Source organism: Micromys minutus, assembly GCF_963924665.1.
Source record: "Micromys minutus genome assembly, chromosome: 14".
Lineage (NCBI taxonomy): Eukaryota > Metazoa > Chordata > Mammalia > Rodentia > Muridae > Micromys > Micromys minutus.
This window is the reverse complement of record NC_137983.1, coordinates 41,424,201-41,496,289: the sequence shown is the minus strand read 5'-3', so window position 1 is coordinate 41,496,289 and position 72,089 is coordinate 41,424,201. Positions and strand designations below refer to the sequence as shown.

The window sequence follows — 72,089 nt, the reverse complement described above, 5'->3', positions numbered from 1 at the left end:
CCTCTGGGTGTATATGCTTCCTTTTGTTCTAGAGCTTTTAGCTGTGCTGTCAAGTTGCTGATGTATGCTCTCTCCAGTTTCTTTTTGGAAGCACTCAGAGCCATGAGTTTTCCTCTCAGTACTGCTTTCATTGCATCCCATAGGTTTGGTTATGTTGTGTTTTCATTTTCATTGAATTCTAGAAAATCCTTAATTTTTTTCTTTATTTTTCTTTGACCCTGCTATCGTTTAACAGAACATTGTTTAGTTTCCGTGTGTATGTGGGGTTTTTGTTGTCTTTGTTGTTGTTAAAGACTAGCCTTAGACCATGGTAATCTGAGAGAATGCATTGGAGTATTTCCATCTTCTTATATTGATTGAGCCTCGTTCTGTGTCCAATTATGTGGTCAATTTTCGAGAAGGTGCCATGGGGTGCTGAGAAGAAGGTGTATTCTTTTACTTTAGGATGATATGTTCTGTAGATATCTATTAATTCCAGTTGGTTCAAAGTCTCTGCTAGTTTTACAGTGTCCTTGTTCAGTTTTTGTTTCCCTGATCTGTCCATTGTAGAGAGTGGGGTATTAAAGTCTCCCACCATTATTGTGTGGGGTGAAATGTATTTTTTGAGCTTTAGTGGGGTTTCTTTTATGAAAGTGGGTGCTTTTGTATTTGGAGCGTATATGTTAAGGATTGAGAGTTCCTCCTGACAGATTTCCCCTGTAATGAGTAAAAAGTATCCTTCCTTATCTTTTTTGAAAACTTTTGGTTGGAAATTTACTTTATTCGATATTAGAATAGCCACTCCAGCTTGCTTCTTGGTGCTGTTTGCTTGGATGTTTTTTTCCCAACCTTTTACTCTGAGATAGTGTCTGTCTTTGTCTCTGAGATGAGGTTCCTGTATGCAGCATAATGCTGGATTTTGTTTATGTATCCAGTCTGATATCCTATGTCTTTTTATTGGGGAGTTGAGTCCATTTATATTAATAGATATTAAGGAATAGTGGTTGCTGTTTCCTGCTATTTTTGCTTTTGTAGGTTGAGTTGTGTCTTGCTTTCTTCTCTTGATTTTCTTGCTTAGGAGTTTTCTTGTTTTTACTAGGATGTAGTTCCCCTCATTGTACTGGGTTTTCTACCTATTATTCTTTGTAGTGCTGGGTTTGTGGTCAGATATTGTGTAAATTTAGATTTGTCTTGAAATATCTTCATCTCTCCATCTATTGAGAAATCGGGTATGATTTTGATTGGTCTGCCTGTATACGTTACCTGACCTTTTTCCCTTATTGCTTTTAGTATACTTTCTTTGCTTTGGGCACTTGGTATTTTGACTATTATGTGTCGGGAGGAATTTTTTTTCCGGTTCAACCTATTTGGTGTTCTGAAGGCTTCTTTTATGCTCGTGGTCATCTCATTCTTAAGGGTAGGGAAGTTTTCTTCTACAATTTTGTTGAAGATATTTACTGTGCGTCTTAGTTGATATTCTTCTCCCTCTTCTATTCCTATTATCCTTAGGTTTGGTCTTCTCATTGTGGCCTGGATCTCTTGGACATTTTGGGTTAGGAGCTTTTTGGGTTTTGCATCTTCTCTGACTGTTTTGTCTATGTTTTCAATGTTGTCTTCGGCATCTGAGATTCTCTCTTCCATCTCTTGTAGTCTATTGGAAATGCTTGCATCTTTGTCTCCTGATTTCCTTTTTAGGTGTTCTACCTCTAGGGTCATCTCTTTTAGTGTTTTCTTTATTGTCTCAATTTCCATTTTAAATTCCTTCTTTCATTCCTTCATCTCTATGTTTCTGTTTTCCTCTAGTTATTTGAGTTCTTTGAGTGTTTTTCTTGTTTCCTCTTTAAAAGCTTCTGATTCTTTTTGCTTTTCCTCCCATTCTTGTTTAAGGATCTTTATCATCGTCTTGAGGTATGATTTTAGGTCTGTGTCTTCTTTTTCTGGAGTGTTTGGCATTCCGCTGTTTGCTGTGATGAGAATGCTGGATACTGGTGTTGCCAGGTTGTCTTGGTTTCCCTGGGATATGCTCTTTTGCTTTCCTCTTGCCATCTTGTTGTTAGTGATATGTTCTTGCCTTTCCCTTATACCTGGCCTGTGTCCCTGGATCTACGCTGGTCCAGCTGGCGGATGGTCCGAGCCCTGTTCTGTGCCCCAAAGCCGCTGGGTGGGAACAGAGGTTCCAATGCTGGGTTCCTGGTCCCTGGATTAGGCAGTGCAGAGGTGTGCTTTCTGTGTGCTCTCAGCAGAGATCTTTCTGCCCCCTAGCTGCTCAGATCCCCTTCTCACCAGGCCTTTATCTTTGGGAACTGCTGGTCCAGGTCATATGTACTCTTTAGATAGTGGTTTTGTGCTTTGGAGCTCAGGTTGGTTAGCATTGTTGTTCTAATGGGGTTCAAAACCCCTTCAGCTCCTTCAATCCTTTGTCTAACTCCTCCATTGGGATCCCCATTCTCAATTCAATGGTTGGATCTGGGCATCTGTCTCTGTATTTGTCACAATCTGTCAGGGCCTCTCAGAAGACAAGTACATCAGGCTCCTGTCAGCATGCACTTCTTGGCATCAGTTATATTGTATGGGTTTGGCAGCTATATATGGGCTGGATCTCCAGGTTGGGCTGTCTCTGGATACTTCATTCTTTCAGTGCTGTTGTCGTCAATACATTCAGCATGTGAAACAATAGTGTTGTTCATGAATCCCCAGGATTAGAATGACAGTATTTCGAGTCTAGTTTTGTCACCTTTCCTAATATTAACATGCTACTGTAACACAGCAACTGCTACTTGATTTCTTTTGTGTAGAAGCTGTGCTTACTGTGACCTTTGGTTGCTATGATCTTCATGAATTTCCAGTTACTGAATAGAAAAGATTAGGATATTATGCTATAGCATTCAAGGGCAACAAAATAGTTGTCAAACACTGTGAGTGCTTCCTGTAAAACCCAGAGATGACGACATTATCATCATCATCATCATCATCCAAAAGATCCTGACATTTCTCTTTAACATGGGGCTGAGAAAGACATGAAATCTAAATTCAGCAAAGGTCATTTGCATGTGTATCTCCTGTGTGTCTGTGTATTTCATGTATATAAGTGCACAGCATGTTTATGAGTACATTCATGCACACACACACACACACACACACACACACACACACACACACACACACTGCAATATGTGTGTTGGTGAGTCAGGGTTTCCTTAGCCTTTTAAAATTGTGAATTCCAGGATAGCTGGCTCTAGAGCTTCTGGGAATTCTCCTTTCTTAAACTCCCATGTCCATGCAGAAGTCCTAGGACTATAAGTAGTACCACAGTGTGAGTCGGAATCTAAGTGGGTTCTTGGTATTTGAACTCTGCTCCTCATACTTTCACGACATGCACTTTTGCTCCCTTAGCCAACTTTTGTTGCCTGAGAGCATTTTCTTTCTTCTTTCCTTCTTCCTCCTTCCTTCCTTTCTTCCTTTCTTTCTTTCCTTTCATTTCCTTCCTTTCTTTTTTTTTCTTTCAGAAAAGATTTATTTATTTTATGTATGTGAGTACACTGCCACTATCTTCAGACACACCAGAAGAAGGTATTGTATCCCATCACAGATGGTTGTGAACCACCATGTTATTGCTGGGACTTGAACTCATGACTTCTGGAAAGAGCAGTCAGTGCTCTTAACCACTGAGCCATCTTTCCAGGCCCTGAGGGCTTACGTAACATGACTGTTTTGCTACCAAATAAAGATAGAAATAAAATAAAGGAGAATGATCAGTTTATGGAGAAGGACATATGGACAGAGAGAGTTCTGGATCATATCTATTCACTTCTGTCTTAGCATCTTGTTTATTTCTGGAGTCAAGAAGTAATACACCCATCTTGTTTATTCTTACAAAATATGGACAACAAAATGCACCAACCAGTGACTGTCATGGTTCAAAGATCTAACAAAATTTCAGATGAGTCCTTTAGTTTAGTTAAAAATGTGTTATCACTATGTTTGTGAACATGATGTGTGTTGGCATATGTTGGGAAGTTGTAAGACAGCCATGTGAATTTCATTCTCTTTTGAGTTTTGGAGATTGACCTCAGATCACCAGGCTTGTGTGAACCTTTACTCAAGTGAAGCTTCGTATTTTCTGTTCATTTGTTTTTTACTTGTATTTAAAAGTAACTATAACAACATTTCCCCTTTCACTTCCCCCTCTTCAAGCCTTCAAGTGCTCCCCATCCCTGCTCCCTTTCAAAGCAATGGTTTCTTTATGTTACTATTACATACACAGATACACACACACACACACACACACACAGACACAGACACACACACACACACACAGACACACACACAGACACACACACATAGACACACACACATACATACACACACAGACACACACACATACATACACACACACATACATACACACACACAGACACACACACACAGACACACACACACATACATACACACACACACACAGATACACACACACAGACACACACACACACATAGACACACACATACATACACACACACATACATACACACACACAGACACACACACACAGACACACACACACATACATACACACACACACATACATACACACACACAGACACACACACACACACAGACACACACACATACATACACACACACACACACAGACCCCAAGTTTGCTACTAAGTAAACAAGAAGTAAACATCCAAGAAAGTAACCACTAATCCTATCCAGCCATGGTTCCTGTGATCCACAACAATGAGCAGTATAGAAAGAGTTCTGTAAGGGGGCAATAGTGGCCCTCATATCTTGGTGGCAACCAGCAGCTGTGTAATTGGATTTAAAGCCCATTCATCAGAGGGGAGATCATGCTTGGTACTGGAAATTGAGCTGACTTCCCAGAGTTAGAGAGACTGTGACCTCAGAGGAGACTGTCTATTACCACTTATTAGCCCAGAATAATTTCAAAGTTTAATTTGTAGTTTTGTCCTTATATACACTGGTAAGGGCAACTTTCACCCCTTCCTACCACATTCAGTTTGAAATGCTCAGCGAGGAAGACTGTCATAAAATATCTAATATTTGTATGTTTTTATTTATCCATAATTTAAGAAAAAATTTTCCTTGTGGCTAGGTCTGTCTTTCCAATTTACTTTCTTATTCAAGCAACTCAAAATATTTTAGTCTTCAAGGAGAATGTATATTCAGCATCATATAATATATTCTTTTTCTCGTAAGTTTCTTCCTTTAACGAAACATATTTTCTGTCTTTAGAATTCTAAATATGTAATTATGTCTTATAAAATTAGAGTATGAGAATATGTTTAAATACACATTTTAAAAATGCTTAGTTTTTGTTGTATTTTATTTTTGTTTTTAACTGTTTTCATTGATTCACTGTGAATGTCACATCACGCTTCCCAGTCCTACTCACCTCCCCATCTCTCAGCATCTGCCCTCTGCTCTTGCAGCCTCCCCACCAAAAGAACAAGAGCCATCAAACCAGCCAACCAAACAAACAAACTTCTTGTTGTGGAAATTGAGTGTGTTACAGTGTGTCCCACAATATACCCTTTCATCCGTACATCTTTGCTTGCAAGTGTTCACTGCTTGCAAGTGTTGGCCTGTTTAGAGGTCTCTGGCTTCTGCTCCTCTACTATCAATACAGGAACCAAGCTGGGATTCCTCTCAGACAGTCTGTTGTTGCCTGTGTCATGGAGATTCTGTAGCTTTGAATATGCAAGACCCTTCCTGTGCTCCAGCAGTCCATAGACAGGATGAGTTTTTTGTCTGGGTCAACTTAGAGCTCTGGATCTGGGCTTGGATGGCAAACAAAATGATCAACCTGCTTCCGGGTTTGTATAGGATGATTTGTCTTGTCTAGGTGGGCAAATTATATCAATTGAATCAGAGTTTATTGTGGTGTTTTCCTTTATGCAGCGACTCAATTGAGTTTAAGAGAAGGGCAGTATTGGGACTTGCCAAGTCTGCCATGGACTTGGGATGTGTGGGCCTGGTGTGGTAGCGACTTAACAAGGAAATTGGGAGAGGGTAGCCATTGCTGGGACCAGAGGGTGGCCACTAATGAGATAAATATGTTAGTTCTATATGGCCTTCTGGTGCCGGAACTATTGTGGGTGAGACCGCCCAGGTCAGAGAGTACCTGGAGGCAGTGTGGAGTGGTGAGACAGTAGAACTGGCCACCGCCCTTTTTTAATATTTACCACAACACCGCTCCACTTCTTTTCCATCTCCCCACTAGTTACCTGAGCATCTTAGTGGCTCCTGGGGCCTCTGGGTGTCGGGTTTCTCAAGAGTGCTGTGGTCCACCCTGGCTGTGTGGTACCAGGTAAAGATTGTCTCAGGCTTGCTTCGCCTGACCTGGCCACATGGCACCAGGCAGGGCAAATGCCCAGGTTGTTTGTTTGTTTGTTTGTTCATTATGTTTTTTTTTTGAGGAATTCACATAAGAATTATAAAATTTTTATGTAAATATACATATTGATTCTGGTCTGTTTATAAACATGTCTTCTCTGGTCTTTGATGGTCACTTAAATAAGATGTGTTTTTACTTATTCTTATGTGAATTTCATATATAGATAGAATGTAGTTTGATCATATTTACCCCAGGACTTCTCTCTAGCTGCTTTCTATTGTGTCCCTCTCTCATCTCTGCACTTTTTTTTTTAAAGTAACTCCACGAGTTCAGTTACTGCTGCCCATATACATATGGGTATCAGAACATTTGATAGTTGTGGTCATTTTATGTGGTCAGAAATACAATGAAAGAAAAATGAATTTTGAGAGAATATATGAGGATTTCCTTGGAAGTTTTTCCAGACTTAAAAAATGCTGTTGTTTTAAAAAGTGTAAATTGTGATACAAGTTGAATACTCTGCTAAGTGCTCCTGTGGAGGCAAAAATATTTTGTAGTCTATTTTTGTAAGGAAATTAAAACATGGGAACCACAGTGCTATTGAAAGGAGAAAATTAAATTTAAACTTAGAAACCTGATTTAATCAGAAAAAAGAGTGTAAATTGATTTTGGGGGTGGGGTGGAACAGAAAGAACTGGGGCAAACCTATTCAGCTCATTACGATATTAAATTTAACAGCACATCCTGGAGCGACTTCAACGAAAGTGGACTGTTCGCATATGTACGGAGACAAATCAAAGAGGAGGCAAGAGAAAAACTGCTCAGGTGACATGTAAGAGCTCTATTTTATGACAGAGGAGGACTGAGAAATTGTCCTCATTACTGCACAGTACCTGGAAATGTTTGCATAATGTCTCTTTTCTTTCTTTTTTCCTTTTAAAAAATTAATCATTTAATTTGTTTACATCTCAAATGATCTCCCATTTCCCAGTTACCCCCCCCACAAGCTCCCTATCCCACAATCTTCCTCTTCTCCCTCCCCTTTGCTATGAGGGTGCTCCCCCACCCACCCACCCACCCACCCTCTCCAGCCCCACCCCTCCAGCATCCCCCTACACTGGGGCATCAAACCTCCACAGGACCAAGGGCCTCCCCTCCCATTGATGTCAGACAAGGCCATCCATCCTCTGCTGCATATGTATCTGGAGCCCTGGGCCCCTCCCTGTACACTCCCTGGTTGGTGCTCTAGTCCCTGGAAGCACTGGGTGGTCCAGTCAGCCGACATTGTTCTTCCTATGGGGTTGCAATCCTCCTCTGCTCCTCCAGTCCTTCTCCTAGCTCCCCCACCAGGTTCCCTGAGCTCAGTCTGATGGTTGGCTCTGAGCATCCATATTTGCGTTGGTCAGTTGCTGGCAGAACCTCCCAAGGACCTGCCACACCAGTTCCTGTCAGCAAGTGCCTCTTGGCAAAAGCACACATTTTGCCACTGTTTCTAATTGCGTTTCTATCCTGGGAGAAAGGAGCACAGAAAAAGGAAACACTTTCAGGTTAAGTCATTAAGAAAATAAAATAGAAACTGTAATGTTGAACATCATACAAACTACTTTCAAAATGAGAAGGAGCTACCCATGGGAGAGGAAGAATGGTAGAAACACAGAATGAAAACTCGGGACTCATAGTGAGGCAACTCCAGGGAGCAGTTTTGAAGACTGCTTTGCATCCTTGGGGTGTGTGTGTGTGTGGGGGATTAGTAGAGACAAGTGGTTATGTTCAGCCACTCATTTCTCTCACTCATTTCTCATGTCTATAGTTAATGAGAGAGTGGTACTGTTGCAATATCTTTTTCAACCCAATCGCCAATTTGTTACATTTTCCTCTTCACCCCAAATAAACCTATTCAATGAAAACACAACTCAGTAATTAGGAAAACAAACTGCGGTCTATTTTGGGCAGATTTACCACTACACTCTCTATTCCCCTCCTAGAAGATCCCTTCTCACTTGCTGTGAACAGTCCTCCTGTTCCCATTCCCTCTCCTCCTCCTCTGCCTCCTCTTCCTCCTCCTCCCTCCTCATCCTCCTCCCCGCCCCCTCCTCCTTTTCCGTTTTACTCCCTGACTCCTTCTCTTCCATTTCCTCTCCTCTTTCCCACCTTCTCTCCCTGTCTAATCATGTATTGCCTTAACATAAATCTACATGGAACTCCCTCAAACTCAATGCCAGGAACTGGAAAGTGGCAGCTTCAGCTGTTTTGTTTGGATAGTTAGAGTCTTAGTATTTCTGTTATATGTTGAAAGACCTAAGATAATTCAAATTACATAAAGCTAATGAAATTATGGAAGAATTACTTCATTAATTTATTTATTTTAAACTTGTACTTTCTATTAAATATTATACTATTTCAAATGTAGAAAGTTAGTAATTCCAGAATTTGGAAAACTTGGCTTATATTTTATTGTGAGAATTGTACATTAGAGGCAGAAATGCTTTATGTTGTAGCTTATGTTTCTGTACCTTCTACAAGGTGTTTATTAAATGTTTCTATAAACTACAGGAAATGAAGCACATTAATAATATTCCCAAGAACATGCAAAAATGAAGTATTTTATGTATAAGAATATTCTACAAATAAATATACAAGATGATTATTTTAAATTTTTTTCTTTAAAGAAAAATAGTTTCTTCATTCAATAATCAATTTTATTGAATGCTCATGACTGGTTTTACTTTCTAGATTATAATATTGTGGCAAAACCATAGTATAGTTGCCAGTTAACTTGTAATTAATTTTACACGCCATGTTGGTGTCTATTATTTCTTAGTAACATTCTTTCCCTACTAGATTTGAATTCCATTTCTGTCCTCATGAGACAGGGTGTGCAATATTAAACTAAATGGAACCCCAGTCTTAAGGCCAGCATTTCCAGTGATAAATATGGTGATTTCCTACACTAATTCTGTATAAAATTCTGATTGACTTTGCCATGTTAATATATAATTAGTTACACGTCTCTACCTTTTTAGACTCTCCTGATGAACATCCCGAATCGAAGGTAATAATGTGTACATTTTATTGTGTATCATTAACTTACCAGTATATGACTTACATAAACATCATTAAATCTCTCCCTTTAAGCCCATGCAGATGACTGTTGGAAAACAAGATTCTGTACCAATTGAAGACTCAGTAATGAATCCTGAAATATCACCCATGGCAGGTAAATTTATAGAGATTTCTCTTTAATAAGTGCTTATGAACATTTGATCCGATCTGCCTTTGAATTCAAATTTTTCAGCTCCTCGAATCTGATGGATGCATTTCATGTAAACAATTTGAATGTCATTCTAGCCATCAGTCTTTCATAGCAAGCTACCTGGGATTTGAAGACATTTCTATAATTGCCAGCTAGAATCAGGTGTTTCAACTTGATGCATTACTATGTCCACAGTCCCATACTGGAGATACAGTGTTCCTTATGGTTTATGGGAGTTTATGTTTTAAAATTTGTATTTTTAAAAAGATTAATGATATATTCCCTCAAAAAGTATTCACATGTGCATATAGGCAACTCTCTGGTAGGCGGACACAACGGCATAGGAGTTTTGAGTGATCCTGAATTACACACAATGAAACGTCTTTAAAAACTCAAATGTACTTTTCCGTTCAGGCTGAAATAAAAGCACTGCAGACTGGGAAAACTTCATGTAATTTCTTTTATAATTTATTTACTCCATTTCTCCTTGGGCATCATGGTGTCTGGTCTGTAGAAGGTATATTATGATTTAATTATAATATATAATATTATATATATATTATAATATAATTATAATAATTATATTATAATTAAATAATATATTTAAATAGTATATTTAAATATATTAAATAATATATTTAATTATAATACACACTCTTTGTGTGCCCTACGGCATAACATGAACAGTCTATTTTGACATGAAGAGAAGGTGTGTAGGAATGCTCTAAAATAGTGTCAGCCAGTAGCGTACGCAAAGCCAGATGCTCCCACAGTGTACTCGCCTTTCTGTTCCCACCACTTGGCTGCTCTTGTGATTTCTTTGTGATTATAGTTCTCAGTTGGCTTGCTGGTCTATTTACCTAAATTTGTTTGTCCCTAGTTCCCACCACACAAAGCACTCTTCATATTTGCTACCAGTGAACTAAACTCTGATCCGTGATGTTGTTCTTTGATGTGCCTGTTATATACAAGAAGCAGACATTTCTGAGATATATTAAAAGATTTCTGCTAACAGAGATGCACGTAGGATGCACTCAACCTTATCATTCACGCAGGTTTTGCACATCTCTTAGGATGCTAATGCCAGCGTCTGCCCCTTTAGTGATAGCACATTAAATGAACTGATTTTCTCTATTGATATTTAGTAATTTTACACTTGGAGAGATTATGGAAAATAGAGTTCAGAAATGCATGTTTTAAAGACAAAGTTTTTGTTTACTAAATCATTTCTCACCAGTTTATTTTTTTAATCATGCTACGTGTTATTTTCTTGTTCACCCAGACTCAAAATATGTTTACAGATACCTTTTCCACTTTACTAGGCTCTACTCTGACTAGATCATAAGTGAAGATAACTCATTTGTTTTAAACTACATTCTGCCGGTTACCTGTGCTCAGGTACCATGTTTCTGTCTCCTCACATCTCCTGTCTGGCTCTATCATAGAATTTCCTCTCTTCCCAGATGTCCCATCTCACATTTCCTGTCCAATCCATAAGTCATCAGCTTTTTAATTGACAGGTGATGCATCCATACAATATACATCTGTACAGCCCTCCTCTCTTTGTTCTCTTCCTATCTTGCTTGTCTCTTACACACGCATAGTGAAACCTTCTGTTTTTGTCACATGTATCCTATTATCTCTCTCCTTCCTTCTTTTTCTCTGCACCCATTTCCCCTGCAGTGCCATCTCCCCAGCATCTTCACCACTCTCTCTCTTCCTCCCTCTCTCCCTCCCTTCCTTCCTCCCTCCCTCCCTCCCTCCTTCTCCCCTCTCTCTCACCACATATTCTTATGTAAAATTAAATCTAGATTTCTTATGTGAGAGAAAATGTAACACGAATAATACTATGACTCTGGCTTATTTTGCTTAACAAAATATCTGTTTTTATTTCCACATGTGTCATGGCTTCTTTTATTTTACCCATGAATAAACTTCCACAGGTATGTATATCTATTTTTAATCTGTTAGCTTTTGTAGCTATCTAAGTTTCTTTCCCATCTTAGCTATTGTGACTAGTGCAGTAATAATCAGGAATGTGAGCATTTTCAGTGTGTTAATTTAGGGTCCTTATTAACCCTCAATCCTTGAAGCTTTTCCTCTGTTCCATGTTTACCTGATGCTACTATATCACTGGAAATTCCCTCCCTGGTTTTCTCTGTATTTTTAGACTGATATTGATACTTCTGCCACATAATAGTTACCTGCCTTTCTTGTTACTATATTTCTTGTGCTTCAATACTTTCTCTCTAGCTTCTCAAATTTTTCTTTTAGGCATCACATGTAACAGTACCTCTAAAAGTGAGTCCTTATAACATGTCCTTACCCGCAGGGTCAGAATCCATCATGAACTCAGTAAAAAGACAAATAAACGAATCTTAAATAAATAAATAAATGGCATAGTTATCTACTGAAATCCAGGAATAAAAGCTTGGATCCATAAAAATAAGAGAGAGAAAATACTTTTCAGTTAAAGTGATAATAAAACAACTGAACAATCTTCAAAAAAATTAAAACTCTGCACATATTTTCTGGAGGGGGCGGTAAAAATTTTAGCCATAGACTTCATGCTTTATCCTGAGCTAAAAAAGGAGTGTTCCTTTTCATAATAGTAGATAAAATGAGTCCAGATGTATAAAGTAGAAGCTCAAGGAATAAAGTATAAAATGTTGAAATTAAGCGAAGAGTTGTGTTAAGTTTATTTTTTTGAAAAAGATATGGCTAGGCAGTATGAAGTATTGTTAACTCATTTTGTCATATGTGGTTCTCTATGTGTTTCTGTGAGTTTCTGAATGTGTCTGTGTTGGGTGGACGAGCCTGTAGATAAATGGCAGGCGTATGTGCACATACTGCAGATAGCATTCTCTATCATCTAGATCATAAAGTGAAACATCTACACTGATAACCCACAGACACAGAGTTTACAAACAGATAAGGCAAATAGAGCTTCTTATGATTACATGACTTCATGGCAGAGCCATACAAAAACTTAAGGAAGCAATGATCACAATGGTACTGTTGTGTATACAGCAGGAACAGGGGAGGAAGTCAGGTGACTTAACACTGAATGAAAGTGTTCTGCTTCATACATTCGAAAGTGAATCAATTAGTGCTTATTAACTTGTTATTTAAATTATACATGCATATCATTTAGTATATATCACAATAAAATGAAAAACAGAAATCATAGACATGAAAGGCCCAACTTTGAGATAATATGAAAGATACTCAACAACAAAACCATCATTGTAAACCCGAGACCTATAAATTTAAATAATGAGATAGCAGTTGGTGGTGAACATTTTGATACTATATGCATTTATTAGTCAGTGAATGTCAAGTTGAAAATTGGGAGTTTAATTGGGAAGTTAAAATTTTAATGTTTAGTGTAATTATTTTTTGTTATATTTATTAACATATCTTAAATTAAATATAGTGATATCACTTCATCCTGTTCATTTCCTCCCTCCAACTACTCCAACCTCATTCATGTCTGCTTCTACTCTTTCTCAAGTCAGTGGTCCCTTTTATTATTTATTATTTTTACTCTATATACACAAATATATAACATAAATACGACCTACTGAATCTGTTTTTGTTATATAACTCACTTAATATTTTTCTTTTAACTACAAAGAATAATACTATATAAAGGCTTTTCATTCCTTAAATAAATATATTTATGTTTTGTCAGAAGCCGACTTACAAGTGAAATCAAAGAAAAAGAAACAAGCCCAGGCCTATGAAAATATTCAGTCAGTTGTATGTAAATATTCAATCTTATTTTTACACTAATAGTTTAGTTAATCACCACAGGTTAAAAAATTATATTTTAGAGCTTAAGAATTTTCTGTATAGAAATAGACCATAACCAAATTTAATTTCAAAAATATCTAAAAAAAATATCTAATTTTGGAAATTTGAACTTAGAATTGACAGTAGTTTGTGTTTAGCTAAACATCATTCTGGGATGTGTTCAATAGGTTTTCTTATTATTCTTTGAGTTTCCTTTGCTATATTATATAGTTTTTTAATGACATATGTCTTTGTGTTAATAAAACAATTTAGTCACTGGAATTTCTGTAGATATTTAGAGCTATAGAAAAACAAGATAATTTAACAATTCAAAACATACTATAAGTGTCCTCCAATTATGGGTTACAAGTAATAATCATGTATTCTAAAGTTAGTGGTTACTACTTTTGATAATTTCTATTCTTTCATTCCATTGTCAGTTTAAATAACCATCCAATGAAATTTAAAATAAATGACCTAGACAGCGTATATTATTTTCTCTATTCAGTTTTTAAGTTTGTAGCATATACTTCCCTCATTTTCAAGAATACTTGTTTATAAAGTAGACAATGAAGACTTTTAGCTACAAAGTAATTAGGAAATAGTCACACAAATCACCATTGGCATTTATTTTTTTTTCTAACATGTTTTCCAACCACAGGGCCATTTGTCCATGACTGTGGGTCAAAGAAGCAAAAATAATGTAAGCGGAGAAGAGGAAGGTAAGATGTGTATGCCATATATCAGTCATTCAGAAGAACTTTACCAAGGACAAGAGGAGCCACACTAGTGTATTAACTAAAGAACGTAGCCTTAAACTATAAACTGGAGGTTAAAGTGACATGGCAGAAGGTTAATTACAGCCATGCTTTAAGCATGTTCAAAGAAGAGCCAAGAAGAAGAGGAAAAGTAGAGTGAATGAAAGGAGAGTTGCCGAATGTGGAAAGTGAGGCAGTCTTTTGATGCAGGACCGTGGAGTGTTGGACAACTGTGGAGTGTATATGGAGAGAAGGCCCCAACTTTCCTCTTCTTACTTCACTGTGAGGGTATCCCAGGCTGAAGTAAATTATATTGAAGAGCTGTATTTTAGTTTATTATGTGTGAGTGAGTGTGTGTGTGTGTGTGTATGCATGTTGAGCCATACATATTAAATCAATAACTATATATATGATAATGTTAACTATGAATATTATGTCTTCAGAAGAGTCAGACTTAAACATGGCATCAGGGGATGAGCAGAACAGATGTTACAGCAGCGAGAGCAATCAGTCATGGGTATGTAGATATTTCACATCTCCTTCAATACTGCTTCCTCTTTTAAGTAGTGATCACCAAACAAGTAGAATCACCTCGTAATATTCTCTGACTAATTTTATTTTTTATTCCACTTTCTAGATGAAAAAAGGATTAAAAAGTGAAATGGCAAAAAAAAAAAAAAAAAAAAAAAAAGTGAAATGGCATGGGTGTGGGAGGTGGAAATAATTCCTTAGTAGTGAATGGTTAAATTTTCATTTATTACTGATGTTCTAAAAATGTGACACTAATAAATATGAACTTTTAACAAAATTGTAGCTAGTAAGGAGGCAATATGCACTTGTGTCTTTTCATTGAAGGTTGAGGAAAAGATGAAGAACCATGAAAGCAATGGAACAGACAGAGCTGAACACCCCTGTGGCGCTGCTACTGCTGCTGCTGCTGCTGCTGCTGCTCCTGGTGCTGATGGTGTTGATGCTTCTGCTGGTGTTGTTGCTGCTGCTGCTGCTCCTGGTGCTGATGGTGTTGATGCTTCTGCTGGTGTTGTTGCTGCTGCTGCTGCTCCTGGTGCTGATGGTGTTGATGCTTCTGCTGGTGTTGTTGCTGCTGCTGCTGGTGCTGCTGCTGGTGGTTGTGGGAGTGCTGGTGGTACTGTTGTTACTGCTCCTGCTGCTGGTGGTGATGGTAATTGTGATGGTAGCGGTGTTATTGCTGCTTCTGCAATGGATGAACTGGTTCTACAGAGAAAATCTGGTGAAAGTAATAACCAGAGACTTCTTATTACGGAGAATGCAAAACCTGATCGGTAAGAGAGTAATATTTCCTGGTAGATAACTGCTACTGTCCTATAAGAATTTTTTCATAAGACAAATTTTATTTTATTTATTTATTTTTTTTAGAAAAACATTTTAGAGAGCTTAATAGAAAGAAAAGAATGTTGTAGAAAATTTCAATCAATACAAATTTTTTTCTTCTTCTTTTTTTTAACAATGAGCAAAATGTATATGTAATACAGGGTGTAACCTGGAATTTGTCAATGTGTTCTTGGTGTGTAAGGATTGAGCATGACTTTTTTTTTTGTTTGTTTTCTTTTCTTTTTTTCTTGGACTTCACACTGTCTGTAAGTTGTTTCTGGGGCAGTGCGAGCCTCTGGGGTTCGCATCCCACTATCAGTGACTGTATATTATATCTGTTCTTTTGTGACTGGGTTATCTCACTCAGGATGATATTCTCTAGATGCAGCCATTTTCTTAAGAATTTGGTTAAGTCATTGTTTCTGGTGGCTGAGTAGTATTCCATTGTGTAAATGGACCACAATTTTTGTATCCATTCATCTACTGAAGGACATCTAGGTTCTTTCCAGCTTCTGGCTATTATAAATAGAGCTGCTATGAACATTGTGGTGCATGTATCTTTGTTGTATATTGGAGTGTCTCTGGGGTATATGCCCAGAAGAGGAATAGCTGGATCTTCAGGTAGTATGTCCAATTTTCTGAGGAATCGCCAGACTGATTTCCAGAGTGGTTGTATCAGTTTACAACCCCACCAACAGTGAAGAAGTGTTCCTCTTTTTCCACAACCTCGCCAGGATCTGCTGTCATCTGAGTTTTGGATCTTGGCCAATCTGACTGGTGTGAGGTGGAATCTCAGGGTTGTTTTGATTTGCATTTCCCTGATGGCTAAGGATGTCGAGCACTTCCTCAGATGTTTCTCAGCCATTCGATATTCCTCAATTGAGAATGTTTTGTTTAGCTCTGTACCCCATTTTTTAATAGGGTTGTTTGATTCCCTGGTGTCTAGCTTTTTGAGTTCTTTGTATACCTTGGATATTAGGCCTCTATCTGATGTGGGGTTGGTAAAGATCTTTTCCCATTCTTTTGGCTGCCGTTTTGTTTTCATGACAATGTCTTTAGCTTTACAGAAACTTTGCAATCTCATTAAGTCCCATTTGTTAATCTTTGACCTTAGAGCTTGAGCCATTGGTGTTTTGTTCAGAAAATTTTCTCCTGTGCCTATGTGTTCTAAGGTTTCCCCTACTTTCTCATCTAATAGTTTCAGTGTATCTGGTTTAATGTGGAGATCTTTGATCCACTTACACTTGAGGTTTGTACAAGGAGATAAGCAAGGGTCTATTTTCATATAAGACAAATTTTATGCTTTTATGAGTACATATAAAATATAATGTTATGGATTTTAGTCAAAGGGTAATTTAGAGTTGTCATATTTGAAGAAACAGATGTTAATTTACATGATTTCTAAACAAAATTGGCAAAGAAGTCTTAAGTAGTTTTGTAGCATGAATAAAACTTTGTTCAATATACGCAATAGACAATATGTGAATGAGTGTGCCTCAGAACTCAGTGGTGCCATGGTTGAGGCTTTTGATTATGTGATAGAAGAAATTTCTTTTCTGGTCCAATCTATTTGGAGTTCTGTAGGATTCTTGTATGTTTATGAGCATCTCCTTTGTTAGGTTAAAGAAGTTTTCTTCTATAATTTTGTTGAAGATATTTACTGGCCCTTTAAGTTGGGAATCTTTACTCTCTTCTATATCTGCTATCCTTAGGTTTGGTCTCCTCATTGTGTCCTGGATTTCCTGAATGTTTTCGGTTGGGAGCTTCCTGTGTTTTGCATTATCGTTATTGTTGACTGTTGTGTAGATGTTTTCTATGGTATCTTCTGCACCTGAGATTCTCTTTTCTATCTCTTGTATGTATCTCTTATTGGTGATGCTTGCTTCTATGATTCCTAATCTGCTTCTTAGGTTTTCTATCTCTAGGGTTGTCTCCCTTTCTAATTTCTTTATTGTTTTTATTTCCATTTTAAATTCTTGGATGCTTTTGTTTAATCCTTCACCTGTTTGGTTGTATTTTTCTGTAATTCTTTAAGGGGTTTCTGTTGTTCCTCTTTAAGAGCTTCTACCTTCTACCTGTGTTTACCTGTGTTCTCTTGTATTTCATTAAGGGAGTTATTTATGTCCTTCTTAATGTCCTCCATTTTCATCATGAAATGCACTTTTAAATCAGAATCTTGCTTTTCAGGTGTGTTGGGGTATCCAGGACTTGCTGTAGTGGGAGAACTGGGTTCTGATGATGCCAATTAGCCTTGGTTTCTGTTGTTTAGGTTTTCTTGCCATCTCGTTATCTCTGGTATTTTTTGGTCTTGTTGTCTCTGACTGGAGCTTGTTTCTTTTGTTGATATATGAGCCTGTGTCCTTAGGATTGAGAGCACACCTGGGAGTCCACTCTTTCTGGGTGGTAATGGGGTGCAAAGAGCTGTGATCTTAGGTTTGTCAGCACTCCTGGGAGACAAGTTCTCTCCAGTCAGGATTTGGGTGTGTAAAGCTGTGCCTCAGAGTTTTCTCTGGGACACAGATGGAAACCAAAAGCCACCATCTATAATTCTGGATTTAAGGCTGAGAACTTGTGGATAATTTTAGTGCAAGGTGGCATAGACAGGCTTGATTATTGATGATTATTTTTCTTGATAATAAAATGGAACAGTGTAGTCTGCATTAAAGGGGAAGTACACTCTAGTGTATTCATGTTGAGAAGTTTTAAGTTGTGGACAAGCAATGTTAGCAATGAAGAGTTTAAGACTGTGGTCACCTTGCAATCTTAAATGTAGTAGACATGAGTAGTCAATTCTAGAGAAAAAAATTAACACAAGTGGCAGTAGAAAAGTTAATTGGACAATAATATGGGACATATATTAGATTTTCTTACTGATAGCCTTTAAATCATGTTTTTATGATGTTTATAAACAACATGTTTGAGAGGAATATGGTCATTCAATTCAGTTTGGATCTCCAATCACAAGAAAGCATGATATGTTCCTATTAAGAGTTTCTGACAAGCTAACTGATTCTTTCCAGTTTATATCTTTCTATGGCAAGAGGATATTTTTCATTTTGATTTCATTAAAAATATAATAAAGCTATGAGAATATTTATATTACATGCTGTACAGACAGAATTCTGAGGTATGAATTTCTGTTTGTAAATGACCAGCTGTATTTGGGCAAGTTACATGGTATTTCTTTGTCTAGATCCTTACTTTATAAAATTTCTAATCTGTTTTCTATTTAACAAAATTCTAGTTAGTTTAACATATTTACAATAATTAGAATATTTAGAAAAATGTACAAGTAATTGTATAGTTGGTTCTGGAAAACCACTTTTTATTATTCTTATAAAATTGCTTCCTTCATATAAGGAATTAAGCAGTAGTTTTCAAATATATTTTACTGTTTGCAAAAGTTTAATTAAAAATTAATCTTGATTATTGTTGGCTATGAAAATGTGAATAACATTATTATTTTCCTATATATAGTTAATAAAAAGGATAGTTACAAAAGAGTATGCTTTCTATAAATAATTAATAATTTTAGATATTATTTTTATTTTGTATGTTTGTCATTTTTGTGATATTAAGTTGTGCTTCTTATAGGCCCCGAAAGAAAACATCTAAGGAAAAACATAAGGTATTTTAAAAAGAATAAACAGTGTGTTTCTTTTTTTTTTACTCAAAGTGTTATGTAAAAGGCTGTGATTGAAACTCAAAGTTAAAATACATCATAAAACATACAATGAAGAGGTAGAAAAATCCTCAAACTCATACACATCAGGAATGTCAATCTTAGAAATACAAAACAGGGGAATTGTGCATTATGTAGAAAGTTCCAGCCCAGTTTGGGACACAGATAAGACTGTCTCACAATATAAAGAAAATGAAAGAAACAAGGAATTTTGAAATCCTTTCTGCCCAAAAATACACTTAAAAATGTGTCTAAGAAAAAGTAGCTGTTGATAAAAGCCTCCATTTTACTGTTAAATTCATGAGTAATGGCAGTAGGCTGTTTGTAATGCTTCGGATTCTATGGTACCTCGCTGGCTAACGACTTTGAAAGAAGCCCATTCCTGGTACTGGTTTTTAAGTTGTTAGTTTCTGGTATCCAGAAGGAACATTGTTGCCGTACTATCAGGTAGTTGTGCTTTGGCTGTCTTTCTCTGGAAGATTCCACAGTAATAGGTTTCCATGTCTTTTAAAAAAGTCTTTAGTATTACTTATCCCTCTCCAAATCCCCTCCTCTACCCCACTCTCTGCTCTCTTCCACCCCACTTTACTTCCTGTTTAATTATTCCCTTGTCAACACTTCCCCCCTTTATAGCTCTTCTCCCTTTAAAGTTTCTGGCCATGGCCCCTTAGTAATCCCCTGAGCCCTTTGGGTATCCCAAATTCATGTACTTGATATTCAAAGCTAGTATATGCACATTAGAGAGAACATCTGGCATTTGTTTTTGTGGGTCTGGGTTGCCTTATTCAGAAGGATTATCTCCAGCTCCATCCATTTACCTACAAATTTTACAATATTATTTGTCTCAACAGCTTCGTGAAATTCCATTGAGTGAATGCACCACCTTTTCAATACCCATCCATTAGCTGATGGCCATTTAGGGAGTTTCCATTTCCTACCTATTGTGAGTTAATCAGTAATGAACATGAAGGCACAGATATCTTTAGAGTAAGATGTGGATCCTTCACACACACACACACACACACACACACACACACACACACACACACACACAGTATAGCTATATCTTAACTTATGGTAGATATGTTTTTAACTCCCTGAGAAACTTCCACATTGAATTCCTTAGTTGTTACCCCAGTTGATGCTTCAAGCAGCAGTGAATACGTCTTCCTATTTCTTTGTGTCCATTTGTAGGCTTTTACATTGTCATTGTTGACCTTAGACATTCTGACTTGGATGAGATGGGTTTTCAAAGAAACATTTTAGGTTGCATTTCCCGGAAGACACACTTGTGTCATAGAATCTGGCAGAAGTCACGCTGTGATGAATGGAAGCTTCTTCCCTAGTGGTTAACTTTCATACTGCTGAAAGGTGCTATGCAAGCTACTACAGGAGAAATGGAATCCTCAACTTCAGTTAGCTGTGAGCCCTTTGAACTACAGTAATGACTGCCTTGGAAAGTTATACCTACTTGTTGAGTTGAGGTGTTAACACCCTAAGAGTAAACGACCACTTTCTGATTGTATTAAAAGTTTACTTCGTGAGCTGAAGCCCATAGGAGCACCATTACTGGCCTAAACACTTCTGGCTAGCTGCGTCATTGGGTCCTACTGTTAGTATGCTGATAAGTGGACATACTTTTAAACTGACTTCTAATAACTTTGTTATGCTCACAAATCAGTGAGCATAACATCTAAAAAGCTTCTATTTCCATGGTAACTAACAGTGACCCCAAACAGGCTACTGCGCAGAGAATATGAAACTACAGACTGCTCAACCTTAAAGGGAACATATATACCCCATTCCTGCTTCCAGTGCTCAGCAATTCTTTCAGAACACAGGGTAGAAAGGGTGTAAGAGCCAGAGGTAGTTGATGATTACCAGGAAACAATTATTTTTCAAACACAGAAGGGCAGCCCCTCCATAGAAACTCACAAAGATTGTAGTAGCACATGTAAGACCTGGGTGAGCTCAAACCAGAGGACATTCGGACACAGAGACGGGAGTCAGGTACACAATCCCAGCACTAGCCACACAGCTATGGGCAAGCATTGGGGAAAGGGAGATGACAGTTTTTCTGAAAGTGTCCTTGGTTTGGGAAGGTAGGACATCTAAGAAGTTTTGGGCACCGCTGAGCTTTGAGGGTTAAAAAACAAGGACCCGAAGTTGGTTTGGTAGAGATAGGCTTGGGAAGAGTTAGGAGAGGGGTAAACATGACTGAGGCCCATAGTCTGGAACTTAAAGAACTGATAAAATGTGTCAGCTTTGAAAAACAGATTTCTCGCCAGTGGTTTCCTTGGTTTTGTATACAATGAGTAACTGATGTTTTTTTTCTTTACAATGGTATTTATCTCTTAGGTAACAAAAGAAGTCAGAGCTATGGTTGATGTAACTCAGTTGTCTGAGTCTGTCTCAGAGGATGGTAAGTTATTGAAACAAGTCACCACCATAATTTACATACACATTTACAGTTAGTTTTATTAGAATACATATGCAAATCAACTGTGGTCCCTCTTATTTCTCAGGGTTTTTAGTATTCTGGATATTTCATACTCTTATCTAATTTTTCCTTCCTTCCTACCCCATTTGCACCAGCAGGAATAAAGTCTGGGTTCTGTGCATAGCCCGTGGTGGTGGCATAGTCTTCTCTGAGTGAGGCTCAGAAGAATGGCAAAACTTTCTTCTGGTTCCCCAGTGTGAGTTTGACAACGTGTGCAGGGAATGTCCCCCACAGCTTTTTCTCTCCTAATGTTTACTCTTTGAGACTGCTTTCCTATAGACACTGTTCCTACCAAGATGAGCTAACCTCACCTTACTTAGCTATATGCAGTGACCCCACCTCCCTGTGCAGCTGTCTATAATGAACACACTGAGTTACCCAGGTGCTGAGCTTTCTCAGAAAGCCCAGTCTACCCAATCTGAAACTCTTGGGGTTTGGCGTCCTTCACAGATTAAAGGGAAATCTTTCGCTTGGCTAATGGGCAGGAATACTGTTCTCAGCACTGAAGGCACCAGCCACAACTTCCTTTAAACATTTCAGATGTTTTTCTTTTCAGTCTGAGTAGTTTTCTAACACATACCCTGTCATTGTGCCTATCTTCCTGTGGGTCTCTGCAGTCACATTAACCTCCATCTACAGTGTTTTTGTTGTCTTAATCTACAGTATGTCCCTACATGTGCACGTGCCAGAGCACATTAGTGAAGGTTAGAGAAGAATGAGAGTGAACTGGTTCCCTCTACTGTGTCTGTCAAACTCAGGGTGCCTGACATGGCAGGAAGAACCTTCACCCAATGAATGCCATCCTGCTGACATTGACTTCATCCTATGCACAAGTTTGTCACCTAACCTTCATTTCCCGACAGACACATTTATTTATGGTGGTAGGAATTAAGCCTAGAGTCTTGGGCAATCTCTAGGTAAAAGGCCTCCCTCCCACTGGACCACAACCCAAGTGCTGGACATTCTTTCTGGTTTCTGAGGCCGCACTATGATGACAATCTTCTATTTTTGGTTTTTGGGCACTAAGATTATGCAAACACCCCAGCATTCTTGCCTTGGCTGACTCTTCTTCGATTCCTGCTTCTGTGTCTTAGCCTAAAATATCCTCAAGCAGCAAAGACTGGAGACTTTAGGAATTCATTATTTTCAGAACCTGAAGTCCATTGTCTTCAAAATTGCTTTGCACACCACCCCACCCCACCCCACCCCCGATTGTTTCATGTGCTAATAGTACCCTTTCTCTACTCTGGGCTATTCTCAGACCTCTTTTGATTAGCTGGAGTCCTGTTTACATTCTGCCCAGAAACTTCCTGCATTTATTTTACAACATATTGTAAAACTCTTATTTTTTTAACAACTTTATTTTACAAAACAAAGATAAATGTACAGATTTTAAGCATTTTTTGCATAAAATTATACAATACATTTTTGTCAGTACTTTTTTTCAGATTTTAAAATAATATTACATAAAACTGTATGAATATATTTTTAGTCAGTACTTGATTTTTTTAAAGGTTTGATAGTATGCATTGAAAACTTAATAGTTATAATGAGCAAAAAGTACATGTAAAACAAAATGTAACATGGAAATAGTCAAAGTTTTCTTGTTGTGTAAAGATTTTTTTGTTTTGTTTTGTTTTGTTTTCTATATTTTTTGGACTTCATACAGTCTGTGAGTTGTTTCTGGGGCAGTACGAGCCTCTGGGGTTAGCATTCCACTATTAGTGACTGCATATTATATCTGTTCTTTTTTGACTGGGTTATCTCACTCAGAATGATATTCTCTAGATGCAGCCATTTTCTTAAGGATTTGGTCAAGTCATTGTTTCTGATGGCTGAGTAGTATTCCATTGTGTAAATGTACCACAATTTTTGTATCCATTCATCTTCTGAAGGACATCTGGGTCTTTCCAGCTTCTGGCTATTATAAATAGAGCCGCTATGAACATTGTGGTGCATATATCTTTGTTGTGTATTAAAGTGTCTCTGGGGTATATGCCCAGAAGTGGAATAGCTGGGTCTTCAGGTAGTACTATGTCCAATTTTCTGAGGTATTACCAGACTGATTTCCAGAGTGGTTGTATTAGTTTACAACCCCACCAACAGTGGAGAAGTGTTCCTCTTTCTCCGCAGCCTCGCCAGCATCTGCTGTCATCTGAGTTTTGGATCTTGGCCAATCTGACTGGTGTGAGGTGGAATCTCAGGGTTGTTTTGATTTGCATTTCCCTGATGACTAAGGATGTCGAGCACTTCCTCAGTTATTTCTCAGCCATTTGATATTCCTCAACTGAGAACGTTTTTTTAGCTCTGTACCCCATTTTTTAATAGGGTTATTTGATTCTCTGGTGTCTAGCTTTTTGAGTTCTTTGTATACCTTAGATATTAGGCCTCTATATGATGTGGAGTTGGTGAAGATCTTTTCTTATTCTGTTGGCTGCCGTTTTGTTTTCTTGACAATGTCCTTAGCCTTACAGAAACTTTGCAATCTCATTAAGTCCCATTTGTTAATCTTTGACCTTAGAGGTAGAGCCATTGGTGTTTTGTTCAGAAAATTTTCTCCTGTGCCTATATGTTCTAAAGTTTTCCCTACTTTCTCATCTAATAGTTTCAGTGTATCTGGTTTAATGTGGAGATCTTTGATCCACTTACACTTGAGCTTTGTACAAGGAGATAAGAAAGGGTCTATTTTCATTCTTTTGCATGCTGAGTGCCAGTTGGACCAGCACCATTTGTTAAATAGGCTGTCGTTTTTCCATTGAATGTTTACGGCTTTTTTGTCAAAAATCCGGTGACCATATACATGAGGGCTCATTTCTGGATCTTCTATTCTATTCCATTGATCCACATGCCTATTTATGTACCAGTACCAAGCAGTTTTCAGCACAATTGCTTTGTAATATAGCTTGAGGTGAGGAATAGTGATTCCCGCAGATGTTTTCCTGTTGTTGAGGATGGATTTTGCTATTCTAGGTCTTTTGTTGTTCCATATGAAATTGCACATTGATCTTTCCAATTCCATGAAGAACTGTGTTGGAATTTTGATGGGGATTGCGTTGAATCTGTAGATTGCTTTTGGTAGGATGGCCATTTTTAAAATGTTGATCCTTCCAATCCATGAGCATGGGAGATCTTTCCATTTTCTGAGATCCTCCTCAATTTCCTTCTTTAGAGGTTTGAAGTTCTTGTCATACAGGTCCTTCACTTGCTTAGTTAGAGTCACACCAAGGTATTTCATAGTTTTTGTGACAATTGTGAAGGGTACCTTTTCCCTAATTTCTTTCTCCACATGTTTGTCCTTTGAGTATAGGAAGGCTACTGATTTGTTTGAGTTAATTTTGTATCCAGCCACTTTGCTGAACTTGTTTATCAGCTGTATGAGTTCTCTGGTGGAATTTTTAGGGTCACTCAAGAACACTATCATGTCATCGGCAAAGAGTGATGTTTTTATCTCTTCCTTTCCGATTTGTATCCCCTTGATCTCCTTTTGCTGTCTAATTGCTCCAGCCAGGACTTCCAGTACTATGTTGAATAGGTAGGGGGAGAGTGGGCAGCCTTGTCGAGTCCCTGATTTTAGTGGGATTGCTTCAAGTTTCCCACCATTAAGTTGATGTTGGCTGTTGGTTTGCTGTATATTGCTTGTATTATGTTTAAGTATGGACCTTGGATTCCTGTTCTTTCCAGGACTTTTAACATGAAGGGCTGTTGAATTTTGTCAAATGCTTTCTCAGTGTCTAGTGATATGACCGTGTGATTTTGTTCTTTGAGTTTGTTTATATGGTGGATTACGTTGATGGATTTCCTTATATTAAACCATCCCTGCATCCCAAGGGTGAAGCCTACTTGGTCATGATGAATGATCGTTTTGATGTGTTCTTGGATTCGGTTTGCAAGGATTTTGTTGAGTATTTTTGCATCAATGTTCATAAGTGAGATTGGTCTGAAGTTCTCTTTCCTTTAGGGTCTTTGTGTGGTTTAGGTACGAGGGTTATTGTAGCCTCAAAAAATGAGTTAGGTAGTATTCCATCTGATTCTATCTTTTGGAATAGTTTGGAGATTATTGGTGTTATATCCGCAATAATTGTCTGATAAAATTCTGCGCTGAACCAGTCTGGACCTGGGCTTTTTTTGGTTGGGAGGCTTTTGATGACTTCTTCTATTTCTTTAGGTGTTATAGGGTTATTTAGATGGTTTAATTGGTCCTGGTTTAACCTTTGGATCTTGTATCTGTCTAGGAATTCACCCATTTCCTCCAGATTTTCCAATTTTGTGGAGTATAAGTTTTTGTAGTAGGATCTGATGATTTCTTGAATTTCCTCAGTTTCAGTTGTTATGTCTCCACTTTCCTTTCTGATTTTGTTAATTTGTATACTCTCTCTTTGCCCTCTAGTTAGTCTGGATAGGGGTTTATCAATCTTGTTTATTTTCTCAAAGAACCAACTCTTGGTTTTGTTGATTTTTTTCAATGGTTCTTTTTGTTTCTATTTGGTCTATTTCTGCCCTAATTTTGATGATTTCTTGCCGTCTACTCTTCTTGGGTATATCTGCTTCCTTTTGTTCTAGGGCTTTTAGCTGTGCTGTCAGGTTGCTGATGTAAGCTCTCTCCAGTTTCTTTTTGGAAGCACTTTGGGCTATGAGTTTTCCTCTCAGTACTGCTTTCATTGCATCCCATAGGTTTGGGTATGTTGTGTTTTCGTTTTTGTTGAATTCTAGAAAATCCTTAATTTCTTTCTTTATTTCTTCTTTGACCCTGCTATCATTTAACAGAGCTTTGTTTAGTGTCCATGTGTATGTGGGCTTTTTGTTGTCTTTGTTGTTGTTAAAGACCAGCCGTAGACCATGGTGATCTGAGAGGATTCATGGGAGTATTTCAATCTTCTTATATCGATTGAGGCTCGTTCTGTGCCCAATTATGTGGTCAATTTTTGAGAAGGTGCCATGGGGTGCTGAGAGGACGGTGTATTCTTTTACTTTAGGATGATATGTTCTGTACTTAACTATTAATTCTAGTTGGTTCAAAGTCTCTGCTAGTTTTGCAGTGTCCTTGTTCAGTTTTTGTTTCCGTGATCTGTCCATTGGTGAGAGTGGGTTATTAAAGTCTCCCACTATTATTGTATGGGGTGAAATGTATTTTTTGAGCTTTAGTAGGGTTTCTTTTATGAATGTGGGGGATTTTTTATTTCGAGCATATATGCTAAGGATTGAGAGTTCCTCCTGACAGATTTCTCCGGTAATGTGTAAAAAGTGTCCTTCTTTATCTTTTTTGATAACTTTTGGTTTGGAAATTTACTTTATTCGATATTAGAATAGCCACTCCAGCTTGCTTCTTGAGGCTGTTTGCTTGGAAGTTTTTTTTCCCACCCTTTTACTCTGAGATAGTGTCTGTCTTTGACTCTGAGATGAGTTTCCTGTATGCAGCAAAAGGCTGGATTTTGTTTATGTATCCAGTCTGATAGCCTATGTCTCTTTATTGGGGAGTTGAGTCCATTTATGTTAATAGATATCAAGGAATAGTTATTTCTGTTTCCTGCCATTATAGATTTTGTGGGTTGAGTTGTGTCTGTGTCTTTTTCTTCTTTTAGTTTTCTTGTTTAGGAGTTTTCTTGTTTTTACTAGGCTGTAATTTCCCTCATTGTATTGGGTTTTCCACCTATAATTTGTTTTAGTGCTGGGTTTGTGGTCAGATATTGTGTAAATTTTGATTTGTTTTGAAATATCTTCGTCACTCCATGCATGGTGATTGATAGTTTTGCTGGGTATAGCAGCTTGGGCTGGCATTTGTGCTCTCTTAGGGTGTGCATGATGTCTGTCCAGGTTCTTCTAGCTTTCATAGTCTCTGTTGAGAAATCGGGTGTGATTCTGATTGGCCTGCCTTTATATGTTACCTGACCTTTTTTTCTTACCGCTTTTAGTATTCTTTTTTTGTTTTGCGCACTTGGTGTTTTGACTATTATGTGTCGGGAGGTATTTCTTTTCTGGTCCAATCTCTTTGGAGTTCTGAAGTGTTCTTTTATGCTCGTGGTCATCTCATTCTTGAGGGTAGGGAAGTTTTCTTCTATGATTTTGTTGAAGATATTTACTTTGCCTCTTAGTTGATACTCTTCTCCCTCTTCTATTCCTATTATCCTTAGGTTCGGTCTTCTCATTTTGTCTTGGATTTCCTGGACATTTTGGGTTAGGAGCTTTTTGTTTTTTGCATCTTCTCTGGCTGTTTTGTCTATGTTTACAATGTTGTCTTCTGCCCCCGAGATTCTCTCTTTGATCTCTTGTAATCTATTGGAAATGCTTGCTTCTGTGACTCCTGATTTCCTTTTTTGGTGTTCTGCCTCTAGGGTTATTTCTTTTATTGTTTTCTTTATTGTGTCAATTTCCGTTTTAATTTTCTTCTTCCATTCCTTCATTTTTTTGGTTCTGTTTTCCTCTAGTTCTTTGAGTAAAACTCTTATTTTTTTTGTTGTTTGTTTTGTAGCCTTGGTTATCTGAACTCATAATGGTCATTAATCTGTCTTTTCTACTAGACTTTACACTAAAAACATAGATGTAGTCTGTTTTTTTTTTTAATTTTTTAATTTTTTTTATTTTTATTTTTTGCAGTTTAGTTTAAGGCAATTAGCACCCTAGGCATTTAGTCAGCATTCAGTCTATACCTGTTTATAAATGAAAGGAGATAATAATGTACACACACACACACACACACACACACACACACACACACACCAAAAGGTATTTCTGTATTTTATTTTGTCTTTTTTTTCCTCTTTATCCAGATTCTGGAAGCTCATTCAAAATATCCGATTCCCTTAATTCATGTAACACATCAATAGATCTTAAAAAAGTTAATGAACTACCTAGAAAAAGAAATAAAAAAATGGGAAATGAGAAGAATGCTCAAAAGAAGAAAACATCAGGAACAAGAGAGAAGAAATCAAAGTTAGAGGATGAAATGGCACAAGGGGATGAGAAATTCTGGAAGCTGAGGTATGGCATGCCACTGTTAAAGCAATCTTAGATCTCTTCATGTTACAGCTGTGGAGAGAGAGAGGCTTGTAATTGCAGCCTTTCCTTCGACAGTTGTACAAGGGAAAAATTCTGTGTCCATGGATGGAGAAGTTGTTGGGAATGATAAAACAAGTTGATAATCATGGATATCACTAATAATTAAACACATACTCTTTAAAGTATCAATTTTAATGTGTAGATTATAGACATTCTGTATATGGAAAGTTCACTTTTTATCACACAGTGTTGCGTGGAATTTTTATTGTATTGATTTTGAAATAATTCAGCATGTATTATCATCTAGATAAAAAATTTCCTACATTCTTAATTATTTATTTTAAATTAGTTTATCAATAGAGAATCATATATTTAAAATCTGAAACTCTTAAAATGTCTTTGATAAATATTTCTAAATTTTTAATCAAGTAAGTTTATATTCATTCATAATTCTACCAGTAGGAGCATGAAATAGTCATTTTAATTACATAAAACCCTTTTTTTTTAAAAGAATACACACTTTTGTGTGTGTGTTGAAGATAATGGGCTTATTCCAAATCACCACACATCAAATAAAAAGCACAGTGGGAATGACTATTGATTGTGTTATGAGACCATCACTTCCATACATAGACTAAGGTAAAAAGATATCTTTTTTTTCTCAAGACAGCTTCTCACACTGACTGTACCACTGGTTCATCCAGAACTCAGAGATCCGCCTGCCTCCACCTCCAAAGTGCTGGGATTAAAAGCACAAACTGTAAAGTAGAGAGCATAACCACTTCAAACTGCGTTTGAGGGGAAGGTTTTTGTAGCATAGCCTGAGGTATCTGGAAGAGTTCAGAGCAGGGAGAGAAAGTAGTGCACTGCACTGAACTGAGTGAACTGTGCCAGGAAAGAGTGCAGGGGTGGGGGAGGGGCACCTAGAAAGAGGAGCAAAACAAAGAGGACAAGAGATAAGGGGTATGGGGTGGGGTGTACTGGCTGGTTTTGTGTGTCAGCTTGACACCAGCTGTAGTTATCACAGAGAAAGGAGCCTCAGTTGAGGAAATGCCTTCATGAGATCCAGTTGTAAGGCATTTTCTCAACTAGTGATCAAATGGGGGAAGGCCCAGCCCATTGTGGGTGGTGCCATCCCTGGGCTGGTAGACCTGGTTTCTATAAGAAAGCGAGCTGAGCAAGCCAGGGGAAGCAAACCAGTAAGTAACATCCCTCCATGGCCTCTGCATCAGCTCCTACTTCCTGACCTGCTTGAGTTCCAGTCCTGACTTCCTTTGGTGATGAACAGCAGTGTGGAAACGTAAGCTGAATAAACTCTTTCCTCTCCAACTTGCTTCTTGATCATGATGCAGGAATAGAAACCCTGACTAAGACAGGGGGTATTGATAAGAGAGAGGGCCAGAGATTGGGGAAGAGAGAGCATCAAGAGAGAGGACCAAGAGAGCACTAGCCTAAATGGAGAAGCTGGGGGAGGTGAGTGTGATGAGCTGTAGGAATGGCAGGGGTGGGGTAAGAAGAGCTGAGGAGAGGAGCCACACATACTGAGAGAGCCTGGAGGCCGCAAGCTTTGATTTGATAATAGACACCACAATGAACCATTTGTTCCCAGGTTTAGGTTGGATCTCACACATGCTAACATACCTGTATGGTTGTTCTCTATCGTGAAAGGACTTGGTGTTCAGTTTAGGTATTGTTGTCCTGTCGTAAGTGGAGTAAGGTTTTCATAAAATAAATAATAATTAACAAAGTAAACTGAAATTGCTAGAAAAAAATACAAGCAAGTATAAAAGGCATAGGTGATGTTAGAATCTTTAATCTAGTCTTTTTACTTAGTTCTTTTTGAGATTACAAGTAGGTTTATTCCTTCTCTTTCCTCTCTCCAAACACTCACATATGCCCTTGATTGCTCTGTTTTAAATCCATGACCTTTTTTTAATTCATCCACTATTATCACATGCACATATGTATATATACACAATTAATATATATTATTAAATATAACATGCTCAGTCTGCGTAATGCCTAACTTAATCTTAAATTATAACATTTAAAATACAAGGCTAGAAAGTAAAGGTATCGACAATGCGACTCTGTTTTTTTCTTTTGTTGTAAATGGATTCTTTTTCATACAATTAATTTATCACAATGATAAGTAGTAACCTATAAAGATCAGAGTGGATGTTTTCCTGAAACTCTATAATTTCCTAGCACACACCTTTAACTTCAGGTTCACTCTAAGAAAAGAACTCGAGGAGACAAGGAATATTCATTGCATTTATAAAATTATGAAGAAACATTTAAGTGAAAGGGAAAAGCAGCACAGGGAGAGATCTGCAGTGACTCAGCTCCCAATGCCTCTGAGGACACAAGACGTGGAACCGAGGAACTTGAGGGACACCCTGATGGAGGTGAGCCGGTTGCCAGGTGGCAAACATCCCCATTGTCACTCAGTTTCACAGCATCACTAAGAATGGCCCTTTGGCTGAGTTAATGCACACATACGGAAGGGCAGTAATGTGATCTGTTAAATAGGCTTTGTCAGCATACATCAACAGACAACCTGTCATGATCCCACACCCACAGAAACTTAAAACACATGACATATCAGTAGGCAAGACAGTACTTTTGCATATATATCCTAGTCATACAGTTTTAAATTGCTATATTTTTAAGTATTTAAAATTTTTAATTTTATCTACTTTTAAGATTATAATGTAATTGCTTCATTTCATCCCCTCTACTTTCTCCAAATGCTCTCTGTCCCCCTCCCCCTCTCCTAATTAACTCTTTTTTTAATTAATTGCTGTTACATGCATGTACATGTATATGTATATTCATGAGTATTCCTAAATATGACCCACTCAGCCAGTTTAATGCTGGTTGTATGCATGTTTTCAGGGCTGACTATTGGGTACTGGATAACCAATTAGTGTGGTCTTCCCTGGGGAAGACTTTCTGCCTTAGTCAGAATTCCTGAGCATTTGTTGCCTGAAGTTTTTGTTTGTTTATTTTTTGGTGTGGGGTTGAGTCCTCTTAGGCTTTTCTCTGTCCATGTTGGCATGTCCATTGCTGTCACTGTTAATTTCATCTGTGGGCAGTCACGTTGGTGACTTTATGGGTGTATCACCTGACATTGCTAGGATACACAATCTAATAAACTCTCTGATCCTTTAGCTTTGACAGTCTTTCTGTCCCCTGTTCTGAACCTTAGGTGAGGGAGTTGCTTTATAGGTATGTCCCCTGGGACAGGCCCCACAACTCCGCACTTTCCTTGGTTGTGGTTTTCTCTAAAGGAATATAGGGAACCACAGAGACACTCACACACCCATGTTTATTGTAGCTTATTCTTGACAGCCCAGACATGGAAGCAGTCTACCATAGGACTTGCTGTGCATACATGGGGTGGGATGTATCAAAGGGGTGGGGAAGAGGAGAGATTAATAGAGCACCAAAGAACAAAAACACGACATATTTCCTTTCTTGTAGATATTAGAGAACCTTGATGTCATAGCAGAATCCAGTTGTTTCAGATTAATGTCAACCTCCCTCTGATGGTCAGAATAAGTAATGATTCTTGCTTATTGAATACTACTGACAGCAGTTAAGCCACTAGAAATGAATAAAATTGTCAGCACACTGAGTGCAAGTCTGATGGAATAGTAAAGTCATATTCTGGGGCTCTCACTTTCCTGCCATGGATGTGCTGCTCCTGAGAGATTATATTTGATTACAAAACAAAAATGAAAACATCCTGTTAATGCCAACATCAGACATATGTCACCCTGGGTCACACGATCATGATCCATGTATATTCTCTCTTTGGATCTTCCCAGAAGCCCAGTGAAATAAATACTATGATTGTGTCTGACTCGCAGATGAGGGTACTGAAACACAGAATGTTTAGCATGCTTACAACAGAGGAAGATGTAGTCACTGGTGGCACTTGGATTACGAGGCAGATGTTGAGGCATCTGTGCAGATGTTGCCCCCACTATAGGCTGAGATACCGTGTCAGGGTGTCTTGTGACTGGCAGAGTTGTCACTATTGGCATTCGTTGGAACTCTGATAATGCTAGCATTTGAAACGCAAAACTAATAAGCACCACAAAGGTGTCTCTTCTTACCCATTTCCCCAGTCTTTCAACATCTGTATCAGATAATATCCAGTTTAAATTTAAAAATAATATAGCTCCGTCCTAAAGAAATATTAAGACACATTTTTATGACAAGGGAGACGGTATTACCGCAGGCTCTGTAAGCGGCCATACTCAGCTCTCTGGGAAGTTTTAACTTGCCACAGACAGTGAGTTCACAAACACTAACTGTGTCCCAGATGTCCTCAACCCATTACCAATCGATTTATGACAGAATGTTGGTAAATTATTTCCAATCTTTCTTCTTTAGTTGCAAAAAGCACAGGATCAACACAAAGAAGCTATAAAAATTGCCCAGAATATGAAAGATGACTTACAAAGGTATAGTTTAAAGCAGTATATGACATGACTTGCGTGTTTATAAAACAATTATGAGGTGTGATGGGGGATGTATACCAGTTATGACAACTAGCACATCTGTGTGTAAAGCCTGGGACCTGTGCTTTAAGCCACTTGAAAGAATTCTAATTTTTGGAAGGAGCTCAGTGGTAGAACACCAGTGACATCTTTTACATTGTAGCTAAATTTTGTACATTCTTACCAATGTGGAAAACAATGTAATTGTAAAAATACATACTTTAAAACTATGTCAGAATTATGTTGTTTCCATTTTGTATAATTTATCAAAATTATGTGAGGCTTTTCATAATGAAAGAGGGTCTATCAAAGGGGAGTAGGGGTCTACAGTCAGGACAGAAGGGGGGTGAGTGGCTGTGACAGGTCACCTGTGACACGGAAGTAGGATAGGAGATGCTGGATGGATGCAGATCAGGCTGAGGGAGGAGTGGGAAGGATGGCTGGGAGCAAGAAAGAAGGTCTAATGATATGCACAGGTAAAATGTCAGTAAAGCCCATTCCCTTGTAAACTAAGTTAAAAATACTTTAGAAATTACATGGTACTAGATTAACTAGTCCGTGAGAATAACCGTTTGAAAACTCGGGGTTTCAGGGTTGAACGTGAAAATTCTGAGTTAAAAGTTAAAGTTAAAGAGCAAGCTAAAAAAATCGAAAAGCTTATTGGACGTCTGCAAAAGTCACGTGAAGGACTGCAACAAGGGTCAAAGCTGGTAGGTCGGTCTCATTAATTTCTGTCATGCTAAGAAGGCATTCTCTATCCTAATAATATATGGGGATATCGTTAGGGACTATATTAAATTTCTCATTAGAAAGATGCTCATTTTATTCTTACGGCTACTACTTGCTACACTAATTGCTCAGCTTACTATTATGTTACAGGAGAAGCTGTTGTATTAATAAAATTCTGTTACAGAAAGAAACTTAAAATTCTGTAACAGAAAGGATCTCTGGAACCAAGCTCCCATAAGGTCATATATATGCATAGAAAAGCTATACACAAGGAAACAGTTGATAATCAGTTCTTCATTGAAAATCCCATTATTGTAAAAGAAAATAGGGTGAGTGTATGGGTCAACGTTCCTAAGGGTGAAGGTTTGCTTGTATTCACAACCTGAGTAGAGATATTTATATTCCCCCTACTTAGTTCAGGATTCATGATAAAACTACTTCCACTGAACAACTCTCTGGAGTCAAGTCTTTAAAAATCACACCCTGTGCCAGGCAATTTAGTAAGAAACATGCTACTGACTTAGCTTTTCCAAATCTTAAGGTGATCTGTAGCAGCTGGAGAGAATGTTTGTACAATGTAAACATATAAGTATTTATGGAAACAAACCTGGAGGGCTAGAAAGCATTGTGCCTCATTCAGTTCATCCAAAGAGAACTACATGCGTTTTATGAAAAACGGTTACAATGACTTTGAAATGCTTGCTATATTTGTCCCCGAAGGAAAGGGAGATGGAAATTTATAAGACTATTCAGAGCAAGATCCGGATGTGCCTCAGACATCAAGTAGTTACTTAGTGTGTACCAGGCCTTGTGTTCAATGCCCCCACCCTCCACGCCCCAGCCCCACACTTAATTTAAAGAAAAATCAAACTCAGAGCTGCCCTTTGCCTTCAAAATCACATCATTGAAGTCAGATAAAACATCTGTTTTTAAAACAAAACCTATCCGGTTGTTCTCAGCTCTTATTCTTGAAGGATATCACCCACCCGCCCTCTTCTCAACCTGCCCGACTTGGAGAATCTTCTTCCAGGCACGTTTCCCCGCGTGTGTAAAGCTGCAGTCGGAGCCTTGCCAACTTTCTCCAGTTTTTCTAACGCCTTGTTTTCTATCACTTCACCACATTTTCTTATTAACAGCGCTCGTCTTCAACGTGGTAACATCTGTATTCACTGCATCCTACGGTTCGCAACTTGTTTCTGGCTCATTTTAAGCCAACCCCTTTTGCACTGGTAATTCATACAGACAGTCGTAACTTAAAATAGTTTTCCATTTACCATCGTTTCCAGGTCCCACTGGGGGATGCAGTATCTAGTAGTTCTAGAGTATGGTCTGGAAAATCCAACTCCTCCGACTAAGCCATTTACAATCCAAACAACCACCACTCGGTCAGACTCGTAACCCCACAGCGGGATGGAGAACAGGTGGTATTGAGGGAGGGTATTGAAGGAACACTCATGCGCACTTGGAGCATTTCGAGATGGTTCCCAGGCATTGGAAGCTTGTTCCAGCTCTCGGTTATGGTGGGGTCTTCCTTTCCTGTATTTGCAGCTGAGCATTTTCCTCCTTGAGCTTCCTCTCTGTATTTCCTTAATGAAAGCTAACAAATGGTGCTTTGGTTACATTTCTTTTTAGAACTATGAGTCTCCTGTGGATTTTATTTAGATCTGTGTCATTCAAAGAGACACCTTTATAAATCTTTTGTGACCTCATGCGAGTCTATGGCCTTTGGAGTCCAGAAGAGGGTGCCAGATCCCACAGAGCTTAAGCTACAGGTGATTGTGAGGCATGCAGTGTGGGTGCCAGGAACCAAACTCAGGCCCGCTGCAGAAGCCGAATGCACTCTCTATGATGAGGCCATTTCTCCACCCGACAAATCACTTTGGATTATTATTTTTCAAATAATACCTTTATGATATTAGAAACCTTACAACCTATCCGGAAATGTGAGGCTTTATGGAGACACAACAGCTTTACATTTATGATCTTGGCTTCATCTTTGGGCCTTGCGTTCTCAGAGGTATCCTTTATTTGGTCTTATCTAAGAAGGCATTTATTTTAGCATTATTTGGTAATTTGTAATGTGGAAATTCTACATCTTAGAAATACATAATTTCATACAGTACACCTTGGTTCTTTTGTATTTGGCAGTTTTTTTCCATTACTCCTTTCTCATATCAATTTTGCCTCTTACTGCAATGTAACAATATTTTTTTCCTGCCATTCTCTTTGATGGATATGAATCTGGGAGCAAGCACTTTCCTCAAAGCCTCATGCTTCGTGCATTTCTAGTGTATGTTGCTCATGCTCTCAAATTAGCCTTAGTCGAATTGTCTGGTTAAATGAGCAGTTATGTAAGAACTATTTCAAGAGGATCACTTAACTCACAGAGTATTTTCCTAAGAAGATGGTTTCAATCCTCAATCACACACACACACACCCTGACACACTCACACACAGAATACACATATACACATACATACACATACACACCGACACACCCCCACACAGAATACACACACACACACACACACACACATACACACAAAGATGAATGAAAAATAATTCAGATTTGTTATGGTTGATACTAATACTTTAAAATCTTTAAACATTTATTTTTGTTTTGTTATGTTTATGAATGTTTGCCTATTTATACATATATGTATATATACCACATGTATGCCTGTTGTTCACAGAAACCATTAGAGAGCACTGGATCCCATGGAGCTGTAGTTAAGTTATGATTGTAAATCACCATGTAAGTGCTAGGGACCAAGCTCGGGTCTTTTGCAAGAGCAGCAAGTGCTCTTAACCATTAAATTCTTTCTCCAGTTGACGATACATATTTTACAACCATTTAAAACTGATCATTTACTCAAAAGTAAAACTATCAAATATATGGCAAACATTTGAATATTTTCTCTGAGTACATCATTTCAACTTGCCTTTGACACAGGCAGGAGTTCAAGAAACTTTGGCAGTTTCCCCAGAGGATCAGATAGGAGTCCAAATCCAAAGTCAGCAGTCTGAACCCTCCCAAAGGAAAACTGTGCAAGACCCAAATGCAAGTGGCCTGGAAAGTTATGAGCAGCAGTGCATAGAGGAATTAAAGATTAGCAATGCACTGCTATATGAACGATACAAGTAAGTAAAACAAAAGAATTGCAGGAAATGGAGAATTTCTGGTTTTTTCTGAGACCAAATCTCCAGTGAACTAACCCTGCGATGAATGGGCGCAGAAGCAAGCTAGCCAGTATAATTTTGGGAAATGTTAGTATAGTACTTGCCTTCAAAGCACTGTTCTGGCACAGACGGAATCTTCTTTCTTGATTTGATTGAATTTTTTTTTTATTAACATAGTTGTTTGCTATAAGTTTGCGTGTCAGCTTGCCGAGAGATAGGAATAGTAAAAATCTGGGTGCTGTCTGGAAGGCTCTAACCAAACCTTAAGAGTCTGGGTGCTATTTGGAAGGTTGTAATGGAACCTGTGATAGTTTATATATACTTATCCCAGGGAGTAGCACTCTTAGGAGGTGTGGCCTTGTTGGAGTAGACTGATAGACTGATGATAGACTGAACCTCTGGACCTGTAAGCCAGCCCCAATTAAATGTCCTAAAAAGACTTGCCTTGGTCATGGTGTCTGTTCACAGCAGTAAAACCCTAACTACGACAGAACCCTAAGTGCTAACTACCTTTCATACACAAAGTCTGCAGCTTCTAAACTAGCTGTACAGATGTTGAAACCAAAGGCTTGGAGAGATCCTCACGAGCAATTTCTTTTAACATCCTAAACTTGTTTGCTAAATATAAGTATTCGTAAAGTGTTCTGTTTTATGAATTGTATGTATTTAAGGGGTACAATATGATATTTACTAAGGTTATACTAGTGAACTTGCTTGCAATTATAACCACATATGTTAACATATTCATAATCTCATGTTATGATCTTTCAATTAAAATATCTCTAATTCAACCTTAAGGATTGTATATGTAGGGTCCTACCTATAAAGCCATATATATGTCTTTGATAGTCTTGTTTCTACTTCTGATATTATTTTGTCATGACTAGTTACCTCAGAATTTTCTTAGAAATACATGTAATCCTTTGGAATAACTTGAAACCTATAATTACATGCACAGTGGACATTCTCTTAACATGCTTTTTAGTATTATAACCCTGTTTAAAGGGGGGAAATTCTGAGCATTCTTACAGTGCCTTTAAAAACAAGAAGACATTTATTGACAGATGGGATACTTAGAGATCACGCCCTTTTTGTCTCCACAGGAACAGGAGGAAAGAAGAATCCCGCACAAAAGTTCACATCACAGTGGAGCAGGGCACGTCTCCTCTGAACACACCAGAAGCAACGTGTGCCCTTGAAAGCCCTAGTGTGGTGTGCACATGCCCTCACCGATGTGTTTTTCCATACGAGGTTGTGGTTCTCCCAGGAAACTCGAGGTCTTCCAACTACTGCTCACAAAACTACATGATGATGGTTTGTTGTATTGTCATTTCCTCCATTTTCAGCTTTGTGATGGGAGCCTTGCTTTTAACCTTGGGTACCACCTAAGTGCTTATTTAACACCCGTGGACAATATGGGTTGATTACGGTAGAAGACAAAATGTTCATTTTTAAAGACATGTCAAAAGTCTGTCTTTCCCCCAAATCAAGTAGCTGTAACTTAACATCGAGGTTTTACACGTTTAAAAGCAATTCTTGCTTAGTTTCAAAGTGGATGTGACTGTGGGTAGACTGAGGCACTGAGGAAGCTTCTGGGTGGTTACAGCAGTTGTGCATTTCCTCTGCAGATTCCCAGGTCTGGGCACTTACTGCAGGTGAATTATCATCAGCCAGCACTTTACCATCATGGGTGTTAATAATTTAAAGTAACTGTGAGTCAATGCTTTTACTGTATGGACTAGATAAAACAAAATCAAAACCAACTCTTAGATTTGTCCATCTTTTTAAACAGGAAGATATCCTTAATTGTGATCTAACCTAAAGCATGTTTGTATCAATATTTAAAAAATGTATTTACATCACCGTAGTTCTTGTTAGTATGCCAATAATTACAAAAAGTATAACAAAAATAATGCTTGAATTTTTAAGTGGAGGTGTCACTCAAATCTCTGTATTTCACCCTCATTTGAAAGGCTGGTGACAAAGATGACACTGATACTAATAGCCTTTAAGTAAAAGCAGCTATCACTGTAGTCTGTGTCCAGGCTGTCGTGTAAAGCCGGACAGGGCCCCGCCCCTGCCTCACTCACCTACTGTACGGCTGTGTTCATCCTCACTGCCCTCTCCTGAGACTCCAAGAATGGCTTCTGCAAGGCAGAGAACGGGTAAACAAAAAGTTCAAGTATATCTGTGCTGGTGTGAAATATATGCCTGACCCATAAAAAGTAACATAAATAGGACACCCACTTTAGTGAAATATATATATATACTCTGGGTAGTTTTTATTGGATATCACTTTTCTTAAAACGCGGCATTTCTAGCATGTTCCTAATGTGCAAAAAAAAAAAAAAAAAAAAAAAAAAAAAAAAAAAAGGCACTTAAGCCCATGTCTGATGATACCTAACATATTTTATGTGCTTCAGACAACTACTTTCAGATTTCATAGATGGCATTTCACTTAAATACCTTAAAAGGAAACAGGTGCAATGATTGCTTAACTGCACAAAGTATAAGGTCATAGCTAGCTCATGTTGAATTATCCTATTAGTTAGGTGTCATATATAAAATACTTCTGTAAATTGAAAACAACCATTTTGTGTGTATGTATGTGTTGCCTGCATGTATGCATATGTACCACACCAGGAATGCCCCAGAGCCCTGGGGGCCAGAAGAGGGTGTGTCCCCTGGAACTTGAGTTAGGAATGGCTCAGAACTAATGTGTGGGTGGCAGAGCATTGAGATTGGGTCCTTTGCAAAGGCAACAGTGCTCTAAAGGACTAATCCGCTTCTCTGTCAGCACGCTTTCTTGTTAAGAATGGGTTAAAACATTTTTTAAGAGTTCTTTGTTATTATTAGAAAAATCATGGAACATTGTTTTTCAAGAAGGATAATGGGTGTGTGAATGGTGGCATGGTACTAGAGAGATGTGGGGGTGCTACATTCTGTTAAAGCATTTTTAGGGGAGAAGAATGCTGGCTATTGTTATGTCTATATAAACTGATGACTAGTTTACCTTAAATTCAACCTAGTAGTTATATATGATTTATATTGCTTCCTTGTGGGGTGTTAGTTAATCAAATCATACTACACTTCCTGAGAGAATAAAAGCAATTATTTTATCCACCCAGGAAGACATTTTGAATAGTCACAGTGGAGCCCCTTCAGAGTTCTCTTATGTAACCATCCTTTGCTGATTCTGTGCTCGATATCATTAGCCATCAGGGAAATGCAAATCAAAACAACCCTGAGATTCCACCTCACACCAGTCAGATTGGCCAAGATCAAAAATTCAGATGACAGCAGATGCTGGTGAGGATGTGGAGAAAGAGGAACACTTCTCCACTGTTGGTGGGGTTGTAAACTAGTACAACCACTCTGGAAATTAGTCTGGTGATTTCTCAGAAAATTGGATACAGTACTACCTGAAAACCCAGCTATTCCACTTCTGGGCATATACCCCAGAGATGCTCCAATATACAACAAAGATACATGCACCACAATGTTCATAGCAGCTCTATTTATAATAGCCAGAAGCTGGAAAGAACCCAGATATCCTTCAGTAGATGAATGGATACAAAAATTGTGGTACATTTACACAATGGAGTACTACTCAGCTACCAGAAACAATGACTTTACGAAATTCTTAAAAAAATGGATGCATCTAGAGAATATCATCCTGAGTGAGGTAACCCAGTAACAAAAGAACAGACATAATATGCAGTCACTGATAATTGGATACTAACCCCAGAAAGCTCTGAACACCCAAGAAACAACTCACAGACTATATGAAGTTCAAGAGAAAAAAAAAAAAGGAAAAGGAAAAAAAATACTTAATCATTACACACCAAGAAAATTTTGACTAATTCCAGGTTACATCTGGTTTTACATGCACTTTATGCTCATTATAACTAGTAAGATCTTAATGCACACTATCAAACCTTTAAAAAAAAGCACTGACAAAAATGTATTCATATACTTTTATGCGAAAATGCTTAAAATTTGTACATTTATCTTCATTTTTTAAAATAAGGTTCTACAATAAAAAAGAGTTATAGAGCCTTCTGTAACTGCTAATGATTTGAATATTTTTATTAGGACAATAATAACATAAGATGTAACAACATGTTCTATAAAAATTATAGGAAAGGGTAGGTTTTTAAGTACAGAGTTTGACTTTGGGATAAAAGATAGATGTTACTGAGTGTGCCTCAGAACAGATTGTCAGAAAAAGACATCTGTATGACCATATATAAAAAAGGAAATCACTCAAAAAGCAAACAAATGATGATTTGCTCATGGGGAAAATAAGATGTAGTCTTCTAGTCAACACCCAAATGCTGAGATTCTGCTTCCACCGCAAGTATGCCCTTACACTCAAGAGTGACAGCAGTAAGAATCAACACAATGGTATGAGCTTAACCAGCTTAATGGCTTCCAAAGTTAAGCCCATGAGAATGGACCCATAGATATAGATGATATTAGTTAAGATGATGGTTGCACTTGTGGGTTAGGGAATCTGACCAAAGTTTGGTAATGAAGGAATTCAAAGAATTTCGCAAGAGAAATAGAGGAAAACCCAAATAAACATTATAGGCTGCATTATGTGGAAGTGATGTAAGGGGTTCTGAGGAAATGACTCAGTAGGTAAAGGGCTTGTCTCTGATGTAGCTGTGTATGTGTCTGTAGTTCCAATGCTGTGGAGGCAGAGATAAGTGAATTCTTAGAGGAGGCCAGTCAGTCTGGCAATTAATGAGATCCAGGTTCAATGAGAGACCATGCCTCAAAAAATAAAGAGGAAAGGTGATTGAAGAAGATACTGCACACCAGTCTCCAGCCTACACATGCACACATGCATACATATGCACACATATGTGCAAATGTGGGAATGCACACACACACAGAGGTACACAGATAGACACACACACACACACACACACACACACACACACACACACGCATGAGTACATATTGAAGTCATTTGATATGGTAAAACAGAAGTCATGGCAAAAAACGAAAAAGAAAAGAAAAAATAAGTAGAAATATCCTGTTGACTCTCAGTTCTTTTCACTGCAGTTGTATGATTGGAGATCTGATGTAAGGCAATGGTTTTTCCCTCACATTCACCCTGGTAAATTATGACTTAAGTGAGCTTGGACTACCTACACTAGAGTATAAATGCAGCCACACTGTAGCTTTGAAAATTGATCCTTATTAGTGAAGCCTAACATTTTTATCAAATACAGTTTAGTAATTTAAACAAGAAAATGGAAAACAAATGAATTTGAATTTTTTAAATGCATAAACTTTATTATAAAAAACCATCAAACAGTGAAATCAAATCCAGTCTCCACATCTCAATGAAAGCAAACATATTTCTGTGTACTTATCCACCACCCAAACCCTAAACATTTTGTGATAAGAATGAACACTTCAAAGAACATCAATTAAAGAGATTATAAAGCTAACTGCTTTTCTTGTTTCAAATATATTGTGGATTTTTTATGTCTCATTTTTTTGTAGTGAATAAGTGCATAAAAATCTGATAGTCAAAGTGTAAAGTCCTATGGGAAGGTTCACAGTTGTAGAATGGCTGTTTTAACTGTATTAACTGAGATGTATAGTAAACTATGGGACTGACTACATTTACTCTGTATTTTATTCACAAGCTCTTTATAATAAAGTTTTAGTGAAACTAAATAAGTAGGTGGCTAGAGAGACGGCTCAGTAGTCAAGAGCACTGGCTGCTTCTCTGAAGGACTCAGGTTCGATTCCCAGCACCCACAAGCATCTTTAAATATAGTCTCTGTGGATCTGAGATCATCTATTCTTTGTGGGAACTGCACACACGTAGTGCCCAGATAAACATTCAGGCAAAATAGCTACAAAAATTGAAATAAATACACTTGAAAAATAACTTAGCAGATAAATATGAAGAACAACCACTTTGTTTTGCATCTTTCCCTGGTTGTGCTAAGATGCTGGCAAGGATGTGGAGAAAGAGGAACACTTCTCCACTGTTGGTGGGGTTGTAAACAGATACAACCACTCTGGAAATCAGTCTGGCGATTCCTCAGAAAATTGGACATAGTACTACTTGAAGACCCAGCTGTTCCACTTCTGGGCATATACCCCAGAGAAGCTCCAACATACAACAAAGACACATGCACCACAATGTTCATAGCAGCTCTATTTATAATAGCCAGAAGTTGGAAACAACCCAGATGTCCTTCAGTAGATGAATGGATACAAAAATTGTGGTACATCTACACAATGGAGTACTACTCAGCTATCAGAAACAATGATTTTATGAAATTCTTAAGAAAATGGATGCATCTAGAGAATATCATCCTGAGTGAGGAAACCCAGTCACAAAAGAACAGACATAATATGCTGTCACTGATAATTGGATATTAACCCCAGAAAGCTCTGAACACCCCAGAAACAACTCACAGACTATATGAAGTTCAAGTTAAAAAAGAAAAAAGAAAAAACCATTATGTTTAATCCTTACACACCAAGAAAACTTTGACTATTTCCAAGTTACATCCGGTTTTACTTGTACTTTATGCTCATTGTAACTAGTAAGATCTTAATGCACACTATCAAACCTTTAAAAAAAAAAACCAAGCACTGACAAAAAATGTATTCATATACTTTTATGCAAAAATGCTTAAAATTTGTACATTTATCTTTGTTTTTTAAAATAATGTTGTTCAAAAAAAAGATTATCACATTTATTAGATATTTCTGAGAAGAGTCTCCAGAGTTCTGAAGCTATTTTTATGCTTTCTCAAAGATGGAAGATGATAAAAAATCAGTCAAAGAACTTACAGAATTAAAAAAGTCTTTAGAACATAAGTTGTATCACCAGAAGAAGGAAAATGATGAAATGGAGAAGGAGATTATTGGGTAAGAGCTTAGTGATTCAAATGTTTCCAACCATTCATACTAGCTATAATATTAGCAATATCTTTAATAAAACCTAACTATAAATTTAAAAAATGATAGTTGGGTGCAAGATGGCTCCCTGTCTATAGATGGGCCGGCTGCCAACCATGACAATCTGAAGCAGATCTTCAGACCCACATAATAAAAAGAAGTGTGCACGTGCACATACACACACACACACACACACACACACACACACACACACACACACACCATACCACCCCCCACCCCCCACCCACACATATACACACACACAAACACACACACACAAACACACACACCCCCACACCACACACACATATACCACACATACATACACACACATATACCACACACACACACACCACACCACACTCCCCCACACACACCCCATCACACACGCACCCCACCCACACCCACACATACACACACACATGCACACACACTTATATACCACACACACACACACACACACACACACACACACACACACACACAAATAGGAGGAAGAACAGCAAAATAAGTGCATCTTAAGAAACTTTAGCACCTGCCACACAAGCTGATCTTGTTTACTATCCTTGTTGAGGCAGAATCTCATTATGTTGCCCATGATCTTCTCTCATAATTCTCTTTCCCCAGCTTCCAAAATGTGATGGTCTCAAATTTGTACCACTGAACTGAGCCTGGATGCTTGTAGAATGAGAAAATATTTGGAACACAACATTTTCCAACATTTTGTAAATTAGCACAATACCATCTTTGGTGTGTGATGTCACCCCTCTTTAATGTCTTGACAATGATGTTTTAATTCCTCATAAATTTTTATCTTACTTCTCATATGCGATTTCATCCAACACCAAAAAGTTTAATGTATAATGCCTTTTTGATCATTTAATTGCATAAGTATCTGGACTTAGTTCATACTTTTTTTGTTACAAAATACACCATGTGGTAAACTACTTTGTCATGGGTGCCCTGTATATGTCCAAGGGGTACACATGCTATTCAATTTCACACACAGAGACACACAAACACAGAGACACACAGATACACACACACGCCCACATATACACTAAATTAATACTTTTTTAAAAAAACTGTATATCTTTTGATCTGTGTAGATGAACTTTGGGTTAAAGCTAATACTAATTTAATGTTTTGTATAATATACGGAAACAGACAGCAGTATTTTTAAGTCTTGTAAATAGTTATAAAGTCAATTTTATGCTGTACATATTACTTGTCTTCATATTCTTTTCCTAAGATAATTATATAAAATACTTTAAAGAATAGTTGGATTAAAATTAGATCACAATTTATAGACACATTTGTTCCATATGATTAAAACATGCTTAAACAATAAGTTTTTGATTTTGGAATATATTATTATTTACATTCCTGCAGAATTAAGAAATTTTTGAAAATGACAAAAATTGGGCATGAAATTGGAGAATGTAGTTCTCATAGGCATTCAAGAACCAGGAAATTTTGAGACACTGAGTAAGTTTACAGACCAAAGTTCATTCGTTTGTTTGTTTTTTTCCTTCATTTGTTCCTTTCTTCTTCCCTCTTGTCCTCTTTCCCCCTTTCTTCCTTGCCCCTTCTTTCCTTCCTCCCTCTCCCCTCTCTCTTTCTTTCTTTCTGAGAAAATGCAAAACTCTCAGTGCTTTGAGCAATGAAATGATTATTATAAGACCACTGTGGACTGACCGCATGGACAAAACATACCTTTCTACTAAGATCTGCTGAGGGACAGGACCTCAAGGCATGAATATAAAGTCTATATTTTTTTCCTCGAGAAAGGGTTTTATGGACCTCAGTTTAATAAAAGTAGATATATACCAAACCTAAAATAGCCCAAGATGTCCTGGGACTCACTGTAGATGAGGCTGGCCTTACACTCATAGAGGTCTGTCTGCTTCTGTCTTCTGAGTGCTGGGATTAAAGGCATATGCCACCACCAGCTCTAAAGTCAGTATTCTGTAATAGATTTATGGAGCTACACTTAACACCCTTTGGAGTTCAACTTTAGAACATTGCTGCTTTCTAAACAGAAGCCTCACACTTTGTAGCCCTCTCATAGCCCGTTCTCACCCAGCCTTGGGAAATTACACACATTTTCCATAGACTTACCTATCCTGGACATTTCAAAGGCATGGACTCTCACATTATGCATTCATGTTTCATGTCTGATGGTCTTCTTTCAAGGTCCCTCCCTATTGCAGTAGCTTCAGTACTTGAGCATTTTCAACTGCCAGCTGCTACTCTGTGTGGAGGGCTGTATTTATTCCCTGTACCCAGCTATGGAGTACATTTACATGCATGTGGGCTCATCCGCATGTTTCCCTTTCTCTTGGGTGAATACTTGTGGGTGAAGTTGAATCATGTGGTCACTGGTTTGACTTTGGGGTAGCTGGCAGTGATGTATGCTGCTTTCTGTCCTGCCCGTACCATCAAGACAGAAGGATTCTCATTTCCTCCCCTCCTGACGTGGCTTGCTTTTGGTTTGTCTGCATATATTACTAACTTGCATATTCTTGTCAGAGAAATGCCATTCAGATGACTTTTCTATTTTAAAAATGATTACCTTACAAAGTTTTATATATATATGTGTGTGTGTGTGTTCTTATTTATGCTATATCTTAATACATTGCCAGATGTATGATTTTCACATATTTCCTGCCATTTAATGACTTTCTTTGGCAGTCAGTTGCTGAGTTGATTTCAGTGACCATAAAGCTTAACTTCCAAGGTATTGCTGATCTGTCTGTCCTTCCTGTGTTCTATATAAGAACTTATGGCCAGCTTTGGTCAAGAATCTTATTGCTGTATTTTATTTTAAAATATTTATTTAAAAAATCTTTCATTTAGCCATTGTGTGTTTATGTGTGTGTGTGTGTATGTGTGTATGTATGTGTGTATCTGTGTGTGTGTATATGTGTGTGTATCTGTGTATGTGTGTATGTATGTGTGTGTACGTGTGTGTATGTGTGTATATGTGTGTGTATCTGTGTATGTGTGTATGTGTGTGTGTATGTGTGTATGTGTGTGTATGTCTGTATATGTGTGTGTATCTGTGTATGTGTGTATGTGTGTGTATGTGTCTATGTGTGTGTATGTGTGTATATGTGTGTGTATGTGTGTATGTGTGTATGTGTGTGTGTATGTGTCTATGTGTGTGTATGTGTATATATGTGTGTGTATGTGTGTATGTGTGTGTATGTGTGTGTATGTGTGTATATGTATGTGTATGTGTGTATATGTGTGTGTATGTGTGTGTATATGTGTGTATGTGTGTAGATGGAAAGGTAGATAACTAGATGGGTAGATAGGTAGATGAATAGATGAGATAGATAGATGATTGTGTGTGTTTGTTGTTTGTGTACATGTGTATACAAGACCAAAAGGCAACCCAGGGTGACACCTCTACCTTTTTTGTTATTTATTTTAGGTAGTTTTTATTTTACATATTATTCTGGTTTGGAAATCCACAGGCAGTGTAAGCTGGTTGGCCAACTAGTGCCTTGAGTCTGCCTGCCTTTGCTTCTTCTGGCCTTTGATTCTAGTGTCTGTCACCATATCCAGTGTTCCTTTTTTCTTTTTTTTTTTAAACATCAGTTTTGCAAGTATGATATGGGTCTTGTTTTCAAGGTGTATTAGTCAGGGTTCTTTAAAAAGATCAGAACTGGTGCAACAGATTTTTTTGGAGTTGCTTGAAAGCTGTGGTCTTAGTATTCTCTAATGCCTGTCTTTCATGGAAACACCAAGAACCTAGTGGTTTCCCGTGGATAAGGAGGGATGCTACAACAGTCCCAATCTGGTGCTGCAGACCCAGAGAATTACTGCAGAGCTGCTGACCTTCAGTCTACTCCTGAATCCTGGAGTAGATTCTAATACCAGAGAAGCAATGACTCATCAACAGGGTAGATGAACTTGCCAGTGAGAGTGAGGGCAAGCAGGAAAAAAGCAAAAACTTCTTTTTTTTCCATGTTCTTTTCTATAGGTTGGGTGGGTCTTCCCACCTCAAGTGATCCAACCAGGAAAATCCCCCACAAATGTGTCCAGCTGCCTTGGTTTTATTTGATTTCAGATGTAGTCAATTTGACAAACAAGACTGGCCATCATATAAAGCATGTGCTTTTCTCCCTAACCCAAGGTTCCATATTATCTCCTTTTTGTACAGTATTTGTAGAGAGCCTGACTTTTTTCCTTTGCACGTGACTCTTCAGTTCTCATAGGGCCATTTTTTTTCTGTTAAAACAATATTTTTGATATTTCATTTTTTGGGGGGCAGAACACTTGTTGAAAGTCAGCTCACAGCAAATGTAGAAGAGGATTGATCCTCAGTTCTAATATGAGGATTTGTGCATCTGCTTCTAAGACAGAACGAAAAGGAAGGCACAGTCTAGGCAGAGTGCAGTTCTCCTGAGTTTCTACTGTCTGTCATCTGTCACTTCCTTCTTTGCTTAAATGTCCAGCTGTTCTTTGACAGAGGATCTGATACATCTGTGATTTGCTTTACCATGACTTTTGAACTCATCATGATTCATAGAATCACTGGTAGGTTTTTCCTAACTAGAACAGCATAGATCAACGTCTGATCTGTCTGCTTCTCTCCTTAACAATAAACCAGCTTCCATATTAGAGTTCAGTTCGATTTCCTTTGACTGGCATCTGGCTCATTGGGATTCCATCTCCTTTGTCTTATATAAGTTAAAATGCAAATATCTGGAAATTATTATTCAACATAGGGATTGTGAAGCAAAAGAAGTAAAGAGTACAGTCCATCTAAAGAGTAGGTTTTCCAGGGTGGGGGATACACTAACAATCAGATAGCACTCAAACAATTGATGGGGACAAAGTGTCAAAGTTGCACATAGAATCAAAGTTCCAAAGCAAGCTTGTATTGGTGAAGCAACTCAGTCGAAAATAACCATGATATAGTTTCTCTATAAACCAGTTTGAAGGAGGGAAGAATAAATTGCATTTGAGTTATTATACAGGAAAGATACATTAGTTTACTATGACAGCACCGAAAATGATTTCACCTTGTTTTCTTTGTTGTTTCACTAAATAAAGAAAATTGAAATCACACTATGATGATCAAATAAGACCACACAAAGCTGATTAACTTGTTGAGAATTAGCTAGCTGTATTAGATACATCACTAATTTTTCATTGTAAAACCAGGTAGGTATATCCAATTGTTCTTGATGATTATACTTTGAGTCATATGTCTCCTTGTTTCCTGTTCTTCCTTATGACCTAAGGTAAGGGGACATTCTAGAGACACACATGGCTATAAAAATTTGCAGTAGATGGGAAATGTAATTGACTCCTCAATGACCACACTCCATTTCTCCTCATCAGCTGTTTTATCTTATTAACATTGTCATCAGTAAATCAGTCTCAGTGATTGCTTGTCGACCCCTTTAGAGATTAACTTCCATAAAAGGAGTTACTATTTCTTACTATTTCCTATTCAACCTATATCTTTGATTGCCCTTTTTGTTGTTTTAAAAATCTCAGTTATTCAACTTTATCAATAAAGACTCAGGAGCCAGATGAGTGGGGTAAAATCCTACTAGCTCAGAGAGGCGGGAAATCACCTAGCTGAACTTCCTCCTCAGCTGATCTCCCAAAAGCAATGAGCCTCTCACATCATCTCAAAAACAACCTCCTTCCAACTGAATGCCCCTCCAAACAGAAAGCTCTTGGATTAAAGGTACATGCTAAGACTTAGTCACACTACAATTAAAAACAAGTCCTCCCCCCCCCCAGTAAATAACACAGTCTTAGGGTTTACCTTGTGATCAAATATCTTACAACAGCTCCTTTCAAACACTGAAGGTTTAGTGACCCAAGCTACATTTATTTTCTTTATGTACCTTGTGTTGACTTTGTCCTCTGTATTATAGTCTGAAAATTGGTTTATCATCATGGTGTCAAACTTAGGAATGATGCCAAAGGTAACAAGACAGATGCTGCCATTTCTTAATGACTGACTAACAGTGGTTAAAGGGAACAACTTAAAATGCATACCTAATCTGAATTTTCACGTCTTTTTTTGATTAGCAGAGGTCAGAAGGTCCTTCTCTCTACAAACATCTGTATGTTGCATGTTCTGCAAACTGTACTATGTTTTATGGGAGATACAGTGTTTGGGTCCAGGAGTCTCACAAACCACATGAACACTGATCTCAGTCAGACAGGGATAGTTATTCCAGGACTGATCAATCAGGATCAAAGACCAGACATGGGAGCTGACTGCAACATCCAGCTAGAATCCTATAAAACTTATAAACCTAAAACCCACAAACATTTGTGTCAAGTTAGTCCAACAATCAGGATCTAGGAATGGGGGATTTCCTTAAGAACATATCTTTACTGTACATTTATCCTGCTTTTATTGGTTGGGGTATTCAACTGTGGCAGGGAATTGTATTGCCCAACATTCACATCTTAACTTGCCAATCAGGATGTTAGTTACTCATATACATGTCTCTTTCTGCCAAATAGGATGTTAGTTCCCAGGAGGTCTGGGAATTAAACTTATTCTACCCCTACTCAAAATGGTAATCTTATTCTAAGGTGTTTCTCTTATGTTGGGGTCCCTAATAGGGCAGCTTATAAAAGCAAAAACAATAAAAGCTGATGCACAGGTAAGTTTCAGAAAGTACTGTTGGGTGGTTAGTCTAGGTGCAAGCTTATTGTGGCTAAACAAAGCTGTTCTAACGAACTTCTATTGTAATTGGTTTCCAAGTGCACAGAACATAACAGTATGCAATTAACTTGGGCATGAAAAAGTTTGTTAGAAGCAACAGCATATGAGAAAGTTTCTTGGGTAATAGCACAAAATGGCAGGCTAGATAGGTAAACAGTTACCTAGGCCTTAACAATAGTTGTGAAGAAATTGTTTGTTAGATTGTGCCTCCTTTGCTTTGGATAAAATTGGAGAAATGTTCTCTGTCTTGCTTTTATCTGCTTCATAACTCTTTACATTCTTTCCTGGAGGTAAAACCTTCATGACACCTTTGTTGTCTACAACCTGTTAACATGATAGTGGTCTAAGTGTACTTACATAGGTCCCTCTGCTCCTGATATATTATGATTGTTAGTACTTATTGTAAATTTGACAGAGTTGAGGAGAAGGGCTGTTGAGCACACGTTGGGGGTGAGCATAATAACTACATTAATTAATGTGGAAAGGCCTGTCATGGTTGCAATCACCAGTCTCTAGGCTTAGAGATTCTGGACTGTGTAATTATAGAGTGCGGCCAAGAACCAGCACGTATGCATTGGCTATGCATTGGCTCGCTACTCTCTGTTCTTCACTGGTTGTAATACGACTATCTGCTCAAGTTCCTGCCCCTTTGCCTTGGTGGACTATAATTCAGAATTGTGATAACTCTTCTCCCCTAAGTTGCTTTGTGTCAGAATGTTTTATCATAGAGACAGGAAACAAAACTAAGACAACCAGCAAGCCTTCTCTGAATTCTGGTAGGAATTTAGATTCAGATATATTTACATGTTTCTGACATGTTTACATGTCTCACTTCAGTTATTATGATTTTCATTATATGACTCACATTAAAGGGCTTTTAAATTATTTTCTACTTGTGAGGCAATTGAGAGCTAGACATTCAGAATCTTTATGGCTACAGAAACTGACATACGCACAAGTCTTCCATGGGCATGCAGAACAGAAGTGTTTTGGACTGATGCTAAAGGATTGTCTTGAATGCTTTCTAGTACATTTCTTCCACAATGAAGAATGACACACATTCTAGAAAAAAAATTCCCTCTCTTGGTAGTTACAAAGACACGGTCAGTTTTTGTTCTGGAAAACTTCACTTTTTGTTTTTTTGTTTAATTTCAATAATTTTATGTAAGGCCCAATTTTCTTCCTAAAAAAAACAGAGAATCTATTCCACAGCAGAATTCTTGGTCATCTGAGTTTTTCACTCTTTCTTTCCCTTCTTCCATGGTGTTCCGTGAGCCTTGGGTACAAGGAGTTGTTTTATAGGTGTATCCACTAGGGCTGGGCTCCATATGATCCGATAATTTCTGCCTCATGGCATATTGAGTTATTTTTTTTTTCTGTATGGTGCAAAGAGAAGTTTCTTTGTTAAGAGGTGAGAGCTGCATATATTTTTTGGTATCAGGATGCATTTTAGAATGAAGTTAAGAATAATTTTAACCTAGAAACATGGTAGTAGTAGGTTCTCTCCTAATATCCATGATCTCATTATCCCTGGGTAATTGGCTAATTAATAAATAATAAACCAGGCATGGTTTACCTCCTGTTGAACAGACCTTAAGTTCATTTAGACAACTGTTAGTCATTAATGACGAGTGTCAATATTGCTCCTGTAGAGATATTTCATTGTTTTCATAGTCATCTCAGATGGATAGGACTATTGATTGCTTCCCTTCATTGGCTGGTTGTATAGTAATTTCTGATCCTGTGGAAGTTATATTAGCAGGTCACGTTTAGTGCCACTTTAAAAAACTTCTCACAAGCTATTTCAAGAGCAGTGAGTTTCTTGGTTGCATTTGGGCCACATACTTGGTGTATAGAAGAATCTACTAAATATTCCTCAGTCTCTGGTTGTAATTTCTTCCCTTCTACCTATGCTATATCATTATCATTAATCTTATAACTTATATCATGTACCATATTGTAGGTCTTTTACCAGCCTGAATGAGCACTCACCTCCCGCACACACGTGCATGAGAATTACACTGAGCTCACACACAGAGGACTTCCCATTGTCATCCACACAAACCTTTTATGTAATTAGCTTCTTGTGTCCAGTTTGCACAATACACAATGCACTTGCTGCAAGTTTGAAACGAAACTCTCAGTTCAGTCTTCCATAAGCAATGTTTGCTTCCATCAATCTCACAAAAGTTCTCAATCATCTCTTTCTAAATTTTCATCCCTCAGACATTCTGTTCATGAACTTCTGGTAATCATATTTTCTCACAAATCAGGGGCACATTAAGTACACAGAAAGCCATAGCCAACTGTACAGCACCACTTACTTTCCTACTTAACAAACATCACTTCTGCTTACTGAAAGTAGATAGAGCTGGGAAGTGATGGCACAAGCCTTTCCCAAGCACTCAGGAGGCAGAGGGAGGCTGTTTGTATCTGAGGTTAACTGGTTTGCTGCCACACGGTGCCCTGTTCATCTAGAATCTCTTGTTCAAATAAACTGTCTTCCAATAGAGACCTAAAAACCTGTGAAAGATTCCATATCCTGCTTGATGTTCAAGCTTAAGGCAAATCCTAAAGATCAACACATTGTTCATTACTGTTTTATCACAGAAACAACAAACACTTCACAAACTCCAGCACTGTCTGCGGTTCAGTTCATTGTTTTTGTTTTCGACACATCTCTTACCCGAGTCCCCATCTAGTGCTTGGACATAGACATATGGCCTCCCAACGCTCCAAGAATAGAAACCACACTGACCTAACAAGTCCAGGGTGTGCTTGCGTTCATTCTATTGTTCTCCTTTTCTCTTCCCTGTGTTGAACTCATCAGTGCTGATGCTTTGAAAATATTTTCATTTATTTCTTCTAAAAAATGTACTCAACAATCGTAGCCCAACAATACGTAATTCCTTTGCAGTTTCTGTTTCTGTTTTAAATCTGCTTTTCAGAAATGTTCCTCCATGTTTCTTCTTTTACAGGAATGTGGCTAGACTTTGTCACATGACTTGGTGGGCGATACAGCATGCTTCCCACATGGACTCAGGACTCAATGTGGCAGTCTTGATATGTTCTCAGGACATCTCCTGGGACTACAGCATCTGCACTGAGTAGACATCCAGCTAACTTCTCTAACAGCAGCCTTGGAAATTTGGCTTTAACTGAAGCAGCAGCTCCTGGTCCAGATGCCACCTACCAGCAGAGATGACAAAGCATTGTCCTTAATAATTTTTTAATTAAAAAGTAAATTATTGCCTCTCATTTCCTCTTTTCTGTCTTCTATTTGAGATCAAGATTTTTCCACCATTTTGTTCGCTTTTTCATTTTAATGCTTTCTCTTTATTATTCTCATATCACCTAAGTGATTACAATGCATTTTATTTTCCATTAACAAAGTTTAGGACCCTTTGCTAACTGCCCAGTTCTTTGAGGGAAAACACATAGAGAATGGTAGCTTTACCTCAGTGTCTGACAAAAGCTCAGATCTAAAACGATCTGCCACTCTAGGATGATCCAATTTAAAACACCTTTATCTTGATTTTCACTTTTTAGAGGTGAAGAGGACTTAGAGCCATGAATCAGATTGCTATGACCTGTATTAGCTGCCATTTTTATTGCTCTAATAAGGTATCTAACAAGAATCAACTGAACATTTGAATGGCTCATTCTTGCTTTCAGTTGGGAAGCTGTGACCTATTATGACAGGAAAGGCATGGCAGCAGGAGCGTGGATGCAGCTGGCCACGTTACCTCCAGGATCAGGAAGCAGAGAGATCAGGAAGTGGGCCTGGATAAGAAATCTTAAGCTTCAGCCCTGGAGAATGATTTCTTCTAGGCCACCCCAAGGCCCACATAAGCTGAGAACCAAGAGTTTAACACATGATCTAGAAGACATTTTTTTTTTGTCTTTTTTAGAATCTATCAGAATTAGTCACTGAGTTTATCATATATCTTTAAAAAATAATCTTCTGGATCCCTTTAGATACTTAATCTCCTAGCCAGTATAGATCTTATTTTATAGAGTAGAATCCATCTTTGCATTCATGTGCTTGTTATGGTCATGTCTGACTATAGCTTGGTGAGTTGGCTCTCCTGTAGAGCATTGTCCTGCATAAGAGAGCCCAGTCTGGAGCATTGATGGTACACATTGTCTGCTCTCAGATAGTTGTTCCAAGCCGAGACCATAATTAGTAGCCAAAACTGTCATCTCAGTTTTATTTCAATGTTATTTTACTGGCATATCAAACAGAAAGACAGTATGAAAAATAAATGCATTCCAGGTAAAGAGAAACACCCAATCATCACAATTAAGTGAATTTTAATGAATTTTAGTACATAACTACTTGCTTCAGAGATAGAACCTTGAGACAAAAGCAATCCACCTCAGCATTGCATTGAAACATTACTTTCTGGAAATTACGTTAGTCCATGTGTCCAGTCAGACATCACCTTTGAAAGGACCAAGGTTTTTTTAGGTGAGCTGTCTATGTATGTTGACCACAGGTTGTTACCTAACTTACTACTAGACACAGTGATGATATCAAATTGTCACCATCTGAAACCAGTAAATAATCATAACAATAATGACTTGGCAGCCAGAAAGCATGAGTGCACATAGGCTGTAAAGTGGGCTCACATTACCTTCTGTGATGTATTCCAGCCTTCTATCTCTGTAACCACAGCGAGTGCTGAAGCTGCTGCTTTCTAAAAATATAACATCTTGCTTATTCTGTGGCTAATAACTGCTGACTTGGGCAATTGACACCTCTTGCTTAACAGCAGGGGATTAAGTAAAGGATTAATTGCTAGGACTCTTTTTTGTCCCAAAACCTCACTTCTCTTCCTTGTTAGGTGGGAGGGAGGTTTGGAGCAATAGACTTTTACTGAACCAGTAGAAGATAGTCACACTTGTCGAAAAAAAAAAAACTTTTATAAATTCAAATATGCATAAACCCACATACATTCATATATACATTCATGTGCACACCTGTGTAACTGTATGCACTCCTGTTGGGCCCAATACTTATATTTACATATCTCATGTTTACACACATCTATGCTTACATATGCATATGGACCAAAGCCCAAGCACCAGTGCAGGAAGAACTCGCTCATTCTGGATGAAAAGTGAGCTTCAATCTGTACTGCACAGAGAAAGAAAAGGCTTCTACCCTTTTATCGCTAATTGAATTAAACCCAGCAATTCTGGGTTTAAAATTTGGAGATGAGTGGGTGACCCCATCCCCCAACCAGGGGCCTTGCCTAACCTTTGGATATGGTCTCTACAGGTTCTCCATCTTCTCTGTTGGTCATTTCCCATTGGGTTCTGGGAGCCTCTTGCTTTCCTGGCATCTGGGACTTTCTGGTGGTTACCTCCAGTTCCCCATTCTCCATTGTTACACACCTCTGTTCTTTTCCCCTCCCCTTCCTCTCTTTCTCCCAAGTCCCTCCAACCCTCTACCTTCTGTGAGTATTTTGTTTCTCCATAAAAGAAGGACTGAAGCATCCACACTTTGGTCCTCCTTCTTCTTGAGCTTCATATGGTCTGTGAGTTGTATCTTGGGTATTCCCAGTGTTTTATCTAATATCCACTAATCAGTGAGTACATACCGTGCATGTTCTTTTGTGACTGTTACCTCACTCAGGTTATTTTCTAGTTCTATTCATTTGCCTAAGAATCCATGAAGTCATTGTTTTTAATAGCTGAGTAGCTCCATTGTGTAAATGTACCACATTTTCTGTATCTATTCCTCTGTTGAAGGACATCTGGGTTGTTGCCAGCTTCTGGATGTTATAAATAAGGCTGCTCTGAACATAGTGGACTATGTGTCCTTGTTATATGTTAGAGCATCTTTTGGGTATATCTTCAGGAGTGGTATAGATGTTAATCCCCCAGTTTTGCTTCTAGGAAATATAAGCTACATGCACCCACTAAGGTTTAATCTTTCCTGCATTTGATGTGGTAGACAATAGTTCATCCTAGCATTTTTCAGGAATTTGAGCTAAAATCAAAATTTAAATACTATACCTATTTAAATATTAAAACCTATAAACATTGTATAATGTTGATACTTTGGTAGTCCTGGAAGATGAAGCATGCTGAATTAGGTCAGAATCCTGATTGGCACACCAGGTTTTTTTCCTCTTCTTTTTAAAAATTGGATAGTCTCTGTATTTACATTTCAGGTGTTACCCCCTTTCCCCTAATCCCATCTCCCCTCCCCCTCCCATTGCCTCCATGAAGGTGCTCCCTCTCCCAACCTCCCCAACCTACCTCAGTGCCTTGACATTCCTCTACACTGGAAAAACCATCCTTCACTGATGCCAGAGAATGCTATCCTCTGCTGCATATGCACCTGGAGCCATGGGTCTCTCCATGCAAACTCATTGGTTGGTGTTTTAGTCTCTGGGAGCTCTGGAGGGTTTGGTTGGTTGATAATGTTGTCCTTCTCATGGTGTTGCAGACCCTTTCAGCTCCTTCCATCCTTTATCTAGCTCCTTCATTGGGGACACACTAGTTTTGACCTCTGCTGGTCACACAAGCTGGACAAGTGTTTACACTCTCAATATAGCACAGAAGGAATGCCTCTTATGGCCTCAGTGCCATGCTGTGACTATCCTAGGGGATCCATTTCTCCTTCATCAGAGCCTTATATGCAATAACAATAGAATAGTTATCTGGATGTATATTTGCCAGATGCTGGATGGGCCCTGATAACCCAGTGACTGTTCAGGAATCAGGGCTCACACTAGGGCATGTGGGGACGAACTGAGAAAGCTGGTGGAGAATCAGAGCACAGTTCTTCCACCCGGTGGTCTAAGGAACTGTGGAATCATTTAGCACCCACTTATTCTCTTGAAAACCTCAGCTGCCTATAGAGATGAGCTTCTGCCTCTCCTTTTCTAGAGATGAAAGTTAATACCCACATCTGTGTGTTATGCTGTAGCTAAAACTCAAAGCCCTTGGCAAACATCAGCTTTGTGCCACAGCTGTCAGAAGCCTGAGAGCTATGCTTTCGAAAAAAGAAGGAAAAACAGGATGTGTCAGAATCAAATGTCAAAGATAATCTATGACCAAGAACAGTAAAAAAATGATTTGTGTGTTTTCTATTTTCAAAAAGTACAATATTAAATTCATATCTAAGTAATTATTATATACATGTATACATTTATAATTTAAATGTTTTCTTACATATCTGGGCTACCACTCAAAAATGCCTAGTGGTGATCACAATCTGGAGGCAAATATTACCTAAACTAGAATCATGAGATTTAAAAAAAACATTCTGTATTGAATCCAGGGCTTCTCACATGCTAAGGAAGGGTCTACCAAGAAGTGAGATCCCACTGAGATTTTTAATTAACCTACAGAATTTCTTAAAATTATTTTTATTTAATACAAAGACCAAAACATAGTAAGAAGTAAAGTTTTATTTCACATAGGTTTTTGTCAATGGTAGAGCCTGTAAGTTACAGTGGCCCCGTGATGATTATGTAGCCATGGTTACACGTGGTATAAGAGCATAAATCACCAGTCTTGATGAAGCTGTAATGAGTCAATTGTTCAGCCCATCGCATGAAAGCACAGGACACTGTTATGCTGCTATGAACACTTGATGATCATCGTAAGTAGCCCGCGAATTGCTGTACTGCACACCGGATCATCACTGTAGAATGTGTTCCATATCCCCTAAATATTCTTGTTGTCTTCTTGGAATTCACATTTATCCCTGCCTAGTCAAATGCTCGGTACAATGCACAACACACAGTATAGGATCTTGAAGTAAGCTTGTTAAGATAGTCTGGTATTTAGTGTCATAGTGATTTTTCATACAGTAACAGCTAGGTAAATGTTCCTAATTTTTGCATAAGTAAAACAAAGGGTGTGGGAAAAGTAGGCTTCGTTGTCTGTTTCTCACTATGAACATGATGGTGTAGACTATAGAATATAAGAAGTTATGACATTAAGTCCTTGGTTCCTAGCTGCCTGCTGTGTTCAGCCGCTGGCTACTTACTGCCACCTGCCACTGGGGCAGTGGTGGCTGCAGAAGAGGCCTGGCAGCCCATCTTGTTCTGACTCCCCCTTCACCTTGGAGAGTTGCAACTCACTGGCCTCTCCTGCTGGAACAGAGTCCTGCAAATCACTGTGAATAGTGCCAAGTATGCACTCCTTCACAGTGAGATGACCCGGGAGACAAAGACCTATCGTGACATGTTTGGTGACTATAGAGTTAGTGAAATGCAGTGGATATTATCAGATGTCCCCAAAAGGTCTCTGGTGGTTCTGTTGGGTGTGCAGTCAGTGACCCATCTCTATCTGCTGACCTCACAGTGCATACAGTGCTCAAAGCAAGCAGAACTCTTCACTGTTGCTTGATTTCAAATTATTTTGTCTGAAAATACCTTTGTGTGTTATTTTTAAACTATACTATGCTGCTATGTGTGTTTAATGTCCCCTTATGAGTAATTTAATTCAAATGCACAAAAGAAAATGTCACCCCAATAAACTAATTTGAGATCTTCTAAAATGAAGTCATCCCACAGGTGCTGAGCAGATAAACTAATAATGTTTGTTTCACATGTAGACACTTCATAGGAATGATGGGAAACCTAAATTAAAACTTTATTCCAGAAGAGGCAGGAACACAGGTTTAACTAACTGAGCAACATCAAGGTAATTGGTCTCAGTGGGGTGATGGAGTATACCCAGTCTTGCCCTAACTCCTGCAGAGTTTGTTGGCTTTGCTTTCTTGGACTGTTTGTAGAATTTCTTCAAGTGTTTGCAAGGCAGTTTGAGATGGCCACAGAACACATTTTGCCAACATTGCAACAAGAGGCCACCCTACTCGGCTCCAGTGTCCAAGTCTTGGGAGGAAGAAAAATTCCATGGTACACAAAGTGCTGCCAAGACATCTTTTGTTCCAGGCTCCAGTGTCAGCAGCAAAGAGATTGGACTGGTCTTCTTTTCATCTAAAACTTTGATATTTTATTCTTTTAATGCAATTGTTTTAGTTTTTATAATCCTTGCATCCCTGTAGTTTTTGCTTTAAATTGTATCTACAGATGAGCAAGGACCCAAGTCACCTTTTCCTGTTCATTCAGTCTAGGACCCCTGCCCATATGATGGTACAATTTACATCAAGACTGGGTCTTCTCTTCTCTATGAAATACTCCAGGAACCACCTTCATAGACAAACTCAGAAGTGTGTTTCCATGGTGGTGGCTTGAAGTTTCATCAAGATGGTAAGAGGTTAACCATCACACATTCTCCGTAAAATACCCCAGATTCTTGCACACTGGGATTCTCCGTAAAATACCCCAGATCCTTGCACACTGGGATTCTCCGTAAAATACCCCAGATCCTTGCACACTGGGATTCTCCGTAAAATACCCCAGATTCTTGCACACTGGGATTCGCCGTAAAATACCCCAGATCCTTGCACACTGGGATTCTCCGTAAAATACCCCAGATCCTTGCACACTGGGATTCTCCGTAAAATACCCCAGATTCTTGCACACTGGGATTCTCCGTAAAATACCCCAGATTCTTGCACACTGGGATTCTAAATTCTTTAGGAGGAGCATGCTGGGTGCCACGTGGCACATAATTTAGGAAAATAAAACATGTTTTTCTGCATCCAAGTTTTGTGAAGCAAATTTATGGCCCCACCCCATGTACCCACTCTCATTCCCATTTCAAAGGTCAGCTTTTAACTCTGCATCACTCTTCTTTATATAACACAGAGAGTAAACTCCAAATCATTTGCTCCAAAATGAACAGGATGCTTTTTCTTTCTTTCTTTCTTTTTTTTTTTTTTTTTTTGCCCGTCATAAGGTTTGGAATTACATGGTGTGTGTGTGTGTGTGTGTGTGTGTGTGTGTTGTCTGCCCTCTTTCACTTGGGATAGTTATATTGAGATTCTTGAATAGTCTGCATGTATCAGAACTCCATTCTTTCATATTTTTTTTATTCCGTAGTTGTTTTGCACTGGATGGCTATGCCACAACTTAATTGTGCATTTATTGGTGAATATTTAAAGTTATTAAAGTTTCATGAATTAGGGAAAAAGACTTCTGTTTCTGCATTTTTCAAAATATATACATTTTGGGGTTTGTGTTATTTCAGGTGAAAAAATTATTTGGTTTTTCAAAAAGGCAAGAGGGAAGAATATGAAGGAAAGTATGAAAAATGAAGGTAGAAACACATAGGTTTTAAGACAAAAAAATGTGGGTTCTTAGAGCCAGAGAACAGGGGGCTTGAAGAGGGACTTTGTGCCTTGTCATATCTGGATAAATGAACACACCTTTCCACACATCAGGATTTATAAACCTTTCTTTTTCTTAACAAAGGCGCCACTGTACAGTGTTGGTGAGATCACTGAATTCTATGAGATGACCCACGGGAGGTACACAGAAATTGTTTAATAATTGGTACCTCTCGCACCTCCCCAGGACAGGGAAGAGCAGGCTGGAGGAACTCTTAGGTTCCTCAGAAACATTTTCCTTTGGAACATTCTTGGCTACTAACCGTATCTGTTCTCCAGATACAAATTACCGCACCACCTACCCTGTACCCACTAGACCTGTGAACACTGCACAGTGCTCTGCTGCCATCCTCTGGCAGGTTTAAATTCACAACGGCTGACTGCTATTTAAGACAGCTGCTATTTAAGACTGCTATTTAAGAGACACATCAGAGCTCTCAAGAATGGACGCGACAGGCTCTAATATAGCGAACACCAAGGAATGGGATGTAGCAAGAGAAAAAGGCTTTGCTCTGTGAGAAATGAAAGTTGTTGAGTTTGATGCCACACTGAAGCTAAGAGTTTAGATCTTGTGTTGAATGCACTTCAAATTTATTGTCTGGATTCTATAAAATACATCTTAGAAATGATTGAAGTTTGGCATATTTACAAATACATCAGCAAAATGTATTATAGAAAAATCTTTTCATCTAGTTACTAGTGTTTCTTTCTACTTTGAAATATGTATTTATACTGAGGCTGACTTTAAGTCATCTAAAAAGGGAATGAATGTGAGTGTTTGTTTCATGTATCACTTATATTTTGCAAATAATTGCTCTCTGTGTAGTGTACAGTGTGTGTGTTTGTATGTGTGTTGTATCTGTATGATGTGTGTGTTGTGTAATGTGAGTTTGTGTATATGTATATACTGTGAGTTCGTGTGTGTGTTGTTGTCTGTATATGATGTGTGTGGTATGTAGTGTGAATTTGTGTAAGTATGCTGTGTGTGTGGATGATAAGTATAGTATGAGTTTGTGTCTATGTGTGTTGTGTGTGCTTGATGTGTGTAGTGGGAGTTTGAGTGTATTGGTCTGTTGTGTGTGTGTGTATGTGTGTGTGTATGTGGGTGGGTGGGTATATGTGTGTGTATGTGGGTGTGTGGCTGGGTGTGTGTGTGTGTGTGTGTGTGTGTGTGTGTGTGTGTGTGGTGTGGTATAAGTGGATGTGATACTTGATGGCAAAGAGAATTGAGAACGTCCATTTTTTAAAAACTTAACAAAAGAAGGCTTGACAACTGTTACAAACCATGTACTGATGGAAAGCACACAGGAAGAGTTGAAATGAGTGACGTTCAAACATTCTGACATCTTGAGTTTGTGTCCCAGTTGTATAGAGCACTGAGTGAGCTAAAATGCCACATGGTGTTAATACTTCACAGATCTAGAGGAATGTGCTAAAAGGGAATATGAATAGAGGTACCATCATTGTAGGTTACAAAAAATTTCTTCAATTTTTATTTTTTCAGATAAAAGGATCAATCATAATGTAAGTCTGTAAGTCACAGCAGAAGAAGCAGGGAAATCCAGTGGTGGGAGGTACAATGGGCTATAAAACAACAGATTATATATATATATATATATATATATATATACCTAAAAACAAATTTAAAATCCATTAGGTTTATAAGTAGTAGATTGGAACAGTTTTTCAAAAAGGATAGTGATCTGGTACATAGATCGGAACAAACCACAATGAGTGTACAACAACATCAGAGGAGCAAATTTTAAAGAGGACAGTAAGAAATACAGCTAGAATATTAACACATGGAGAGGAGACCCAGTTTGAGTTGCAGAAGAACAGAGCTGGGATATCCCTGATATTGGAAGAATCTAAATTGTGTCATCATGATGAAATAAGCTTAACTTGCATAGCAACAAGGAAAAGTGCATCAAAAACATGTAAGACACAATGGCCTTATAACAAACCTATTCTTGTGTCTATAAAAATTAAATTCAAGCTAAAATTTAAGGCCTCTACTTTGGAATTACTTTCCAGTGCTAGAAAAAAGGCAAGACAACAGCAACGCTTCCAAATGCCAGAGAAGTGCAGTGGAAACATTTGGAATCCTATTGGACAGCTTGGAGCAGCAGCACAGGAAGACATTTGAAAATTGTTACCTTACAATTTGACTCTTCATACCAGGTTTCTTAGTTTCTTTTTCTGTTGGTGTGACGAACTGTTCTGGCAAGGGCTGGGGAGATGGCTCAGCAGTTAAGGGCACTTGGTTCTCTTACAGAGAACCAAGATTCAGTTCCCACCCACAACCCACATGACAGCTCACAACCATCTGTAACTCCAGTTCTAGGTAGAACCAATGCCCTCTTCTGGTCTCCACATGTGACAAGTGCACATGTGGCATCCAATTGTACACACATGCAAACACTAGCTCACCTATTAACATGAAAATAATCTTTTTTTTTTAATGCTCTGACAAAAGCAACATCAGAAGGATTGGAGAGCTCACTCTGGTTCAGTGCTGTTGCTGTTCTCGTACAGTGGAGTTTGTTTCTAAGCCCCCATAAAGGAACACTCAGTCACCTACGACTCCTAAGTCCAGGGCATCTGAAATCCTCTCTGGTCTATGCAGGCACCTGAGCACACACAAAAATAAAGATAAAATAAAAACACACAAAAATAAAGATAAAATAAAATTCAAAAGCAATTTATGACAGAAGAGTTTATTCTGGCTCACAGTTCATGGGTACAGTCCATTACGGAGACAGGGGAAGTAGGGAGGGCAGGGGAGGAAGAGGAGGCGGAAGCAGACAGCAGCTGTTTATATGGTATCTACAGTCCAGAGCAGGGCCATGAATACCTGCCGCTATGCAGCACCTTTTCCTCCTGTATAGTTTAGTAGACGGGAAATGGCACCACAGCCAGTAGATCAGTCTTCACACCTCAGTCTGCGTAGACAAGGCACTCCCCCTTAGGCACGCCTCTTAGGTGATCTAGATTGTGTCAAGCTGACAACTAACTCTAGAGACTGTGTTGGGATTCTGTAAACCCACACCTCAATTACCTGGCAGTAGCCAGGTATGCTCCGCCCCAGTGACCTGACACTATAAAAGGGGCTGATTGCCCCTCCTCTCTCTCTTGCTCACTTGCAGCCTTGCTCTACCCCCATCCCTCCTCCTCCCCTTCACTCCCCCCCTGCCTCCACGTGCTCATGGCCGGCCTCTACTCCTCCACTCCTCTCTCTCTCTCTCTCTCTCTCTCTCTCTCTCTCTCTCTCTCTCTTTCTCTCTCTCTCTCTCTACCTCTACTACCCTCTTAACTCTCTCATGACTTGAATAAACTATATTCTGTACTATATCATCCTGTGGCTGGTCCCTCAGAGAGAAGGGATTCCCAACATGGGCCCCCCAGAGGCATCTCCCTTGCTCTCAGGCCTCGCCACACCTCCATGGGCCATATCCCCCCTACTCTCTTCATCTTTTTCCTAACATTGGTGCTGAAACCCAGGATGTCATCTTTTAACAACATTGGTGCCCTGTGACTTTTAACAACAGACTGTACCACAATACATGTACAAAAATGTATACAACACCATTTTTTTGTAATAGCCAAAATAAGGTGATGCATGCCACTAGCAGTAATATATTGATATTGAGGTGTTCTCAGATACTATCATGCTGTAGTTCTGAGCAATGAAAGAAACTGGAAGCTGCAGAATCCCAAAACATGTTTTGCTTGAATGGCAGTGGTTTTGTCACGTAGTATGAACAGCTGTACCATGTGGCCAAAGCTAATTCAGGCCGGAGACTTTTAGGCTGATGAGCAATTGGTAGCTCTTTGGGCCTTCTCTCTAGTTTGATGCTTTACATGATGGCTCAAGACCCTAAGAGAAAGTTGAAGCTATCATTCCATTTCTTGTTTTGGCCTGAAAGTTTCATGTCTTCTGCAATCCACATAACTAATGTAATTACAGGAAGGCTCAGATTTAAAAGTCACAAGAGAGTCTCTTTTAAAATGAAATAATAACACGACTTTATAGGAAAGAAGAGGATATTAACAGCTTTATTTAAGGAAAATTCATAGCGATTGTGGATTATGATAGCTGCTTTGAAAGAATTAAAATATATTAATGAGATTGAATATAGTTAAAGAAGGTTAGGGAAGGTCTCTCTGAGCTTTAAGGAACGAGAGCAAACTGGTCACATTAAAAGTAGAATTTCAGGGCAAAAAATTATAAACAAAAAAAATGGCCTTTATAGAACTGCAAGAGAATCAAGGTTTGGCTTTGAATAGGGGTTGAAAATGATTATGAACCAGAGGATATAGAATGAGGATTTTGTGATGAGGTAATTGATGGTTTCAGGAAGACGGAACATCAATGACAGTGTCTATCTGTTTTCAGCAGTTGCTTTGGCCAGAATCCAGTTTCTAAGATGGGAAATGCTGCTCACGTTCTTTATTTGCTTTGTGAGATGGCAAGCGAGACATAAAGTTATAATTTACTTTTGAAATGTTGTATAAGAGGAACCCAGAAACACCAGGTTGGAAGTAGACGCTAAGTTGTGTGACTATGGAGGCACAGAGAATGTCTGGTAGATGCTAAGACAGGAGCCATCAGAATATAGATGTAATTGACCAAATTCCTCACTGGATACCTCTGCCATTATTCCCATTTGGAATGCTTTTCTTTATCTTGACAAGTGCAGGCAATAAACTCACATCACACCACAATAATGCAAGGACAGATAGTGTGTCACTCTTTGTGTCTGGTAATTTCATCACTGTAACCATGTTTGCATGATTAGCTTATCACAAATTTGATTTTTTTCTCTTTTCCATTTTTCATGTGTTTGTATATATGTGATGTATATGCTTGTATGTGGTTACATGCATGCTTGGATATGTGTGCACACGTGTGTGTGTGTGTGTGTGTGTGTGTGTGTGTGTGTGTGTATACATGCATGTAGAGGAACCAGGTTGACATCAGGAATAATCCTTGATAATTCTTCCACCTTGATCACTGAGGCATGATTTCTCATTGAGACCAGAGCTCACCCATATGGCTGATATTACTAGCTAGCTTTCTCTGAGTTCCTTCTTTCTCTGACTTCTGGGCTAAATATTATAGGCTAACTACCATATCCATTGATATTTATGTAGATTTTTGGGGATCAGGACTTTGATCCTGCATGGGAATTATTTTAACCACAGAATAATCTCTCCAGATTTATAACTAATTCTTAGTCTTTCAGAATATCTACCTCCTTGACTCCCTCCCCCCTCTCTCTTCCTTCCTCCCTGCTTCTCCCTCCCTTTCTTCCTTTTAGTCTTTCTTTCTTTGCTATAAGAATTTAATAATATACATATTTCAGAAAGATAAGCATTGCAATGATATAGAAACAGACAGATGACTTTTGTATTATCGATTGATCAATAATACAAAAAGCAGCTGACAATACTGTTGTAAGTTATGAATGTAAAAGTCTAAATTAATAGTGAAACGAAGAAGTCATAATGGAAATGTACAGTATCCTCAGCTGTAAAATGTGTATGAGCCAAGGCACTGTGCTTAATACTACATAAGATCCAATGTAATTTCCAAACTGTCTCCCTTATTTAGTGAATGATGTTTGGATAACCAACTAGTCACTGGAGACAAATAATAACATTGGTTCTTTGTATAGCAAACACAACCAATCCCAGGAAGCTTGAATCTTAAAAATTACCATATAATAACAAAAATTCACTTGATAAATAGTAATTTAATGCTAGAACAGAGAGATCTATGGAAGTAAGAAAAGAAAGAAACCAGAAGGAACGAGTTCATAGAAGTGAGGACAAACAGATCAAACCCTTCTGCACTGAGGCTAGGTTGTCCTTCAGTTGCTGGGAATGCAAAGGGCTCTTTATGCTGTTCTTGTGATCCCTAGTACCTCATAAAGTAAGTCATACACAAATTTACACTTGGCAAATTTACAACAAGAGACAAAGATAACAGATTCAAGATAATTCTCAGCTATATAGTGACTTCAAAGCCATCCTGGGTTTCACAAGACCCTGTCTCAAAACAAAACAAAAGCAATGACTGATCCATTCTTTTATTTTGAAATCAAAATACAAACAAAATTGCAAGGTAAGAAGATAGAAAAACCTACTCTATTACAAATGACATAAACTCCATCAAAATGTTTCTTTTTGTCTTTAAAGTAGATAATTCGAAAGTTGAACCTCCTAAGAAAAGGTAAAAATGGAAAAAAAAAGATTTTAAAAAAGACAATAAAACAAACACAAAATATTCCAATAAGAATTAAGAAATTAAATAAAGCTTTAACAAGTAAATTGGTGGACTTAAACCATACTTTAAAAAGACATTTTAAACTAAATATCCATTCTCTAGTATTTCATTAGCTATTAACATTAACTCATCTGGCAAAGAGTGGAGATCACAAGCATCATCAACAACAGCTTTTAGAATTTTTTTTTTTTTGTCTTCAAAACAAGATTTATTTTTTTTTAACATGAAAATACATGGAAAATACATTGGTCTCTTATCTGTTACAAATAAGACTCAAATTATTAATCATAACAAGAAGTGTTTCTTGAGATATTTCCATCTACACAAAAGACTAACAGCTTATTATTTTTTTAAAGATTTTAAACATTTTTTGAATAAAATTATACATTTTTGTCAGTACTGTTTTTTCAGACATTAAAATAAATTTTACATAAAACCATGTGAATATGTTTTTTAGTCAGTACTTGATTTTTTTCAAGGGCTTGACAGTATGCATTGAAAACGTACTAGTTGCAATAAGTGTAAAGTACATGCAAAACAAAACGCAACATGGAAATAGTCAAAGTCTTCTTGTTTTGTGAATATATGTATATTTTTTGTTTTCTTTATTTCTTGGACTTCATACAGTCTGTGAGTTGTTTCTGGGGGAGTGCAAGCCTCTGGGGTTAGCATCCCACTATCAGTGACTGCATATTATGTCTGTTCTTTTGTGACTGGGTTATCTCACTCAGGATGATCTTCTCTAGATGCAGCCATTTTCTTAAGAATTTGGTTAAGTCATTGTTTCTGGTGGCTGAGTAGTATTCCATTGTGTATATGTACCACAATTTTTGTATTCATTCGTCTTCTGAAGGACATCTGGGTTCCTTCCAGCTTCTGGCTATTATAAATAGAGCCGCTATGAACATTGTGGTGCATATATCTTTGTTGTGTATTAAAGTGTCTCTGGGGTATATGCCCAGAAGTAGAATAGCTGGGTCTTCAGGTAGTACTATATCCAATTTTCTGAGGTATCGCCAGACAGATTTCCAGAGTGGTTGTATTAGCTTGCAACCCCACCAACAGTGAAGAAGTGTTCCTATTTCTCCGCAGCCTCGCCAGCATCTGCTGTCATCTGAGTTTTGGATCTTGGCCAATCTGACTGGTGTGAGGTGAAATCTTAGGGTTGTTTTGATTTGCATTTCCCTGATGGCTAAGGATGTCGAGCACTTCCTCAGATGTTTCTCGGCCATTCGGTGTTCCTCAACTGAAAATGATTTGTTTAGCTCTGTACCCCATTTTTTAATAGGGTTATTTGATTCTCTGGTGTCTAGCTTTTTGAGTTCCTTGTACACCTTGGATATTAGGCCTCTATCTGATGTGGTGTTGGTAAAGATCTTTTCCCATTCTGTTGGTTGCCGTTTTGTTTTCTTGACAATGTCCTTAGTCTTACAGAAACTTTGCAATCTCATTAAGTCCCATTTGTTAATCTTTGACCTTAGAGCTTGAGCCATTGGTGTTTTGTTCAGGAAATTTTCTCCTGTGCCTATGTGTTCTAAGGTTTTCCCTACTTTCTCATCTAATAGTTCCAGTGTATCTGGTTTAATGTGGAGATCTTTAATCCACTTACACTTGAGCTTTGTACAAGGAGATAAGAACGGGTCTATTTTCATTCTTTTGCATGTTGAGTGCCAGTTGGACCAGCACCATTTGTTGAATAGGCTGTCCTTTTTCCATTGAATGTTTACTGCTCCTTTGTCAAAAATCAGGTGACCATATACATGAGGGCTCATTTCTGGATCTTCTATTCTATTCCATTGATCCACTTGCCTATTTCTGTACCAGTACCATGCAGTTTTCAGCACAATTGCCTTGTAATATAGCTTGAGGTCAGGGATAGTGATTCCCGCAGATGTTTTTTTGTTGTTGAGGATGGATTTCGCTATTCTAGGTCTTTTGTTATTCCATATGAAATTGCACATTGATCTTTCCAATTCCATGAAGAACTGGGTTGGAATTTTGATGGGGATTGCATTGAATCTGTAGATTGCTTTTGGTAGGATGGCCATTTTTAAGATGTTGATCTTTCCAATCCATGAGCATGGGAGATCTTTCCATTTTCTGAGATCCTCCTCAATTTCTTTCTTTAGAGGTTTGAAGTTCTTGTCATACAGGTCCTTTACTTCCTTAGTTAGAGTCACACCAAGGTATTTCATAGTTTTTGTAACTATTGTGAAGGGTACCTTTTCCCTAATTTCTTTCTCCACATGTTTGTCCTTTGAGTATAGGAAGGCTACTGATTTGTTTGAGTTAATTTTGTATCCGGCCACTTTGCTGAACTTGTTTATCAGCTGTAGGAGTTCTCTGGTGGAATTTTTGGGGTCACTCAAGTACACTATCATGTCATTGGCAAAGAGTGATGTTTTTATCTCTTCCTTTCAGATTTGTATCCCCTTGATCTCCTTTTGCTGTCTAATTGCTCCAGCCAGGACTTCCAGTACTATGTTGAATAGGTAGGGAGAGAGTGGGCAGCCTTGTCGAGTCCCTGATTTTATTGGGATTGCTTCAAGTTTCTCGCCATTAAGTTTGATGTTGGCTGTTGGTTTGCTGTATATTGCTTTTATTATGTTTAAATATGGGCCTTGGATTCCTGTTCTTTCCAGGACTTTTAACATGAAGGGGTGTTGGATTTTGTCGAATGCTTTCTCAGCATCTAGTGAGATGACCATGTGATTTTGGTCTTTAAGTTTGTTTATATGGTGGATTACATTGATGGATTTCCTTATGTTAAACCATCCCTGCATCCCAGGGATAAAGCCTACTTGGTCATGATGAATGATGGTTTTGATGTGTTCTTGGATTCGGTTTGCAAGGATTTTGTTGAGTATTTTTGCATCAATGTTCATAAGTGAGATTGGTCTGAAGTTCTCTTTCCTTGTAGGGTCTTTGTGTGGCTTAGGTACGAGGGTTATTGTAGCCTCAAAAAATGAGTTGGGTAATATTCCATCTGATTCTATCTTTTGGAATAGCTTGGCGAATATTGGTGTTATATCCCCAATAAATGTCTGATAAAATTCTGCACTGAACCCGTCTGGACCTGGGCTTTTTTTGGTTGGGAGGCTTTTGATGACTTCTTCTATTTCTTTAGGTGTTATAGGGTTATTTAGATGGTTTACTTGGTCCTGGTTCAACTTTGGGACCTTGTATCTCTCTAGGAATTCGTCCATTTCCTCCAGATTTTCCAATTTTGTGGAGTATAAGTTTTTGTAGTAGGATCTGATGATTTCTTGAATTTCCTTAGTTTCAGTTGTTATGTCACCACTTTCCTTTCTGATTTAGTTAATTTGGATACTCTCTCTTTGCCCTTTAGTTAGTCTGGCTAGGGGTTTATCAATCTTGTTGATTTTCTCAAAGAACCAACTCTTTGTTTTGTTGATTTTTTCAATGTTTTTTTTTTGTTTCTATTTGGTCTCTTTCTGCCCTAATTTTGATTATTTCTTGCCGTCTACTCTTTTTGGGTATATCTGCTTCCTTTTGTTCTAGTGCTTTTAGCTGTGCTGTCAGGTTGCTGATGTGAGCTCTCTCCAGTTTCTTCTTGGAAGCACTTAGGGCAATGAGTTTTCCTCTCAATACTGCTTTCATTGCATCCCATAGGTTTGGGTATGTTGTGTTTTCGTTTTCGTTGAATTCTAGAAAATCCTTAATTTCTTTCTTTATTTCTTCTTTGACCCTGCTATCCTTTAACAGAGTGTTGTTTAGTTTTTATGTGTATGTGGGCTTTTTGTTGTCTTTGTTGTTATTAAAGACCGGCCGTAGACCATGGTGATCTGAGAGGATGCATGGGAGTATTTCAATCTTCTTATATCGATGAAGGCTCGTTCTGTGTCCAATTATGTGGTCAATTTTCGAGAAGGTGCCATGGGGTGGTGAGAAGAAGGTGTATTCTTTTACTTTAGGATAGTATGTTTTGTATATATCTATTAATTCTAGTTGGTTCAAAGTCTCTGCTAGTTTTGCAGTGTCCTTGTTCAGTTTCTGTTTCCCTGATCTGTCCATTGGTGAGAGTGGGGTGTTAAAGTCTCCCACTATTATTGTGTGGGGTGAAATGTATTCTTTGAGCTTTAGTAGAGTTTCTTTTATGAATGTGGGTGATTTTTTATTTGGAGCATATATGTTAAGGATTGAGAGTTCCTCCTGACAGATTTCCCCGGTAATGAGTAAAAAGTGTCCTTCTTTATCTTTTTTGATAACTTTTGGTTGGAAATTTACTTTATTCGATATTAGAATAGCCACTCCAGCTTGCTTCTTGGAGCTGTTTGCTTGGAAGTTTTTTTCCCACCCTTTTACTCTGAGATAGTGTCTGTCTCTGTCTCTGAGATGAATTTCCTGTATGCAGCAAAAGGCTGGATTTTGTTTATGTATCCAGTCTGATAGTCTATGTCTCTTTATTGGGGAGTTGAGACCATTTATGTTAATATATATCAAGGAATAATTGTTTCTGTTTCCTGCCATTTTTGCTTTTTTGGGTTGAGTTGTGTCTGTGTTTTTTTCTTTAGTTTTCTTGTTTAGGAGTTTTCTTGTTTTTACTAGGCTGTATTTTCCCTCCTTGTATTGGGTTTTCCACCTATAATTCGTTGTAGTGCTGGGTTTGTGGTCAGATATTGTGTGAATTTTGATTTGTCTTGAAATATCTTTGTCTCTCCATCGATGGTGATTGATAGTTTTGCTGGGTATAGCAGCTTGGGCTGGCACTTGTGCTCTCTTAAGGAGTGCATGATGTCTGTCCAGGCTCTTCTAGCTTTCATAGTCTCTGTTGAGAA

General features: G+C 38.2%; 2 protein-coding genes across 2 annotated transcripts; both read left to right on the top strand.

Moving 5' to 3' along the window:
• Positions 1–15,021: 15,021 nt before the first annotated feature.
• On the top strand, positions 15,022–35,066 carry LOC308429916 (uncharacterized protein; the record flags this gene model as incomplete). The annotated part of the gene is made up of 6 exons (XM_080928951.1): positions 15,022–15,445; positions 28,441–28,651; positions 30,897–31,077; positions 33,074–33,144; positions 33,773–33,890; positions 35,046–35,066. 6 exons carry the CDS (start codon positions 15,022–15,024, stop codon positions 35,064–35,066), a joined length of 1,026 nt encoding a protein of 341 aa, XP_080785077.1.
• A 561-nt stretch (positions 35,067–35,627) lies between these two features.
• On the top strand, positions 35,628–53,819 carry LOC308429915 (uncharacterized protein; the record flags this gene model as incomplete). Its single annotated transcript, XM_080928950.1, has 4 exons — positions 35,628–35,681; positions 36,863–37,050; positions 38,193–38,403; positions 53,719–53,819. 4 exons carry the CDS (start codon positions 35,628–35,630, stop codon positions 53,728–53,730), a joined length of 465 nt encoding a protein of 154 aa, XP_080785076.1. The 3' UTR covers positions 53,731–53,819.
• Positions 53,820–72,089: the final 18,270 nt, after the last annotated feature.